The sequence below is a fragment of the Sander vitreus genome, chromosome 14, assembly GCF_031162955.1.
Source record: "Sander vitreus isolate 19-12246 chromosome 14, sanVit1, whole genome shotgun sequence".
Classification (NCBI taxonomy): domain Eukaryota; kingdom Metazoa; phylum Chordata; class Actinopteri; order Perciformes; family Percidae; genus Sander; species Sander vitreus.
In genome coordinates, this window is record NC_135868.1 from 15998959 (window position 1) to 16054614 (window position 55656).

Here is a 55656-nt window from a genome sequence, read left to right on the forward strand (position 1 = left end):
AACTGTAACTCGTATAACTTATGTTGTCAGTTAATTGTAGCATTGACCAGCATGAAATCGGCATATGTCAGACTGACCTGCCGGTCGCCGGTCATGGCCGAGCACGTGAAAATCGGCCAATTCCGGTCACCGGCCGGTCTATCGGTGCATCTCTAGTATACAATACAGCTTTAACTTTCCTGCAAATGGTAATATCTAGAGAATGAGGTAGATTAGATCCCAGTGAATCCTGGCTCCAACTAATTTCTTTAATGGGGTGAAATAGCTACTGGCAGACCATCATGTAACTTTTGGCGCCATCATATTTTCTCTCTCTCTCTCTCTCTCTCTCTCTCTCTCTCTCTCTCTCTCTCTCACATCTTGGATTCATCTTTTCTTGCAGCTCATCCTTCTCACCCGTTCTCTCTCCTGCATCATCTTGTATTCATCATTTCATCTGTTTTCATCTCTGCTATTACTCTGTCAAGTGACATCTTGCATTTAGAAGTCCATCCTTTTACTATTCTAACATGTTGGACCAATCTATCCTTCGTCAGTTCATTGCTCTCTCACTGTCTGTCTCGCTGTCTCTCTTTCAAATCTACAACAAATGTTTGACCAAGCTGTTCCACACTGTATTATTCAGCGCTGAGTGTGAGCCGCTGTCATCAGACATGTATGTCTGACATGATGCATTGTTTAATTATAGAGATGCTGAATAAATATTTACAGATGGCCTATCCGTCTTCTCGCGGCCTGGCTCACAAGTGTGATTTATGAACAGTTAGTTAATACGGTAGAAATGGCTGTCATTGTTTCTGTATGGAGGCTGGATATTATACACTGCATGTATGTATTACAACCAGCTATATGGTGTTTCAGGTCTCAAACACTGCTGACATAATACATGCAATTGGCTGCTACTGTGAGTCTAGATGGAATTTGTTCTGAGTTTAAACAGGTTCTTGAGACTGTATCAGCCTGAAGAGGTATCGCCGTGGTATTAGCTTCAAAACCTGTCAGGTCTAGTCAGATATGATATTGGCAAGGGTAAAGAGAGAATGGAATATATTAAAGCTTTAAAACTTTGCCCTGAAATAACCCCACTTGACCTAGTGCGTGGATTCCGTTTTACCTTCCGCGAACTGAACTTTACTAATATAATATCCAAAGGGTCACTTTATCCCTGGCTCACTATTTAAAATGACCTTGTTGGTGAAGTAAGAGCAATTTGTTAAATCTAGACACATTTTAACATAAAACATGTCAACATCAGCTGAAGAATGCTCTACGTTCATTAAAAATATCCTTTGATTCATTTTAAATTAATGCAAACAAAAAAATAGTTTTCCAATTTAGGGTTGATGAATAATATTATACCTGACCTAATTCAAACCAGAGGGAATTGGATCCTGAATCAAGCCAACGCCAGAGAGTCAGGCTAATCGTGTTTGGGCTGAGATTCAAAGCTCTAGATTATAAACCCATGGTTTCAAACCTTCGTGGGCGGTTGTGTGGAAATGGAGGAGCTGCTAGTTATGATGAACTACTGGTACACAAATACTATGCCTTTACATACAGTATGCTTGGAGAACTTTCATATGATGGAAAAAAAAAAAACGTGACTTGTAGCTAAACTCACTTTTACTCAGTGACTTACTTTACTCAGTGAAGCAGGTGAGTGAATGTGCACTGTTAAAAAAAAAAACAATGCTCAAGCAGCTTTGAAAGATTAAATTTGCATAGAAATGTACAACATGACGAAAACCTTTAATCCACATTAGATCCTCTTTCACACAGTATAGCATAGTTATCCACTTACAGCTCAATTGTTAAAAGATTGTTTCAGATAGCCTATATTTTCAGAAAAGCGTAATTTCTTTGTTTGTAATATCTCTTTAAACTGTAGGCCAAAGTTTCAATAAGTAGTTTAACTTTAACTGCCAACCTATTTAAGCACCAAAACTGGAGTCCCATAAACTCTCTCGAAAATTCATCCCAATGTAGCTTCAGACTTTATGAGTGACATTTATGTGAGCTCTGAGGTGGAGCGAGTTGTATATCGCTGTGTCGTGCAAGACTTCTACCTCGGCCGCTGGGAGAGAAGTACAGTAAAAACCCATTAAGCTTTTCACTTTGAAACTCACTGGAGGGCTGCAATGTCTCCTAATGCTCTCCTTTTTATAGAGCACGACAGAGTGTCTGTGTGTGCACGGCATGTTTATAAAGTATGTGCGAGACGGTCCACTTGCATGAGTATCTGTGTGTGTTCTCGTGTGTTGGTGTACTTGCCTGCCTGCTGGTGCTCCACAGCCATCTGGTATCTGGTCAGTCTAGTGAGTCTCTGGAGGGCACCTGGCCAGCAGCTTGCTCACCTGGCTTTGCTAGCCCCTGCCAACCACCACACCTGGCCTGGCCAACACACAGGGAAAAGGGAACATATTGCAGAGTGCAGCCAAAAGCACTGTTACATTGCAGCATGAAGTAATGCAGTGATACATGATATATTTGCACTGTTATGGATGCTACAAAGAGTGTAATATTTTTAAAGCACTACATTAGAAAGCACAAAATGGGCGCCTAGGTAACTCACCTGGTAGAGCGTGCGCCCTTATATAGACGTTCACTCCTTGATGCAGCAGCCAGGGGTTCAACAACGACCTGCGGCCCTTTGCTGCATGTCATTCCCCCTCTTTCTCTCTCCCCTTTCGTTTCTCCATCTGTCCTATAAAAATAAAGGCCTAATATGCCCCAAAAAATAATCTTAAAAAAAAAAGAAAGCACAAAATGTTGATGTTACAAGACACAACGCCCCACTGATCATTCGCTCAACTCTCAACATACTAATATAAGATTCCATAATGTTGACTTCTACATCTGTCCCAACAGTTTGTGCCAGTCTGTGCCAACCCATCCATTTAGCATATGATGGCACTACCTTCCTGCAGGTTGTCCTCTGCTATCAATTACACTCTCCTCTCCCTGCAAGAAAGATGCTCTTTGTCCCGTCGCACGCACCCACACACACACAAACACACAAGCGTGCGCACACACCACAGACGCAGAGGGACAGACACCTGCAGAGTGTTTGTCACCTCTTCTGTTGGCATCTGCGACCGCACGGCATTGTGGGAGAGACGGCCATCTGGTGTCGGCAAGGCTGGATTGGAAGGGGGCAAGCGGGCGCGATGCATCATGCTGCTCTTTTCTGTTGGTCTGAGCTGTGTGAAGTGTTGTGCCGTTATGTTTTTGTTGTTTTCACTCCTATTGGCGTTACTCAGGTAAAATATTATAGCAACAGGAAAAAGGTAAACTAAATTTTGCATTTGATAAGCTGCAACTGCGCCTCAATGTTAAAAGTAATTGTAGCTTCTCTTGAGGGCACTACTTTTTTATGTGCTAATTAAACAAAAGCAACGTCCCATACAGATTAATTTGGATTCATTAAAACCACATGCAAACGGTTGCCTTTTGTCAAATTGAACACTCTCCTAATTATCTTGGAAATGTTTACCTCTCTTCACAGGGAGACAGCAGATGAATGCTTGATTGACGTGACAGTGGCTGCAAAGTTTCTTCAATTATCCTGGCAAGGTTATGATAGCTGCCTCTTGATTCACAGCAGGTCCTTCTGAACAGAGAAATAATAAACTCTTTTCTCTACCTACGCTGCTGTAACCTATGAATTTTAAGTTGATTGTATATAAAAGATGGAGAGGGAGTTAGACCCATTAAAAATGATTGTGGTATTTAAAACGTGGAGTGAGCTGAGGGCAGCTTTCACTTTGTTTTTGTCGATCTGTCAAGTTAGTCCACCAATTTGGTCCAGAGACTGAAATATCTCAACAGCCATGAGGGTGACATTTTTGTGCGATTCTTCATCAGCCTCATCTGTACCTTGTGTTACGTGCTAATTAGGAAATGTTTGCATGCTAAACACGCAGGACTTAGTTTGTGAACATTATATATGCTAAACATCAGCATGTTGTCATTGTGAGAATGTTAGCTTGCTATTGTTAGCATTTAGCTCAGAACTGCAAAGATTAATCAATTAGTCAGTCCCTCCAGGATTTCACGGCCTTTTTTTAGGTTGTTGTGGCCCAAAATGCCTGATTTTGCAGGATCTTTTGTTAAGAATTGACAGTGAGACAATGAAAGTTTTTTTGTATAGTTCTTTAAAAATTAAAAGGAAACTTGTTTTGGGGAGAATAAAACTACTCTGGGCTGAGTTTTCCTAGTAACCTTACCAAAAAGGCTCAGGATGCTGCTAATATTGGTATAATATGAAAATAGCTGGTGGATTTAAGACAAAAAATAATAATTTATTGAATGAATCAAATATGAACATATGTGTCAGTGGCTTGTTGATCTTTACATTGTTAATTTCCTAACCTGGCCTGGGCTGGGACACGCACTCGGTTTGATAAAGTACTTATTGGACTTTAACTTATCATTGCACTTACAATAACGAGAGTAGCTGTTCTCAATTTAGGTCATTGTGTCGTCTTATCTCCGGATTTTCCTGCATCCACCGTGTGTGTGTTTGTGTGTGTGCGCGCGTCAGTTGCGGGGGGAACTGTAGCAGCCCCGCCCCTGCCCGCTGCAGACAGCCGTCAGGATTGATATAGCAGCTGCTGACTTTAAAGTGAGAAAACGTTACAGCGTACATTGATGTTAAAATGTATACAGGTTGGCAGGACGGTCTGAAATGTTTTGCACGGTCTTTCGCTGTACATTTTGTTGGTAAATGTGAGATGTTCAAGTCTCGTCTTCATATCGCAAACAAGCTCTCTCTCACTCCCGCTTGGTCAGTGGCACTCAGAGTCACATTATACTGACGTAAAGTCTGGCACGTGGGACTGCTGGGATTGGTTGAAGTTGTGGGAAACTCCAGTTATTGGTCAAATTTGCAGAAAAGTTGCAGTGATTGGTCAAAATTACTGGGTCGCACCAAAGTCACGGTGATTGGTTGAATTTGCGTGAATTGGCGCGATCGCCAACTATTTTGATAATCAATTAGTTCAGTTTAAGTTACTTTTTTATGAAAAAAGGTAAAAATCATCTGATTCCAGCTTCTTAAATGTACGCAAGCTGCTAGTGTAGCTGTAGACTCTTGTTCAATTGAACAAGTTATATTCTCAACTATGTATGAACGCAACGAGCGTGTCTGTGTCCACATTCATTGTGCTGAAGAAATTCATTTGTGTCAATGTCTCTGTTTACAAAAGCAGGTGTGCTTGATATAATATAGTAAACATATTGGCCAGAGCTGAGCAACAAAGGACTTTTTTATATACCGGTAAGTATTGACTGTCACAACATAGGAATATGTGCGGCATCTTACTGTAACAACAAAGACAAATACGTGGTTGAAATATGCACGTTTTAGTTTTGTCACTGGAGGCAACAGCTACTTTGTGAACTGTGCGAAGTTGGAGGAAAAACATTTGCTTAACAAAAAATGAAGCATTAATAAACATGGAACTTTAGAGGATGTGGTCTTTATCTGGAGAAATTGCTACAGGACAAAGAACAAACAATGACAGCATGACTCTGAGTAAAATGAGTAGAGTTGGATTGAGAGAACAGAGATATTAACCCACGTATTCCTGAAGGACGTTCACTTGTGCAGGACGCTCATTTGGCTGGTTGGTTGGGTTGTGGGTCTGCTCATCCAGCCGGCCTGCACATCGCAGACAGATGTTCGACCAGCCAAGCCTGCAGTGCCACAGGCAGTGTGTGTTCTAGAAAAACCTGGAGACCAGATGCTGCTACCTGGTGTCCCACCCGCCCGCTGCTCCGCTATACTGGGCATGCTCCAGTGGCCATCACTTGACCTCAAACTGGGTTTTGAGATTGTGCGCCGTCAATCATACTGATGATGGAGTAGAGTGGAGCAGGAACTGAAAGACTTCTTAGGGTCGACTCAGCAGGTTCGCCACTGTGTATCTGACAGGCTGAATTCATATGCCAGGTTGTTTTGAATAATAAATCAAATATGGTAGCTAAAAGAAAGTATGACATACTCGCATGCATGTGAGTCAGAGGATTTGCATTTTTACAATAGAGAAGTCAACTACAGTGTAAGGAGTAATATCAAAATCTACTAGAAATGAATATCACACAAATAATTATTTTAAGATGAAAGCATCAAAACACACATGTAACATCAAAAGATAAAATGCAGCATCTATCTCTTCCAGGCTGATTTTCCATCCAGTTTTGTTCCCCTAATATATAAACGTTTTCTCCCAAACAAGCAGAAACACAGATTATTTATCCCTCTCCACAGTCCCTGTCATTACCCAACCCGAGAAAAGATTCAAAGACATTCAAGATTAAAGATTTATTTGTTCTTTTGAAGTTTCAGCACTGTTTTTGTCTTATTTTTTTCGTCAAATGCAGCGTGGTAATGGTGTTTTTGCAGTGTGGTTGGTGCTGACCTAGAACTGCCAGAGAGGTTGCTGGCCTGATGGCCAGGCTCTTGTCTCAAAACTCCCCCTAATGAGGGATGGCTCAGTAATGGCATCGCTTCCTTGTAACCTCAAAGGACAGACAGTTTACTTGCTTGTATTCCAACTGTTATTTATATATTATATTGGGGTGTGAAAAAGAAAAGGGAAAAAAGACTAGGAGGAAGCAGAGTTATTAGACTGGTACATCTGGGTGGCTGTTTTGTAGAATCTTTTCATAGTCTACCATGCTTCAAATCTATCTTTTCTAGATTATTTCCCCCATCTTTTAATATCAAGGATGTTCTTTTGTTCAATGTGTTGATTGTGATGAAGAGACGGTGCTGTTATTGTCTTGTACATCTGGTGTCTTTGTCATCTCTTTTTCTATTGATATGCATCAATGGGTGCAAGCAAACTTTCACCTTTTCTCACATTTGGTTGCACGTTTTAGATTTAATAGTCACACATGAGTTACAATGCTCTGATTTGATGCTTAGATTTCAGTTAAGCTTTGAATTCCAATAACACCTCATTGTTCTTGCTTTTATTAGCTGCTTTATCTCTTAGATTCATCATTCATCACATATCTGTGTGCTGTGCATCAGCTCTCTCTCTCTCTCTCTCTCTCTCTCTCTCTCTCTCTCTCTCTCTCTCTCTCTTCCCCCCCCCTCATCGGCTCCAGAGAATCATACTGCCCCCTAGTGCCCACAGCCATTAGTAACAACAGAATTGATTGTGTAGCCATCAACCAGACAATACCTTGGTACTCTGCCAGTGGCTTGATACCAAGATCTGTCATGGGCAGCGATGCACGACAATAGATTCTACTGATTGGAGTGGTGCACACTCCTGGCTATGACACTGGACTACCGCTCGCTATCGAATGGCTGTTTTTCTCTCTCTCTCCAGTCAAAAGCCCCCTAATTCAGCAATCAATGTACTAATTTTAATAGCACCACTGCTGTTGCCCCAAGGAGAGGAGAAATCAGGGTGGGCCAGTGTCAAATAATTTGAGGGGAAGACTGCAATTTAGGCTTTGATGGATCTCTGAAAATGACTATACATGGAACCCGTTGCACAGACTTGTTTAAACGTAATACTATAAAAATGTTGATTCATAGACAACCACAGATATCCATGCAGATGATAAATTAAGCCTTAACGTGTAGTACTAAGATCTGATGATGCAGAGAGTAGAATATAAAATCAAAGAGACAAGTCAGAAGGACAGAGACAAGGCGCCTTTTGTCCTTCAGCAGCAAACACAGACATTTTCATCATATCCATTACAATAAAAGCTTTCATCCAGCATCCTATGTTCTGTTTTTAGCTAACCTATCACTTTCTAGCTCCAACATGCAATGTGAGCTCAAGCAGCCATTGGCTCCTCTAAAGACATCCTATAAGTAAGTGCTCCAAATGACAAGACAGACTAAATACCCTCAAACGATACAAGACTGCAGAAAGCGGTTTAACAAAGGAGGTATGTAATAAACACAAGGTGCCTTCTCTCCAATATATCATCCTGAGTGAATTTGCCAATGGTAAATGAGAATGTATGCACCCGCTACTTTGTCATTCTTTACTTTTTTCACCCCCATGAGGTAGCCATGCCATGCGAGACAGATATTTACACCAAAGGCAATATCCCCTCGCAGTAATTATATCAGAGCGAGAGAATGGCTCATTAACATATGCTAGACATGTCAGGAATTTACAAGCGCCTTTTGTAGATGCCTCTCGTCAGTGTGCTGCTCCCATCCGTATGGTGTCTCCTTTGAGGATGCAACCTCCTCATTTCCATAGATGTCAATCAAGCTGTGCGTGTTTTTTTTATTTTTTTTATAGAAATATTCTGTACAAAAACACAGGGCCCTCTGAATATGGCAATCATAAGGGACAGCTCAGTGATATGGAAACAGTGTGTCTGCGCACATGTGGGGGGTGTGACTATGTGTTTTGGGAAGCGACCTGATGAAAACAAAGCAATGGGGGCAGAATTATCTTGATGTGTCATCAATGCAGAGTGGGTGGAGTGATTTGTATTTGCTTTTCTGCAGTGTGTTAAAGAAGCCTGTGTGTATGTGTGAATACATGCATAAAACTGGACACCAGACACCAGACCGACTAACAGACAAGTCCGGGGGCCACTGAGCTAGTGGCGCTGCTGCTGCTGCTCCTCCACTGCTTCAGGACCCAACATCTGCTGCAAGACGCGTACCGTTGGTCTTTCAACCATTAGTATGGTGCCAGCAGAATGGAGTGACCTACATACACCCCTTAAAAACAATTTAGGAATGTGTGAGGTCATTATGTAAATCTAGTGAATATTTAGCTAAATTATATATAATTTATGCTACAATTTACCCTGGAACAAAACGGTGTCTGTGTAATCTTAGTCATGGTAATTAAGACTTTAAAAAGTTTGAATGTAAATGTGTGAACACACAGCTCTCTTCCAGTGCCAGAGGCAGGAGAGCAAAGTCTGTAGTGATGTAACCAAGCAAAATTTCACTGTAAAGTACTGTGTATTTATAATAAACAAGCGTTGGATTTAATGGGCAATATGATGGTACCTAGTATGATTATTCAGGGGTAATGAACGTTGAATGTTAATTTTAATTAAAGAAATAGTGTATGATTATGGGAAACACACTTGTGCGCTTTCTTGTCAGGTGAGAAGATCACTGCCAAAATTATGTCTGTATGGTAAATATGAAACTACTGCCAGCAGCCGGTTAACTTAGCTTAGCACAAAAACTGGAAACGGAGAAAGAGCTAGCCTGGCTCTGTGGGAGGTAACAAAATCTACCTACCAGCACCTGTACATACATCTCATACAACTCTCTGCAAGAAATTGAATAAGGGTATTTAATCTTGAGATGATCCTATATACTCTGTTGATACTTGGTTCTGCTGTCAAATGCTGGAGACAATGTAAATAACAGAGAATTGTTTCTGTTTTTGCGTAAAGCATTGATGTGCTGCGTATTGCAAATATACATTATAGTCATATTTGATTGAATCTTTAGTGAAAATGAAACCAAAGTCCATAGTATGTAGGGCAAATGCATAAGCTCAGATGTTGCTGTGCCCCAGTATCCCTGACTGCTTCTCTTTGTCTGCCTGACCCCAAGGCCATGCCAACGAGGCCAAGACAGACTGGTGTGGTGTTTAGTTCCACCACACTGGCTGACTTGGCTAAATGCTCTCATAGTCTAATTGAGTATACAGTAAACTAACTAAGCTCACTAGAAAAGGAATTCACATCCACTTAAACAGATGGCAGCCTCACTTTAGTTTTTCTGTGCTGTAAATGGACAGTAGCTTTAAAATTGACTTTGTAAGGTAAGTGAACATGAACAAAAAAATCATTTTAAAAGGATATGGATTCATTAGCTGGGAGAGAAAATGTGGCATTATAGGAGTTTGACAAAAAGCCTACAAAGTGAGTTGGAGACAAGAGACAAGTAATTTTGTGTTTGAATAAATCTGGTCTTTTGCCCCAGCAAATGTCACTGCGATGACTGAAGACCCAATGTCCATTTCCATCACCAACCACTCTCTCTATCTCTCTTTCTCATTCATTGTCATTGCCTTTTCCCTTTAAGTGTACTTTCGCCCACACCACTTGGAAATTGATTGAAACAAAATGTCACAATTATGCCCTGTAGCTCGCCGCTTCAATTATTCATCAATTAGGGGCTAGGCTCCTTTTTTTTTTTTCTCTCCTCTGAGCTGATTTTTCATTCAGTTTGCTCGAGATGTATGGCTCCCCTGCTGTTAACCAGTCCAAAGTCATTAGTTTCTGGGTTTGCAATTAAACCTGATGCCTTATGCATGAGGCTCCGACTCAGTAGACACACGCAGCAACGGCCGCAGCAGCCAGTGAACGAGCTAGCAAGCTCTGGAGGCGTGGATGGGAAATTAATTTGCTAGAAATGAATCTCTCTCTCTCTCTCTCTCTCTCTCTCTCTCTCTCTCTCTCTCTCTCTCTCGGCAGGTTGGAACAGATGCCGCTGGAGATAGAGATTAAGGCAACTATGAAGTCTCAGTACAACTTGATCAGCACTGATAAGGGATTAGAATTCCACTAGATTTACATTGACAAAATATATGTAGGTGATATATGCTTGTAACATTTTCAGTCAGGTATTACTAGAATTTTCAGCATGTGTAACTATACTAGGTCTATATACCAGTTTATTAGATACACCTAGCTACAACTAATGCAGTCTAATCCTGCAATAAATTCTTCGCTTACTGTATGTATATGGTTTACAGTGTTCAGTTTTTGTTATAACTGTTTTAAAGAGTAGTTGATTTAATGTTATGATAATTTTGGAGGCTGTAGTGTATGATACTGTAAATCGGAATTGCATTTTACAGAGAGGTGTTTCCATTATTTAGCCTACCCTCATTGAGGTGGACAAAATAATACGAACACCTGTCAGTAAAATACAATACTTATTAATTAATAAAATGTAATTGTAATGGTTGAGCCTCCATGTAGGCTTCATGTTAAACAAACATGGTGAAAGTAGCAACAGGGTTGCCAGTTAGATATTACATACCTGCACTGACAGACCAATGGGAAGAAAAACAGTTGTAGCAAAGCCACCATGTATCTGGTGTCCAGCTGTAGCAGTGTTTTACTATTATTGAGAATTGTATGAAAGCTATGGTTGGCACACAGCATAAATATATTCTACATGCTTTTAGTTTAGTTACTGTAAGCGGAGCCGACTAGATCAAAAATGTTCTATGTTCATTGGATGCCACCTAGTGACCACAGAGTCAAATTGCATCTGTGAGATGTTTTTTTGCTGAAACTGGGATCCACTCGGTTTTCATCATCACTGTCTCAGCAGAGCAGGAGATACCTCTTGCAAATGTGTTAACCCTTTCTCATTGGATTGACACATTCCCCCACCCTTTTGCAGAACAGTTAACACGGATGTCATTCAAGCAGTCCAAACTCCATTGTTTTAGCTATGGTAACCAAACAGAAACCATCTGTTCCTAACTATTAGAAACTACCTACATCAGTATGAAATCACTGAAGCACCTGTTTGACACTCCTTTACACAAATCTTCAATTAGCAATCAGTCTGCAGGGTTAGGCCATGTGGCCCCACCGTCAAGGCAGAAGAGACTGAGTATCAGTAGTGGCTATTTCTTATACTCTGCAGTAATAGATGTTTATACTTTAATATATTTTATTTTTATTTTCTTAATTTCTTATACTCTAATAGATTTTATTTTAGTTTACATGTATTATGCGTAATATTTACAGTATTTCAGTTTTCAGCCACAGTTTGAAAATAAGAATTAATGGGATCAATCAAATTTGCATTAAAAGCATTTCTGATTCTGGATCCAATTCTCTGCAAAAAGGCAAATTTGACAACAAATGTCATGAAAGCTATGGTGCACTGAGTGCTGTATTTTGTAGTCCACTGTAATGGTTGATTGGAAGAGCTCATACACTTGTTTGCAAGTTGTGTTGTTTGAAGGCAAAATTAGCTTTTGTTGCATATTTTAAATGTTTTGGCACAGTTGGAGCCTTTTGCAAACAAAATGTGTCATTTTGACCATGAGTGCCACTGTTTCGGCCTGTGTTAACGGTTTTGAAAATGTGAGTTTGAGTTGACTGCTGCATCAAAGCAATCAAGAAAAACTGTAAAAATATACCTCAACACATCTTACTACTGCCAGAAATGTATTATCTTGGCAAAGTCTGTTGTTAAATTTCTGTATTAGCAGATCTGTGTCCACAGTTTTAGCAAAGAGGTTAATAATAATTACAACCTCTTTTGGTTTTAGTGAAAAAAATGAGACGGGATAGTGCTTGAGATCATGTATAGTACCTTTTTTAATGAACTTGTATTTATCTTGTAGCAACACCATAGTAGGAGTGTCCATCTGTATTAAAGCACTTGTATGAACAAAGAAGGGCACGCACTGGAATAGTCTGCGAACTTCTCATTTTCATGTCCTGTAACACACACAAAACATGACAACGCACATTTAATTACTACATGAGACGCTACATATTCATCCTAAATCCTGTATTTAACAGAATCTTTTCACACAGTAATATAATGCAATGAAATTAGGTCAAAAACATTCAACCAACCTTCTTCAGATTGATAAAATGTACACACTCCAGCCAGGTGGTGAGGAGGGGGTCCAGGCAGACTGCACAACAGCTGCCATTGGCCAACAAGGCAGTCAGGAGTGGGTAGTGGGGAAGCATCCTGTGGACCAGAGAGGACCTGTTCCTGTTCTCCCGCAAGACAAATCTGGCAACCAGTTCCTGAGAAACAAAGATGAAACAAGAATAATGCGATGTTGCTGAATAAACACAAAGACACATTGTGAGATATCTTACAAATACGGAAAGTGTTCTGTCTGCTGTACTTCAGTGACACTTTACCTTTAACGTAAGCACCTCCACATCCTGCACTGATGACATGGGCTCACAGCGCACAAACCTGTTGCCTTCATAGTAAAGCTCCTTCAGGGACAGCAGGTGAAACTACAGAGAGCAATGTCCTGCGTCATACAGTGACGTTGTTATTCCGTATCTTTGTAGATGTCACTATGGCACAGCATTGTGCTGCTGCATTACCTAACACTGTATACTGTACCTTAACAGGGAACATGGACAACTTGTTCCCAGCCACATCCAGAACTTGGAGTTTTGCCAGTGCCCCCATTCCCTGGGTGAAATGTAAGGTAAGCTTTTAATTATGTAGCTGACATATTGTACCGTGACATTTATTTATTTTTTAAATCACATCCGTAAATACCCACCTCTGGTAGGCTGGTCAACTTGTTTCTGGCTACATGCAACTTGGTTAGTTCTTTACACTGACATAGCTGCTGAGGTAGCCAGGACAAATTATTGGAAGTGAAGTTTATCTCCGACAACATGGTGAGATGACCCAACTCAACAGGGACCTCTTCCAGCTTATTGTCCAGCGCACTGAGATGTCGAAGCCTACTCAAACTAATGGAAAAGACAGGTTTGCATTTGTGTTTTTAACACAGAAATACATTATTCTTAACCCCTTTGTGACCTTCATTGGACAACTTCTTGAGAGCGAGAGAGATGAAAACAAGTTTATCATTCAACAATAGAAATAATTTAGCCTAAATTGGTAGTCGTCTTCGGAGCCTATTATGAATAATATTATGAAGATCTTGGATACCATTGTGCCATAAATGTACCTTTTAATCTCTGGTGGAAGTCTTTGAATCTGGTTGTGGTTCAGATTGAGCACAACAAGGTTCCGTAAACCATCTGTAAAATATAAATGACAATAATTTTAGCTCTGTTTTCTTAACAAATCTTCTGAGGTGCTAATCATGCAGAACAGTGTGAACCTACCTATCACATCAGGTGGCACTACTGTAATTTGGTTTCTGAACAGATACAGTTTCTTCAAGGATTCCAGATGGCCCAAAACAGCGGGAACCTCCTTCAAGTCATTATTTCCCAAATTCAGCTCAGCCAGCTTGCAGGCATTGCAACACGAAAAGTATTTAATCACAAATCTGCGTGGTGTGTAAAACATTTAAAGAGTTGTCTTGGAACATTTCCAGCAAACGGAGATGAGCTCAAACAAAAGGAGCAGACTCACATGTTGTAGAGAGAGCAGCTCGGCAGGCAGGGCGCTGATGGAGTTGTTGTTCAACAGGAGAACTGACAGGTTTGGTAATCTGGAAACACACTTAGGAACGGCGTTTATTTTCTTCGAACTCAAATTTAAAGAAGCTGCTGGACCATACAAAGCTCTCACCACTGACTCCGTCATTTCTAAAAACCAACGCCAAGCACTTACATTTAAGTTTCCATAGCGACAAGACGCCTTTTGACGATCGATTTGCTTTGAGGCAGTCGCGGCCTCTAGCGGTGACAGCAAGTATAGCAGGATGTGTCCACGTGCTTCAGTGTGTTAATCTCCAAGAACGGAGTAGAAATAAATGGAGACCTTTTGATGCCGCTGCAGTGTGTATTGATGTATATGTGTGTGCTGCAAATATAGGTAGGTACTGATTTTAATATTTTTAACAATTTTTTTTTTTTTTTTTTTATTCAGTGGGTTTTGGGTTTGTTTTTTGTATTACTTAACCTGGTAGGCCGTTGAGATCAGGGGCCTGTTGCACAAAAGTAGAATAAAGAAATCCAGGATAACTGAAAAAGCGCAGCTTGACTTGGTGCGGTCCGCTCATCGCGGCTTAATCGGTTACACGTTTGCCGAGCCAGGATGAGAAGGTGAAGCTATGTCAAGCAAGCCAGGTGTAGATAGCTGGGATAAGTGCACGTCCACGGCTTTCTTAAATAGACCACGGTATCGATCACAGATTTACTGATGCAGAGATGGAGAATACGCGTGCGGCATATGTTTAACCCGCTGAGCAGCAACTAATTATGGAAAGTTATGAGGAGGTGAAGCATATATTATATATACTATATAATATGCAAAAAGGGAAATACGGCTGTTGTTATCAGACAGAGAGAAAAAGCCTGGCAGACAATAGCGGACCGACTGAATGCGTAAGGATTTAAAAAGATGTACTTACTAGTCACTCCACATTTTTACAAAGTTGTACACTCTGTTTTAATTGCTTTTAATATGCTTGTTTTATGTGTTGGTTGTATTGCTGTATCTGGTTTTATGTGCTAAATGTGCTGGTTTTACTGTAAAGTGTCTTTGAGTAGCCTACCATGTAAAGCGCTATATAAATAAAATGTATTATTATTTAGCCTACTTTGCCTTAAAGGTGAGCAGAGGGAATTATTGTTCCTCGGGGAATTTACCCTAAGGACTAGGCTTAATTTCAAACCCTTATTCATAATGCGAAAATATGTTTTACAACCATATGCACCATTCTCTATAAACTGTCTAATTCTAAATATATTTCTACAATTAATGTTCATACAGAACAAACATGACTGGTCAAAAACTAGAAAAAGAAGTAGCCTAAGTGACTTCAATACACACTGTAAGCACAGCAATAGTAATAATAGTAATGCATGTTAATAAAAATAAAGCAGAACACATTCAGAAGACAACGGAATAACTGTTAAACACGTTTATTTCGGATCAGAGCAGCAGCTGATTTAACACATAAGACTCCAGGATTAATCTTAGCCTGGCTCTTAGCCTGCTCTGAACCAGTACTAAAAAGGTATGTAAAAAGGCTTTAGGATGCCCACACATTATTGCAGGCCCAGTTTAATATGCAAGTACATTTTATACAATACATGTACCGTATTTTCCCGACTATAAGTCGCACTTTTTTCATACTTTGGCTGGTCCTGCGACTTATATATAAAAATATATATAATTTAACATGTTTTTAAATGTTATTTCATGCTGAAAACATTACCGTCTACAGCCGCGAGAGGCGCTCTAGGCTTGTGACAACTATATGCTGCTCCTAAAGACAAAGTTCTGAGAAAGAAAAGAAACGGCAGGCGACTTTAGGTAGTAAAATACGCAGCCGAAAACGATAATCGAGCAGCAGAAGGAAAGTTTGGAGTGAGTGAGAAACTTGTGAGGGACTGGCGAAAAGGTTAGTCGTACTGCAATGAAGAAAACAAAGAAAGCTAGTCGCGCGCTGAAATCCAGATGGACAGAGCTGGAGGAACGAGTCCACAGATGGGTGCTTCAACAACGTGCTGCTGGGAGAGGCTCGTCAACAGTGCAGTTACGTTACGTTAACATAGCGGACACCTACCGTATTCAGCCCCTTGTTCTGTGTGCTATTGTGTAGTTTAATAACTTGCCTTTCCAGGTTAAATGTCTGTTCTTGGTCTTTGATTTTGTGAAATAAATTTCTAAATAAGTGCGACTTATGTTTTTTTCCTCTTCGTGACGCATTTTTTTGACTGATGCGATTTATAGTCCGGAAAATACGGTAGTAGGGGGTCCCTGATCCGTCTCTCTGTTAAGAGGTCCGTGGCTTAAAAAAACGTTGAAGAAATCAAATGGCCATCTCTTAAGTCTCATGTTGAAAACAACAGTATTCATGTAAAATCAATGACTAATATTTACTCATCAGAAATATTAAAAATAAAGCAGTGACACCCCCTTTATTAGTATTGTATGTGTTTATGTAACGTTGATATGATTTACAAGCTCCACAATTCAATTTATTCCAAGAACACTACAAGAGTTCATCAACCCCTCAGTGACTCTGTTGACATTTGGAGTGACATGAATACAGCTCTTAAATCCTCTCCTGCCCATTTTGGATAAACAGTATGTGGTATACCACTGCGTCCCAAAATGGGCTGAAGTGAAACCTGGGGCATAGACAAAGGGTGTCCAGTGTACAATCATTAACACATTTCCCTTCTATGTTATATTTTTCAAAAGCAGAATGATACTGTTGTCAGAACTAGATTTCACTCTCCCCACTGATATCTTGTGACTTCTTAATGGAGACAACATTTAACCCATTCTGAAAACAGCAACATTATCTGTTAACCTCAGCTTAACAATGTCTTCAATGAAGGGGGGGGGGATGTCTCCTTCTAAATACATTTGTATTTAGGGCCCTCTGTGGTTTGAACACACTGCATTACACACATTGGTTTATGTCACACCAAGACTGAGCTGCCTCTCAGCTGTCCTCTGCATTGGCTGGGTCCTTTAGCCGCTCCACAGAATTGTAGTGCTCTCCTAGTCCATAGGCGTGACGCATATAGCTGCAATGGGAAAATATATTCTGTGAGTTCTGAGGTAAACCTTTCCAAATTCTTAAAAACTTTTTTAGAATGTGTCATTTAATATAGTCAATGCATAGATTAAAGTTATACAGGTGTGTCTGTCTACAGCGGCTTTAGTGTGCTGTGTGATAGCCATGATGTCAATGTTTTTTTATATTTATATGCATTATATTGCATTTTCCTTCTAATTTAACTGTATATATTTGAATAATTATGCTAATGCCACCTGAATCCCTGACAAACAATAACATATATAGAACGTACACAAGGGTGATGATGGGTTCACTATCAAATTCCTCCCCAATTTTTATAGTCGGGGAGTCGGCCTGGATCACTGCCATTGGCAATTGAAGAACCTGGGTCAAAGCTCTCAACTGTTAGGGAAAAGACATGCATGAAAAAGAAAGCAATTATTGAAGAGAACAAAGAGCAACAGCACAGTGCATCTGTGACATAACTTAACAACTCACTTCCAGTTGTCCACCCCAAGCTGCTGTGTGCTCCGCGTCACTGCAGTATTTCTCAAACTCATCTGGAAACCAAAACGCACACAAGCACTTGCATGAATACTGGGCATACTCAGTTACTTTCTAAAACTTTACATGTCATATCGAATATTTTTGGTCTTTAATGTACTCATACTTATGACAAATTGTTTCTGAAAACCTAAACAAAGCTCTTAGTATTACCTGCTGTGTACATGTCCCCAGTGTTGGGGTTGGTGAGGAAAGGCAGGAAGTCATCAGCATGGCCTCTCATGTACTCAGCAGTGCGGGACCGCAGTTCTTTCACACCCAAGATTAACCCCGGCTACAACAAAACAGAACAGAATATGTGTATGAACATTAGTAACAACATATGTATGAACTCAGTTGAAAGTTTGTCAGAGCAGCATTGTGCCATTTTCAATTGTAGCAACTCTGGACAGCGCAGTGGCAAGGAGTGTAGACTTTTTCTTCTCACATTTCTGATTAGGTATTCAAAATACAGCTACAGGTATAATACTATTCAAATATGTACCTTTGATCGCTGTGCCAGCTGGTCTTCAATGGCACGGTACATGCAGTGGCCATCAGAAGAGATCTCCTTGATCTGAAGCTGTTGCTGGGCGAGTTTCTGAGCCAGCTTCAAACCCTCCTGATGCCTCACACCCTGCAGATTTTGCACCTCAGCCTCTGCTATCCTGCTCTCCCTCTCCTTCTCCTCGGCTGCCTTCTTGTCCTAGAGAGGATCATTTAAATAAAATGCATTTGATTAGTATTTGAAACCATGGCTGAAACAACATTAAAAAGGAAAGCAAACAGATGGTAAATTAAACTACCTAATAATCTGCTATATTACTACCTAATAACCTGCTATATAGGTGTCACGTAAGCTTTATTTTCCTTTCTCCACAGCACACTCGTTAGTCTAATTAGCTAATTCTCGCCGTTAATGTGATAACGCCGGTTTATATCACACTTTGTGTGTGCTTTGAGTGTTTATATGTTAAAGTTAACTTCTATAATATAATGTAGGAGGTTATGTGAAGTGAATCTCAGTTGCTGTGCTCTGTATGCTATGCGTATTTAATCACCTTGTGATTTATTCAACACTCCATGTCTGTAGCCTATTTATAACGTTGGTAACAGCTACAGCTAACATTTGTGCACTTTGAGTTTAAAGCTGCTGCTTTTTGTTCAGTTAGTAATTATATTAACCACTGTTAATTCCTATACCATTCATAGTTATTAGTATAGCTCCTTTATTATTGCCAATGCAACTCAAAATAAAGCTCTGTTAACCAGACATACTTCCTCTGGAGCCTGATTCTTTGACCGGAGTCAAGTCCACATCTGCTGCCTCAACCAGAGAATTGTGGGAGGTCATACCCCTCCGTTTCAATAGGTACTGACATTTGTTTATTATTCAGAGTGGTGTGTTTTGTGAATGGGAGTTATAGTAAATAAAGATGATAGATTATTAGCCTGATGTGTGCTTCTTATATTGCTGTGGGTAAACAGAACTTAAAACTGTCCTATTTGACATGGGACCTGTTATCTCACCCTTCTCTTCTGGGCTTTGGTTAAACGTGGCTGTTTGGCCTCCTCTCCTTTTTCTTCTTGACCACCCTCCATCTTCATGGTCTCCACTCCATTTAACACCTCTTCCACCTTTTAAGATTGAGTGAGGAGAGCTTTGGTTTTGTTGCACATTGATGTTTATCTAATAGACTTCATAGAAGTCTGAATAATGAGATGCAAATATGAAAAAATGCGTTCTGTGCAGTACACATTTGCTTCTTTTACAATGTACCTCCCAACCAATTAAATAAAACTGTTACTGTTAAAAAGAAAAAGTGAAATTTCAATACAGCAGCAATCAGGCAGCCATGTTTCAGGATGGAAAATCTTAATGCGTAGCCAGAAGATTTGTCAATTGTCTGAATGAAGACATTTACCTCTGTGTCGTTGGTAGATTTGAGTTGCCTCAATTCCTCCTCATGTTTCTGGCTGAGGTCAGCTTCTATTTTGGAAATCTCCTCTGTCATCTGTTTCCTCCTTTTCTTATCATTTTTGGGGATTGCATTTTTCATGCTCTGAATTTTAGCTGAAAATGAAGCACAAGAGCAGACTGTCTGACAAAGAAATAGTTCAATAAAGCCTACATACACTAAAAACTGAATAGAGCTCACACTCAGCTGGTGCTGAATGTTGTTCGGAAGGGTTAAAAAATAAAATGAGATGGCCAGGATGATCAACATGAAGAAGAATACACTCACAGATCGATGTTAGTTTATTGGTTAAAGCTAAATAAAAATATTTCTTTAAAACAAATCATATGTGTCAGTCTGGCAGAGAACTGCTGCTGCCCCTTTTTCCAAAATAGTTTAGCATACATAGCATGGCATGAGTGTATGAATATAATATATTTGTCTTTTGGCCACGCACAAATATGTGATGTCACAGCTTTTATTTTGCCTTTGACAGGTGATGAAAAACATGGCATTAATGATTGGAGCTCAGGTGACTGGCATAAGAAGCTTGAAAGTTTCAGCCCATTAAGATCCACGGAGATCTGTACAGCAGCTGTTTTCTACCCTCTATCATTCACTGTGAATGTTACCCCTAAAACAGCAATCATTGTGAGCTAGTGACACATGGAAATACCTAAGAATGATAACACTGTCATTGTAAGTTTCTCCTGTGAAATGACATTGATTGTGCTAAATTCCAAGATATTAAAACAACACCTGAGATGCAAATAAGCTGACAGTGAACGTGAAAACAGCCGAGGTTAGCTACCTTGCATATCTTTCTTTTCCTTGCGGTGCTTCTTTGCCAGCTGCTCCTCTGGTGTCTCCACTATCTCATCCTCCATGACTGGATGCTGCTCAGTTTGTTCAGCGATGGTCTTTGCGACCTATGCTAAACTGACACGCGTTAAATAAACAACGTGTTATGATGTCCCTGTCATAACATTGGCCACATCAGTGACGAGAGATACAAATATATATTCCACAATAAATAAAGCGTGCCGATATGGCCTTGACCGGAAGAGACGACGGAGGAGGGCGGAGCTTGCTTCTTCTTCTCTTAGCTAAACTCCGAGATTAATCTTGCTATACTGTCTATGGCTATACCGCCTCCTCTTGGCTATTCATTATGCTACAGTTATCTTCTGACCACTGCCAGCTGTAATATGGGTGTTCATTCAAATCATCCTTTCTATTTGCGTAAATATTTATTCAAAACCATGTGATACATTTCAAGCAGGATCTTATCTTAGACCAGTGAGAGAACACATGTTGTTCTAGATACAGGGGCCTTTAGTCATGTAAGCTAATCAATGTTTTAGATTATGTGACCATGCAGCTGTGACAAAATGCTTACGCATCCCCTTTTCTCTGTGTCTTAAAGTTGCTCAGACGTCACATCACTATTCCCTCCTATTCTTTTAATCACAGGTTTCCAACCAGTGTTCTCATCGCACAAATAGGTCGAAAGTTTAACATAAATCAATATGTTCATAAAATGATAAACGGAGCCTTTGACCTCGCAGTAGCTTTCGCGCAACTTTTTGAGACTTCATATGTAGGCTACTTTTTTACACATGCTGAGTCACAATCACTCAATCAACTATTCCTGAATTAGCACTGTTTTATGTTTTTATGTAGGCCTATAATGATACATATTTCAGGCTATTGCAAATATCCATACTGCCATATCTTCTGGGGTTATTACCCTTCAGTGTTCATTGTCTCTGGCCTAGCAGCATGGGCCACATGCCTAACTATAATAATGTATGATACTGTATACTATACTATTACATTTGTAAATTTGCTCCTTTCAATCTTAACTACACTGCACGTTTAAGCTTTACAAATATAACTGTCTGGGAACCTTTAATGTTACCTAGAGGTTCTCTAAACGTTTTATATAATAACTTTTATATCATCTTCAGGCAACCTTCCTGGAGGTTGTATTATGTTTTTTCAAGAATAACCTTCTGGGAACCTTAAGGGAATATCCCCCAGAGTATATATATTTGTTTTAAATATTTCATAAAAATAACCTTCTCAAAGCCAAGGTGGAAAGGTGGTTGAAACCAGTTGCATGGTTATTATTATTAACAGTAACAAAACTGGCCATATCTACAAATATTGATCTCTGTTTATGGACACACCATGATATTTGTCTCCCACCTGCTTCAGTTTTGTTCTTTTTTCTTATACAAACGGCATTAAGGGATGTAGCCTATATTGTTCCTAGGCTATATTTATGAATATCAAATGTGGCTGTTAACTAATGCAATACTTTCTAAATATACAGTATAGGCTAAGTTTACAAAATATTCAAAAAAAATAATGTAGGCTATATACAAAGTAAGCCCATAACAATATGTAATGGAATAGCTGTATTAGGCAACATAAATTAGGCCTAGCATTAAAACTAGGCCTACCATTAAAACGTCTTTAGTTTTATTGGACACATTAGCTAATTGGATGAGAAACTCCTTCTTGTAGGGCAGACTTGCTGTGTGCTGTGTGACGTGGCACGTGGGGGCGGAAGAGCTTGTTTGTGTTTTGGTTCTAGGGGAAGTTGCGAGAAGAAAGAAAGGAGGAGACGTGACGGGATTGTTGAAATTATTTTTTTGGTTCCCCAACACCACCCCACCACAGTGTCCCGGGTTCCGTGTGTAAATACTACAGCAGTGGTATTTGAAGTTCAAAACATCGTCTGGCTCTCAGGTAGTGTACTTGACATGAATCGACAAGTTGTGGTTTCCAGCTGTCTGACAGGCTGACGCTCATCGGGGACTAACGTTAGCTAGCGCTGTCGCTAGCTGCCTCTAGCTAATGTCGGTGATGTTTGATAGCTAAGGGAATGCAGAAATGCAGGCCTTTATCACATCTTACCGTGTCCAGCTGTTACTCTTCTGTGTTGATGTGGTGCCATTATAAAGTGGCTAGTAATGTATGGTATAGCAAGCTGAATGAGGGTTGACTTTGTGATAGCTAACAGCTAAATTGGTGGAATCAGGTCTAACAGTGCTAGCAAGCTAACGTAAGTGTTTGTTAATTGAGGGGTTGGCTAACGTTAACGTTAATAACTTGGTCCAACCAGCATAGCATTTCAATTTGATGTTGTGTAGCAATACAACGACTAGCTTGTTAACCCATCGTATTTGTTTTACGTAGCTAGCTAGCTAGCTTAGTTAACTGAGCCTGTTGTTTTATGTTCTTTTCATAAAGTGGTTGGGAGGCTACTGGTGGCCAGCTATGGTCGCTAACAGCAAGTACGCTAACTAGCTTGTCAACAAAAACAATTTGGAAAATTGTGCCCCCCTCTAAAATCAAAACAGATACATGACTACAGCTAAGCAACTGTGTTTACAGTCAACTAATGACAGTCAAATTCAAATATTTTGTGAGCATTGCAGTGCGCAGCGTTTGTTGACAGTTCCTGTCGTGCGACTGAGTAAACGCAGTTACTGTTTTACGGAGCAGTTTCTTATGCATGCTTGTTTTCTTCTTGCTTGCCTGCTATTTCTTGTCAAATGTTCTTGGTTAATATAAGCATACATGTCTGACCTAGCTAACTACCTCGGGAACGACCTCACTAGTCACTTTCATGGGCTTTGGGTTCCAGAGCTTTTTATTCAAGAGGACAGTCTTATTTCCCATTATTGGTATTGCACCATAAGTCAAGGTTTTACACACACAGGTTTAGGCTAAACTGTGGCCTCAAAATCCTCCATAGAGGCCATGAACACCTCTCAAAGAACAATATCAGCTAACAAACATGTCACTAATATGCTTAACAAAGATAGCTTTTCTACAGAACCATTATACGTTATTGCATTAGAGAGCAAATGAGTATGATAAGGTATCTGTGTCTTTGTTAGTAAGCATAATATATATATATATATATATATATATATATATATCTCTATATATCTATCTATCTATCTCCTGGATAAGGGAGTTGGTGGGGGGTGCACAGTGAAGTCATAATAGCCGGGGAGATTCCACATATCATGCTCAGGATAAATTCTCCATGCAAGTCGGACATATAGACTGTGATTCTCCTGACAACAGCCATCTGTTGTATACAAATTAGTCAGCAGTTCAGTCCTAAATAAGTTACTAAGCAATGCATGAATGCATGGCATGTATCCATACAGAGGTTCTTGCAGTTGTAAGACGCTCAAATAATGTGAGTGGGTGAAACTCAACTGGTCCTTGACAAGGCTTCCTTTGCGTTATGTTACTGCATGTGGTTGTGATGGGCTTTCTTTTCTTTTTCATAAAGGCAAGGCAATGTCTACTTGTGTTTGTAACTGTGGAAAAATTGTGTCAACGATGATAGTTATATTTTAATGAGGTTTTAAGTGCTTTCAACATTGAGTGAATTTAAATGACTTGAAAATGATTTTACAAATGAATTTACTTTTTCATAAATTAAAGAGAAAAAGTAAGGACATGATTGCATAGTAAGCAGCACTGTAATTACATTTTGTTAACATATTAATTTGTTCAATGCATAATTTGAATGTAAACTTATTTATTGCTTTCAAAGGTAAAATTCATAACTTCACACACATTGTCTCCTTTTGCAGTGGCAAAAGGTAAAGGGTGTTAAAAAAAATCTGCAGTCTTGTTGTGTAAGTTCTGCAGAAGCCTGCTGTTTATTTGAAATTGCGCAACTTGTAAAGTGCATGATGTGCTCGAATTTGACATGTAAAGTAGGAGTGTAAAATGCATCACTTTCACTTACTGGCTGTTTTATGTGGACATGATTGGCATTGTCACAAGGGGGACAGGTCGGACCAGACAGCTTTATTCAAATGCATTAATAACAGAATAGAGATCATCTCAAACTACAGTGATGGGGCTGGCTAATGTTTCGTATACTCCATGACGTAGATATATTAGAAAAATACAAATTAAGACTTGACCAAACTGATCTATAGTAATAATGTGCATAAGGTAGAGCCTCCATATTAATTACTTCCATTAGTTCTGTCAGTCTATGTATCAGTCCAGCTCTAGATTGTAATTATTTTTTAATTTAGTTTTCGTTTTACATGGTTGTGCTTGGCGTTGAAGTCTTGTTATTTTTTAGCTTGATCTTATTCTAAATCGGCTACAAATACTCACTTCTCTTATTTAGCATATTACACATGTACACCCATTTATTATTATTATTATTATTATTATATATGTGTTAAGTCTTGTTAAACTGCATCAGAAGGGCTAATGTTTAAATTATTTTCTACCAATGTCGTTCAGAATTCTAGAAATGCCCAATATAAGTTTATTAGGACAAGCCAAGGAAAAGGTCACATCTTAAACTTGATGTATATTCCACAGTTTGAGTAACATAGTCTGCACCCTGTTGTAGAACACACACAAAGTAGTAGAACAGACTTTTTTTCCCGTGTTAAGTTGTAAAGCATTTTATACATGTCACCCTTTGGCAAATCAAGTTCTATATCTCTAATTTCCTTTGGATATTACCCATTACTTAAAACCATCACTAACTGCTTGCACAAAATTATTACTCTCAGTAGTAGGGATGCATCATATATTGGCAATCACATCGGTATCGGCTAATGTTAGTCATTGTTTTATACATCCGCATCGGTCTGATGAACAACGTTTATTCTGAACAAAGTTCAACACGTTTATTTCTCGTTGATACTTAGTAAACCTATTTGTTCTCTTGCTTCTTACAGCAGAAGTCCTGATAGTGAGGTTTGGCACACAGGGCACCGGGGGATCTGACTAGGTCATGGCCAATCGGGGAGGAGCTACGAGACCCAATGGACCCAATGCAGGGAACAAGATCTGTCAGTTTAAGCTGGTGCTGTTGGGGGAGTCAGCGGTTGGGAAGTCCAGCTTAGTGCTCCGCTTCGTCAAGGGTCAGTTCCATGAATTCCAGGAGAGCACGATAGGAGGTGAGCTTCAAATCAACAAACCCGGCTATTTTTCATGAGATGCCAGTTGGTTAATACCCAGTGACGTGAATTTAAGGGCAGGTGCACTTTCTTACAGCCAATTGGGTGCTTTGCTACTGTCAAGACAGCGCCATAAGATAACATTTTCCAAGCTCTAGAATAAAAAGAATTTGGAGAAGTGTACCATTTTGTTTTGTAGTCAGAATCATTGCCACATTTGTGAAGTAGCATGTAAATTGTGTTTGTCTCACATAATGGAAAAATTGACAATGCTTTGGTTTCATATACTTATGTCCTGCATTGTTTACATAGTATTATAAAAAGTATTGTTTTGGTGTAAATATTGATCATCCCTTGCCTTATTCTTTCATTTCAGCTGCATTTCTCACCCAGACAGTGTGTCTAGATGACACAACAGTAAAGTTTGAAATCTGGGACACCGCAGGTCAGGAACGTTACCACAGTTTGGCACCCATGTATTACAGAGGAGCACAGGCCGCCATCGTGGTCTATGACATCACAAACGAGGCACGTTCATTCACCCCTGACTAAGTTCTTTATACAATTTTACAACATGTTACTCTCACTTAACGTGCAATTGATCCTTACCATAATCATGTCTTCAAAATGATGTCAGATTACTTCAGAAGTGTAAAACATGACATGAAAATGTGTGGTTTTTGAAAGGAAATATCTTTTGATGTTACTGATCAAATGAAGGTACTGACAGATCGCACTATTTTTTTCTGTTTGTAGGAGTCCTTTGCGAGGGCAAAGAACTGGGTGAAGGAGCTGCAAAGACAAGCTAGCCCTAATATAGTCATTGCTTTGTCAGGCAACAAGGCTGACCTAGCCAGCAAGAGAGCTGTCGACTTCCAGGTCAGAGCAAACAATCAAACTGTGTCTTAGTTTTGCAGTTCCTGAGAATACTGATCACCTTCTTCTCATGGATATCTCTGTTTTGTTTTTATGTTATTATATCCAAAACATACACAAGTGATCAGTTCCATTATTCTTCACTGCCAGGACTTGCAGTCTCGATACCACATCTAATTGTCGTTCGTGGTCCCTGAATGAATGCATGCATGCATGTGTGAGGGCATATGGAAAACTGATGGTGTTTACATTGTGTTGACAGGACGCCCAGTCCTACGCAGATGACAACAGCTTACTTTTTATGGAGACGTCAGCCAAGACATCTATGAATGTGAATGAGATATTTATGGCTATTGGTGGGTAATTCTTGACACTTTATTCATAGATTTTCCCAGGGTATAGATAGATAGATAGATAGATAGATAGATAGATAGATAGATAGATAGACAGGTACCAGAGCCAAATATATTATTCTTACTGGTATTTATTATGATTTATATTATATATTGCTTTTATTGTTGTTTACTGTGGTTTGTTTTTTTCCCTTCAGCAAAGAGATTGCCGAAGAGTGAGCCCCAGGCTGCAGGAGCCAATAGCGGGCGGAACCGGGGAGTGGACCTGACAGAAGCTGCCCAGCCAGCCAAGGCTTCATGCTGCAGTAACTAACGTGAAGAACGCCTTCCCACCAACCAACCTGTAGAGCAGTAACTAATGCGGCCGATGCCCTGAATGCCACCGCAGTTACTAATGCAATATGTTGTACTCTTATCTACAATTCTCTGATCTGCATATAAGAAAAGATGCCCTGTGCTGCCCACCCCCCTCCCCCGCCTTCTTTTTTTGCAGTAACAAAGTCAATGCCAATACACTGATCTCCCCACATGGCCCTGCCTCTTTTCCTCCATCATGGTTATGCTGCTACCTGGTTAAGCCTCCTAACCATTCTTTCCTACTTTCTGCTATCCAGCTTGTTACATCTATCAATTATTATTGATAGATTAATGAGCAGATATTAGAGACATTAGCGCACCCTGCCTTCCATCATCTTCCTTCCAACGTGTAGATATGAGTTTAATTTAGAGGAAGTGGTTACTTCCCTTTTTGTGGGATAGCTTAGGACTCTACTATTTCATTTCTTGTACCAGTCAGTCATTTTTTTAAAAACAATTTTGTTACGTATGGTTTGCTATAATTTTGTCAAAAGTTCTGATGCACAAACCCTTATACTTAACCTACATAGTAAAATAGAATACCTTTTAGAATAGAATACCTTTTGTCTGCAGTAGCACAGAAAAAAATGACTATTAGAGAGGAGGAGTTTATACTTATTAATCTAAGAAAGAGAGAGAGACCAAAAGAGAGGTGTGGAGCTTAGGAACTCTAAGCTTCTCTCTTGTCACTTGGGCCCTTGTATCTTAAAGTTTAAAAACATTTGTGGACTGTAGTCCTTTAGGATTCTCCCTCTCTCTCTCTGATTCCCTCTGCCTGCCCACACCATCCATGTCCTTACCGCCACTAAACCCAAAGTAGCACTAGTGTACATTCTCAAAGGCTCCATTCTGGGGCCATGCCTGCTTCTAGCTGTCCCTAGTGGAATTGTGCAATGTTTCACAGTATTCACTCTGTGACTTGAGTGTCTGCAAGGACCAATGCAACACAGCATAAAAAATGCGTTCCACCCAGCTTTCTCCAAACAAGGCGTAGGGGTCTCTGAGGTACACATCATCAGTGTCACCACTTTCTCATCTCCTGATGCAGTGTCCTTGCATAAATCTTGTGTTAATCATCCCTTAGTGATTATACTTGGATTCTGTCTTTTGATGACTTAGTTTATGCATATTACCTTTTCCCTTGTGGTAATGTTGCTGGACCGCTGCTGGGTTTGCCCCTAGTAAAAAGCGGAGGTGATGGTAATGAGTTGGGAGTTGCAATATGTAAGGCTGCTTCAAAATCACCTTTGAATCATAATTGTTATCTTCTCTTGTTTAGGAAGTGCTTTAGACACAGCCGTGTCAGAGTGTACAAACTGGGCCTGGGCAGGCTTGCTGATGACAGATTTCATCCATAGACACGTGTGTGTGTGTGTGTGTGTGTGTGTGTGTGTGTGTGTGTGTGTGTGTGTGTGTGTGTGTGTGTGTGTGTGTGTGTGTGTGTGTGTGTGTGTGTGTGTGTGTGTGTGTGTGTGTGTGTGTGTGTGTGTGTGTGTGTGTGTGTGTGTCTGTGTGTGTGTGTGTGTGTGTGTGTAACATATTTGTACACACACCTGCAGTCTGTTACATCTCTCTTTCACTTATGGTGAGCGCACACATTTTTTTCCTTGTCCCACTCCCACAATAAACAATGTTACACACATGCACACACACGTACAAACATACAGTACTTGTGGTCAATAACTCTTTACAGGTCTTACTCATGCCTTGCACTAATGATGCTCATGAATATATCTTGTCATAATTACAGCCAGTGTGATATATATATATAAATATATAAATAATATACTGTAAATAGGGTGTTGCAGTGTAGTCTACCTTTTTCGATTTACCAGTGACAGGACTAATGCTTGCTAGGAAGTTGTCTAGATAATCATAAAAAAAAAAAACTGTACAGTTAGCAGAAAAAAACAGCTACAAACTGGGTTTGGAGTTTTGTTGCTGTTCCTTTTTTCACACAAATGGTTAAATTATAATCAGTGAAGGTCTTTATAAATGTATGTAGTGTTATTAACAAAAAATGAAATTGCATTCATTTAGTCATCTGTCTTGTACCTTTTTCTCAAAAGAAAAAAAATAATTTCCAAACATTTTGGTTTCTATTTTTTAACATGGTCTCTTTCTTGCATTTTACTAATTCTTTTTTTAGTGGTATCAGGCTAATGCCAAGTACTCCTCCCTGTAGGTAGACCCACACTTCCAGAAATACTGGTTGTAAAAGCTCCAGCAGAGTCAGACACAACACAAAACAGTTTAAACAACTGTCTTCCCCTCCATAACATCTCAGTAACCTTGTGACGATATTGTAGGAACAGTGTAACAACTATCCGCTGGCACGATGGTGATACAAGAATAAATGAATTAACACATAAGGATGTAAATTGTATAATTTTTTGCCGTGAACACTTAATTGCAGCCTAAAACATTTAAATGCAAGCATTTTACAGTACTGTTATGTAATGATCGAATAAATACTGAAATAAATTTGATAATTTTATTATTGTCATCAGGATGTGTGTGTGTGTGTGTGTGTGTGTGTGTGGAGATCTCCCACAGTTTTTTTTTTTTATGTTTGGTTATTATAGGTTATGGCTTACAGTTTTACTCTCCTCCAGCCCTACCTCTCAACTTGACATTGAATTGATAAAAAGCTTTTATTCTTTGGTCATCTCTGACCTTTAACCTGACTATTTTTCTGAAATAATTATCTGAATTTGATTAGATTTTCTTTCCTTCAGGGGTTTTAACAAAGCGTTCTTCTATAAACAAAATGTATAGATGGATTTTCAATGACAATTTTTAAATAGTCTATAAAATATTGCGTATTGGTATTAATTCCACTTATTCCTTTATTTTGCATATTATTACCACGATTCATTAGTCACTGTGTGCTCCGATATGCCTCCGAAATGTTCTCATTATTATAATTAGCATTACATTTGACCTTGAAATTTTGCTACAGATGGTTGCATTTTGTGACCTCTCGTCTGAATTGTAGTGGATTTGGCCTATCCCATTTCTGTCCCCTAGCGGAGGAAAATGGGCCTACAGTGAGAAATTGAAAATAAGGATGAGCGCCATGTCTGATCATCCGCTTGTGGAATAGAGCGGACGGCAGAGCGAATATTTCCCGGGCCGGCGGTCCCGTCGGGATTCCGTGTGAATCATGGCCGACAGCGCTGGGATTCAGCAAGGTTCGCCGGCCATCGGTGCATCGGGCCTGGTTCCGGCCGCTCCTGGAGCCGGGGGGACGGAGGGCTCCGGCGCCGCTGGAGGATCCGCACGTATCGCCGTGAAGAAGGCGCAACTCCGCTCTTCACCTCGGCCGAAGAAACTGGAAAAACTCGGAGTGTATTCATCCTGCAAAGTATGCAGATGGCTGACTTTTTAAACACAGCGGTTAAAGCGGTTCATTCTTAATGAATCGTATTTCTTGGGCTTCGTTGCAATAGTTTACAAAATGCAAGCGCAGCAAAGGAAGCCATTGCCGCACTTCATTTTTTTCATTTAGCATGCGCGAAGCAAATATTGAAAGAACTATATTAATAATCTAGTTAATGCCGGCGTTATTGTTGCAGGACTTTTAAGCAGGGACCTTACAGCTGCACGCTGTCCACTGTATGTACAATGTTAATGTTTTTGTCCAGGTGGGGGGTCGGTGAACGTAAACATTGGCTTGGCGCTGGAACTTGGGAGTAGCTGGCTGTGTGCACAAGGGCTGCATCCCAGTGTGTGTATGTTCGTGCGCGGTCCACAGGTTTTCCACAGGAAATTATTCAGTGTCCCCGTGCCGTCTGTCAACGCACGGTGTTAAATAGAGTGGATTTTATTGGTTTTATGCAGTATATCATACGCAGAGAGGGACTGGGTCTTTGTTTTGACAGGGTGACAGCTGCTGGAGGGGCGGAGTTTGTTGTTGTTTCAAGGCGCATGCTCAGTGCGGCAGCTCCAGCTGACGCTGACAGGCCTCTTCACCGCACCTCCTGATACAGTACAGATTCAGTCATAACAAATCTCCATTAACATGACGTTTTAAAATGTATGTATGCTGCTATGGCCCATTTACTCACTGTATTAAAATAATACAACATTACTAGGAAAATGGTTAGTGCCCATGCTGTTTACTTTTAAGCACTGCTAAATAGCAGATGTAGTATGCAAATGACTCCACCTGTCAGTCATGAAGCACCATAACCAACTTTACAAACAACAAATAATTTCTGAAAACAATTCATATATGCTTGTTTCCTTAAAATATCCCTAAAACCTGCATGAGTTTAAAGCTACTCACTATGACAGCTGATTATAAATCATATGTTACACAGATAAGGGTGGTTAATTTGATATAAGATGGGTTTACACTCATCTGTATTCCTGCTTGTACTCATTTAAACTGTGTTTTTCCTAGGCTGAGGGAGCCTGTAAGTGTAATGGCTGGAAAAGTCAGAACCCCCCTCCTACACCCCCACGAACTGACCAGCAGTCCAGCACAGTAAACCTGCAGGAGCCTTGTCGGAGCTGCTCTCACACCTTGGGTATGTCATTAAGTCTAGGGAAAAAGCTACAGCTAATGATAATATTAAATAGTACAGAGTATGGGATAAGTTCATTTAATTTTATACTTTTTATTAATCCTCAGTGGAGAAATTACAATTTATACTCTGTTCTTACACACTGTTGTTATACACAGGCCTGAAATAACACACACATGCTCAGGTCCTTTTACATGCACAAATGCAGCTCTGAGCAGTTGGGGGGGTTCGGTGCCTTGCTCAAGACCACCTTGGCAGTGCCCAGGAGGGGAACTGGCATCTCTCCAGCTACCAGTTCACACTCTGTACTTCGGTCCGTACAGGGACTTAAATCAGAGACTCCACGGTTCCCTAACCAACACCCTACGGACTGAGCTACTGCCACCATAGTCTCGCAGCATGGTGGCCCAATGGTTAGCGCTGTGGCCTCAATGCAAAAAGGTTCTGGGTTTGAATCCAGGTCATTCCGGGCCTTTCTGTGTAGAGTTTGTATGTTTGCGTGGGTTTTCTCCAGGTGCTCCGGTTTCCCCCACCATCAAAAAACATGTACTAGGTTCTCCAGTCAGTGCCCTTAATCAAGGCACTGGCTCAGATCTGGAGTTGTTGTTCCCCGGGTGCTGTAAATGGCTGCCCACTGCTCCTTTGAGGGATAAATGCTATGTGTATGTGACAATAAAGTATCTTTACCTTTGCCAGACCATCCTCCACATGCTGCAGAGGAGGAGGGTCTTGCTAGTCCACATAGCATTCCGGGATGGGAGAAAAACGTGCCGCTACAAAATAGCCTCGGGTAGGAACTTGTTTTGGTGGAACGTGTACGTGCAAAAGTTGTTTTAGTCACGCAAGAGAAAACTCAGATTGGACAGATAGTCTAGCTAGCTGTCTCAATTTACCCTGCAGAGATCTGAGGAGCAGTGAACCATAGTCCTCATAAATCCACTGGTTTAGAATTCCAACACAAAGAAAGCGGAAGAAAACGGACATTGGCGAAATTTCCTGCGGCACCGGAGCAATCTCGGAAGTGGAATGTCGTGGATATAGACTACTGCCACCTCCAAATATACAATAGATAGATAGACCATTTTAAGGTTTATTCTTTTCTTCCTAGGTGATCATGTGACCCATCTAGAAAATGTTTCAGAGGAGGAAATGAACAGACTTCTTGGTATTGTCCTGGATGTGGAGTATCTCTACACATGTGTTCACAAAGAGGAGGATGCTGACACTAAACAGGTCTACTTTTCCCTCTTCAAAGTAAGCCTCCACTTTTACAATCAAAATACACAAATGGGATTTACAACTGGCATTGTGTACAAGTGAACATTCCCCTTTTTCTGCTTATTTTTCAGCTGTTGAGGAAATCCATCCTACAGATGGGTAAACCGACGTTAGAAGCACAGGAAAGTCCTCCGTTTGAAAAACCCAGCATCGAGCAGGTAATCAACTGCAATACAAAAGCAACACTATTCAACACAATTTCAGTGTTTCCACATTCCCATTTATTTATCTTCTCTTTTCTAAATAGGGGGTGAACAATTTTGTCCAGTACAAATTCAGCCACCTGCCGTCTAAGGAACGTCAAACCATTATGGAGCTGGCCAAGATGTTTCTCAACCAGATCAACTACTGGCAGCTGGAGACACCCTCCCAGAGACGCCAGAGGGTTCCCAATGATGATGCAGCTGGATACAAAGCCAACTACACAAGGTAGCAGCATTACCAGATGTTCTGCCAGATATCCTGTTAAACATGCATCACACCTGTTTACTGTCATAGTTATTTCTGTGGTGTGCTCATTATAGATGGCTCTGCTACTGCAATGTGCCTCAGTTCTGCGACAGTCTACCCCGGTACGAGACCACTCAGATCTTCGGCCGCACACTGTTGCGTTCGGTGTTCACTGTGATGAGAAAACAACTGCTGGAGCAGGCCAGACAGGAAAAGGACAAGCTGCCGCCTGAGAAACGCACACTCATTCTCACACACTTTCCCAAGTAAGAGATCACACACAAAGGAATATACCAGAAACTTAATTATATATTCAGACTAAACATATAGTTAACCACACAGCAGAGACACTCATGCATGAACATTTTCAATATCAAACCACACAGTAACCACATATGCCTGCTTGACAACCTTTTTTTAACGTTAAAGTTTAAAGTTGTATTCGGTTTGTTTTCTTTGGCTCAGGTTCCTGTCTATGCTGGAGGAGGAGGTGTACAGCCATAGTTCTCCAATCTGGAGCCATGACTTCTTGGCAGGAGCCCCAGCAGGGCAGATACCTATCCATACAGGTAACACACGCCCTCATAGACACACGCCAAGCTGGCTTCAGACAGAAATGTCTTTAAGAATATGATAATAAAAACACGTTCTCACAGTATTACTAATGTCCTCTCTGTTGCTCTGTAGTTATCAGTGCGCCCCCTGTGGCCAGGCCATTGTACTACAGCACTAGTCCTGTGTCAGTGGACCCGTCCACCTGCGGAAGTGTCAGTCCTGCCAGGAAAACTGCTTCTGTACTTGAACCAAATCCAGGTATTACAGTTAAACCGGTAACTACCCATAAGGTTACCATGATTCCACATTACATCTCACAGTAAACAGTGAGCACTAAGGGAAAATTAGCCTTGTGTTTTACATTTAAAACCATGTCTGTGTTATTGTTGCGTTTGCACCTGAGCCTCCATAGCTAACATAGATTCATCGTCTCCATCTGAGTACTTATTTCTATCAATTGCTTTAAAGAAATGTTTTTTTTTAAATGAAATGTCCCATAGGTACAGCTAACAAACTTACTCAAATACTCAAAATGTGAATGTTGGTCTTATAGCTGTATCAAGAAATAGAAGTGAAAAACCCCTAGAAATGCTACTAACCTAATGAAAGTATGTCAGTTTTCCCATCATGCATATGCAACAATTGAAGATGAACCCATAGTAAGCTAACATTAAATGCTGGGTAACTTCTTGTTGAGATTTGGATGTAATGAGAAAGATTTATCTTTATCTTGTTAGGCAAATTGCTGTGCAGCAGTTGCAATACAAAGTGGGAAGAGTGCAGATATTAGGAGTGCAAATGTAAAAGTTAACAGTACCTTCCTCTGTGTCCATGCATTATCACAGTTGGAGAAAAGCGTAAACCTTCAGAACCTCTCCCCCATGAGGAAAACAAGAGACCCAGGGTGGTGGGCGACATCCCCATGGAGCTCATCAATGAAGTCATGGCAACCATCACCGACCCTGCCGCCATTCCAGAGGTAACCAGTTCCCTTTGGCTTTCAGTTAGAGTTGGGTATTGACATTTTTTATTTTGTATGCCCAAAGTATAGTTCGTGAAAGTCATATCAAGTTTATAGAGGAAAATAATGTTCTTCATTTTGCAAGAAATGTAGAAATAAAGAAAAACACAACATATGTTTAACTACATTTGAATATCTTACTCCTGTTAATGATCCAAGATAATTTCAGTAATAGTGATGTGCAGTAGTAAAGAGTGGTGTGTAGTAATCTGTTCACGCTTGATGAAGGACAGGGATGATAGGAACAAAGGTGATCATCATTATTTGAAACCTTCCTTCCTGTGCAGACCAGTCTGCTGTCAGCTCACTCTGCGCGCGATGAAGCTGCCCGTCTAGAAGAGCGCAGGGGGGTAATTGAATTCCACGTTATCGGTAACTCCCTAAACCAGAAGCCTAATAAGAGGATCTTGATGTGGCTCGTCGGCCTCCAGAATGTTTTCTCTCACCAGCTGCCCCGCATGCCTAAGGAGTACATCACGCGGCTGGTCTTTGATCCGTGAGTGCAACTGTACTTTATCATCACTCATCATGAGATGTAGCGGAGGCACATTCTGACTAAAATTCATCTCTCTTTTTATTTTTTTGACAGGAAGCACAAGACCCTGTCCCTAATCAAAGATGGCCGTGTGATCGGAGGGATTTGCTTTCGGATGTTTCCATCGCAGGGCTTTACGGAAATCGTCTTTTGTGCTGTCACCTCCAATGAACAGGTCAAGGTAATAGCACTTCCTGTTTGACAGCTTGGTGAATTCATGCTATCTGATTGGTCAGATTTGACTGTTGCCTTTTTTTTTGGATGTGTGGCTTTAGGGTTATGGGACCCATTTAATGAACCACCTGAAGGAATATCACATAAAGCATGAAATCCTCAACTTCCTTACTTATGCTGATGAGTATGCCATCGGCTACTTCAAGAAGCAGGTAACATGTTATGTCCATTAACGTGCATGGTACATGCTTATAATTCTATGGTTACTTTGGTCACACGATGCAATATTCTCTCACTTCCCCTTCTCTCCTGAACCTCTTCAGCGTGTATACATAAAAACCTTTACATGATCTGCAAAAACAGAAGAACCATTTGATTTAATTTCACTTGTTTCCAGTGTTAATATATTGTTTTGAACTTTGCTATTTTTGATACTGCTGCAATCTGTCTTGTTTTACGCTACTAACCCTAACATTTCTACAAGTACAATTACTACCACTTGGCAGCTTTTGTACTGTTTTCACTTACTTTTACGTTTCATTTTTTTGGTGTTAAGGTGTCATAATGAAAATAAATACGAAATTACATATGTGATGTTTTTTAGTGGGCTCATTTTTGTAGTGGTATAATTACAGCTGCAAGAAAACAGATATCTCCTCCCTTTCAGGGTTTCTCAAAGGACATCAAGGTTCCCAAGGCCAAATATGTGGGCTACATCAAGGACTATGAAGGAGCCACACTCATGGGCTGTGAACTCAACCCCAGCATTCCGTACACAGAGTTTTCTGTCATTATCAAGAAACAGAAGGAGGTGTGTTTTTTTTTTTTGCATTCAAATCAAGTTTAAATGCCTCCTTTTATATTTTTGTCCCTGCACTCACTATCTGTTAATCATATTTGTCTCCCTCAGATCATCAAGAAGCTGATAGAGAGGAAGCAGGCTCAGATCAGAAAAGTCTATCCGGGGCTTTCCTGTTTCAAGGAAGGAGTTCGGCAGATTCCCATTGAGAGCATTCCTGGCATACGTAGGTTACTTACAGTATTGACTTTACAGTATGCAGTATATCTTTCTTTTACATTATTTGTATTTAACATTTATGGGTGTATTTCGTATGACTTATGAGGTAAATTTTAGTTTCTTTATATCAACAGGTGAAACTGGCTGGAAGCCTGTGGGCAAAGGGTAAGTGTGACTCTACTGTACAAGATTTGAACTTAGCAGAATGCCTTTTCTATTGCTTCACACGATGACTTGGCTTATGTCAAACTTCATGTTGTTATCTGTTACTTATTGTACTTGTAGAAAGGAAATGAAGGACCCAGATCAACTGTACAGTACTCTGAAGACCATCCTCCAGCATGTGAAGGTGAGGGAGAGACACACACATACAGTGATCCTCTAACACAGGGGTCTTCAATGTTTTTTAAGCCACAGACCCCTTAACTGAGAGAGACGGATCAGGGACCTCCTACTACATGTATTGTATAAAATGTACTTGCATATTAAACTGGGCCTGCAGTAACGTGTGGGCATCCTAAAGCCTTTTTACATACCTTTTCAGTACATAGAATACTAAGCCAATAATATGTTGGATTCATGTTAAGACATTTTCATTTTTGACAAAACTTTCAAAACATTATACAAATTATTATACATTATACTATAATTTGGCGGCCCCCCTGCAGTAACTTTGAGGACCCCCTAAGGGTCCCGAACCCCCTGTTGAAGATCTCTGCTCTAATACATACACAAATTTTATTCTTACCAGACTATTTTTTTTATGTCTTAGAGTCATCCAAATGGCTGGCCTTTCATGGAGCCAGTGAAGAAAACAGAGGCACCTGGGTACTACCAAGTCATTCGCTTCCCCATGGGTATGTATACTGTATCTGAGTATAGAGGATTTAATAGGCAGACCTAATTATTTACAATAATGAATGATAAAAAAAAATACTAATGAGGAGTAAGGCATTGCAGAAGAGGTTCAAGGAAACATCAGCAGGACAGAGGCATGCTGGGTTTGAGGCTTTTTTTTCTGGCTGAAGGTTGGTCTCCAATGAGAGGAATTGCTAAACCTTTCTACAGTATTTGTGTACCATGCTCCAATTTTGTTAGTCCATTCAAAAATAGTTTGCACTTGTATTTTGGATTTGAAGATTTAGCAGCTACAGTGCATCGCATTTAGCACATTCCAGTTGCGCTTACTCATAGTTGCTACCCAAGTGCCAGTCGTATCAAATGAAGAATGAAGTGTGCATAAAGAGAGGAGCTCTGGGTTTGGTAGCGTACATATACAACCGACAGTCAAAAATTCAAAAGCAGTGTAAATTATAGACTTCACATTTTTTCTCTCCTAACAGACCTTAAGACAATGAGCGAGCGCCTGAAGAGCAGGTACTACACAACACGCAAGTTGTTCATGGCTGACATGCAGCGCATCTTCACCAACTGTCGTGAATACAACCCTCCAGAGAGCGAGTACTACAAGTGTGCCAACTTACTGGAGAAATTCTTCTACACTAAGATCAAAGAAGCAGGCCTCATCGAGAAGTAAAAAAGAGGAAGAAGAAGTTTCGTAACACCTTAACAAAAGATGAGACTCGCACTATAAATGGTTAAGGTTAGGTCATGGGTAATGCAGAAGACAGCTACAGTATATGCATGGAGAAGTTAAGAATAGGACTACTGATACTGGAGCGATTAGGTTTCAGAAACCCATATCTTAAAAGGTGGAAACGGGTCTCACATCAGCACTCTTTTTATGTTTGATGCATGCCGGCCCAGATCAGTAGCTTAGACTGATATAAACACTGAAAGATAGGCCACAAGGGAAGGCCTCATTGAAGGCCTGTGAGACTGTTGCTAACATTAAGCAAAAGAAGCATTGTGTCTTCATATTTCATCACATAGCCCAAAGTCCCATGGAAAAACAGGACAGTGGAAGGTGTAATAGTGAAAAAAAAACAGGGCTGAAAACTTCCGTTATTATTTGTGTGTTAGACGTTGAAAGGCGACACAGAATGACAGCTGATTGGAGATTCACCATACACCTTACTTTGTCTCTCTCCCTCGCTTCTCTCCTTTCTTTTCATACTTTCATCCCCTGCCTTTTTAAATGTCTGCCTAATTCCTCTCAGTTGACTCAGGTAGAGTTGTCAGGAGCAGTAATCACATCTACAATGTTTTAAGTCATTACACAAGTGCTACGTGTGAGGAATGTGACTGAGAGTTCAGGTTTTCCTGTCTACTTTACTTTATTCCTGTGAGCAAAGTTTGTCTATGATGAGTTCATCCTGCCAAAAGAGGAATACATACTTTACATTTGTACAGATTTGAATTATTTTAAAGCACTTATTTCCGCTGTATATTTTAAATGTGTATATAACATATATTTTCTGTTTCAGAACAAAAAAAGAATCTCTTTTTTCCCTATTAGCCGCATAGGGCAGTTTGACTATCGAAATGCACTTTTATTTTTCCAAGTATTAGTTAATAACAGCATCTTCTTTTCTTCAGAATTTGTTTTAGGTATAAATTATCGCTGTTGACTAAGGACTAATTCAATTATCTAAAGTTTATTCTTATTTATGTTCTGTAATTTAAAAGAATTATGCTTAAGACAAGGTCTTAATTTATTCTTTTTTTTTGTCCTGCAGATGGAGATTGATAACTTTATACTTTAGAGATAAATGAAAAGATTGTGCAATACTATGTAGTTTTGCTGTTTTGTAAAAAGGTGTTTGTACTTTTCAAACTTTAGGAAAAAAATACATTTTGTAATATGTCTGGAAAAAATATTTCATGCTCTTTGTACAACTGGTTTTAATTACATAGTATTAGCCCTATTTTATAGACTGAATAAAACAGAAGTGAGGCTAATTTAGTGTCTGTAGTTTTTTTAACTCAAGGATGTCAAAGGTTTTCCTAGCCCTCACATGATGCAAACATGACATGACACAGCTCTTTATTAGCCTTTCAAATCAGATAAGGGCTACAAATTGTAATAGTATATTCTACTATAAAACATGTCCTAGTATAGTATGCCATCAAAAAGGTCATAAAAAGTCATAGTATAGTATGTCATAAAAAAGTCATAGTATAGTAAAGAGTCATTGTGTAATACATTTCTTTTAAATGCATTTTTTTTTATAAAAAACAATTTAAAAGTCATCGTATAATATGCTATGAAAATGTCATAATATACTATGTTGTAAAAAAAACTCATTAAGTCATAATAAAGTATGTCATAAAAAGTCATAGTATATAGTATGTCATAAAAACTCATAGTATAGTACATCATTGTATAGTATGTCATTTAAAAAGTCAGTATACTATGTCATAAAAAGTCATGGTATAATATGTCATAAAAAGTCATAGTATAGTATGTCATTAAAAGTCATAGTATAGTATGTGATGAAAAGTCATAGTATGTCATACAGTAGTATAGTACCGGTATGTGATAAAAAGTCATACTATAGTATGTTGAAAAAAGTCATAGTATGGTATGTCATACTAAGTCATACAGTATGATAAAAAGCAATAGTATAGCATGTCAACACTTTATTAAGGGGCTGAGAAGCCATAAAATAGTATGTTGAAAACAGTGAAAAAAGCCATAGTAAAATATGTCCAAAAAGTGATAAAAAAACCATAGTATAGTATGTCAAAAAAGTGATAACAATGCCACAGTATAGAATGTGGAAAAAGTCATAGTATAGTATGTCGAAAAAGTCACAGTATAGTATGTCGAAAAAAGGTGATGATGAAAAAGCCATAGTATAGAATGTCGAAAAAGTAATAGTATAGTATGTCGAAAGAAAGTGACAAAAAAAACATAGTTTAGTATGTCAAAAAAGTGATAAAAATGCCACAGTATAGTATGTGAAAAAAGTCATAGTATAGTATGTCGAAAGAAAGTGACAAAAAGCCACAGTATAGCATGTCAACACTTTATTAAGGGGCTGAGAAGCGAGGGATTGAACATCCAACTTTGTGGTTTGGAGACTACAATTTTACCTCGCAGACACAAGCCACCAATATATGTGAAAAACAGCCATAGTATAGTATGTCGAAAAAAGTGATGAAAAAGCCATTGTATAGTTTGTCGAAAAAGCCATAGTATAGTATATCGAAAAAAGTGATAAAACAGCCATAGTTTAGTATGTCAAAAAAGTGATAAAAAGCCATAGTATAGTATGTCGAAAAAGTCATAGTATAGTATGTCGAAAAAGTCACAGTATAGTATGTCGAAGAAAATTGATAAAAAGCGATAGTATAGTATGTAATCACTTTATTAAGGGACTGAGAAGCCTGGGATTGAACAGCTAACTTTGTGGTTTTGAGACTACAATTTTACCTCACAGACACAAGCCACCAATATATGGCAAAAACAGCCATAGTAAAGTATGTCGAAAAAAGTGATGAAAAAGCCATAGTTTAGTATGTCGAAAAAGCCATAGTATAGTATTTCAAAAAAAGAGATGAAAAAGTCACAGTATAGTATGTCGAAAGAAAGTGATAAAAAGCAATAGTAAAGTATGTCGAAAAAAGTGATAAAATGCAGTAGTATAGTACACCAACACTTTATTTAAGACGCTGAGAAGCCTGTGATTGAACAGCCAACCTTGTCATTTTGAGATTACAATTTTACCTCGCAGCCGCAAGCCACTGATATAAGGCAAAAAAGTGTTGAAAAAGCTATTGCATAATACGTCGAAAATAAGTAATAAAAACCATAGTATAGTATTTCAAAAAAGTGATACAAAAGCCATAGTATAGTATGTCGAAAAAGTCATAGTATAGTATGTCGAAAAAAAGTCACAGTATAGTATATCGAAAAAAAGTGATTAAAAAAAGCCATAGTATGTCAAAAAAAAATATTAAAAAGCCATAGTATAGTACGTCGAAAAAGCCATAGTATAGTATGTTGAAAAAAGTGATAAAAAAGCCATAGTATAGTATTTCAAAAAAGTTATAAAAAAAGCCATAGTATATGTTGAAAAAGTCATAGTATATAGTATGTCGAAAAAAGTGATGAAAAAGCCATTGCATAGTACGTCAAAAAAATGCATAAAAAAGCCATAGTATAGCATGTCGAAAAAGTCGAAAGAAAGTGATAGAAAAAGCCATAGTATAGTATGTCGAAAAAGTCGAAAGAAAGTGATAGAAAAAGCCATAGTATAGTATGTCGAAAGAAAGTGATGAAAAAGCCATAGTTAAGTATGTCGAAAGAAAGTGATAAAAAGCCATAGTATAGTATGTCAAAAAAGCCATAGTATAGTAAAAAAAAGTGATAAGAAAGCCATAGTTTAGTATGTCAAAAAAAGTGCATAAAAAAGCCATAGTATAGTATGTCGAAAAAAGTCGAAAGAAAGTGATAGAAAAAGCCATAGTATAGTATGTCGAAAAAGTCGAAAGAAAGTGATAGAAAAAGCCATAGTATAGTATGTCGAAAGAAAGTGATAAAAAGCCATAGTATAGTATGTCAAAAAAGCCATAGTATAGTAAAAAAAAGTGATAAGAAAGCCATAGTTTAGTATGTCAAAAAAACTTATAAAAAAGCCATAGTATAGTAGGTCGAAAAAAGTCATAGTATAGTATGTTGAAAAAAGTGATTAAAAAAAGCCATAGTATAGTATGTTGAAAAAAGTGATAAAAAAGCATAGTATAGTATGTCGAAAAAGTCATAGTATAGTATGTTGAAAAAAGTGATTAAAAAAAGCCATAGTATAGTATGTTGAAAAAAGTGATTAAAAAAGCCATAGTATAGTATGTGGAAAAAGTCATAGTATAGTATGTTGAAAAAAGAGATTAAAAAAAGCCATAGTATAGTATGTCAAAAAAAATGATTAAAAAGCCATAGTATAGTATGTGGAAAAAGCCATAGTATAGTATGTGGAAAAAAAGAGAAAAAAAGCCATAGTATAGTATGTTGAAAAAAAAGTGATAAAAAAGCCATAGTATAGTATGTCGAAAAAAGTCATAGTATAGTATGTCGAAAAAAAAGTGATAAAAAAAGCCATAGTATAGTATGTCAAAAAAAGAGATAAAAAAGCCATAGTATAGTATGTGGAAAAAAAGAGAAAAAAAGCCATAGTATAGAATGTCGACAAAGCCATAGTATAGTATTTCAAAAAAAGTGATGAAAAAGCCATTGTTTAGTATGTCGAAAAAATGCATAAAAAAGCCATAGTATAGTATGTCGAAAAAATGCATAAAAAGCCATAGTATAGTATGTCAAAAATACCATAGTATAGTATGTTGAAAACAGCCATAGTACTGTATGTCGATAAAATTGATTTAAAAAAAAAAAGCCATAGTATAGTATGTCGACAAAAGTGATAAAACAGCCTTAGTACAGTATATCAAAAAACGGTGTTGAAAAAGCCATAGTGATAAACGTGATAAAAAGACATAGTATAGTATGTTGAAAAAAGGAATGTTATAATATGTTGAAAAAAGTGAAAAAAATCAATAGTACAGTATGTCGAAAAAGTGATAAGAAAAAGTCATAGTATAGTATGTCAAAAAAAGTGATAAAAAGCCATAGTACAGTATGTCGAAAAAGTAATAAAAAAAGCCATAATATAGTATGTCGAAAAAGTGATTAAAAAAAAGTCATAGTATAGTATGTCGAAGGAAAGTGATAAAAAAGCATAGTATAGTATGTCAAAAAAAGTGACAAAAAGCCATAGTATAGTATGTCGAAAAAAGTCATGTTATAGTATGTTGAAAAAAGCGACAAAAAAGCCATAGTATAGTATGTCAAAAAAGTGATAAAAAAGCCATTGTATATGTTAGAATAATTACATTATCAAAGGATAGACGGAACCACTGAAGTTATAATAAAGTTTAATTTACTTGCAAGTAGAATCAGTTTACAGGACTCACAGCACAAGTACAGAAAGTGACTAACGTAAGCCTCAAATAGTAGCTTATTTATGTGTGAAATACAATCATAACAGAATTTGATGTCGTCAATTGTCTATCTTGTCAGTTTAGATGTTGTCTCCTCTATCTGGTCAGACTCGATGGCGTTCCCTTTATCTGGTTAGAGAGATGCATGTTCTGTCCTCGCGCCCCAATCAAAATAGCCAATGACTCCATGTTATCTTGTGGGAACAAGTAGTGTTATGTTTTCTTACTATGCAAATAGTTTAATTTAACAGACAAGAAGAATAGTAATCACTATAATATTATTCTATGCAAACAGTTTAATAAATAACAAGAGAGAAAATATGTATCATAATTTCCCTAACAGTATAGTATGTCGAAAAAAGTCATAGTATATTATGTCGAAAAAAGTGATAAAAAAGCCATAGTATAGTAGGTCGAAAAAAGTGATAAAAAAGCCATACTATAGTATGTCAAAAAAGTCATATTATATAGTATGTCACAAAAAGTCATAGTATACCATTAAGTCATAGTATAGTATATGATAAAAAGTAATAGTATAGTATGTCCTATAAAAAATCATAGTATAGTATGTCATAAAAAAGTCATAGTATAGCATGTCATAAAAAGTCATAGTATACCATTAAAAGTCATAGTATAGCATGTCATAAAAAAGTCATATTATAGTATGTCATAAAAAGTCAGTGTATTATGTCATATAAAGTCTTAGCATAGTAGGCCATTTTAAGTCAAAGTATAGTATGCCATATAAAAAGTCAGTTATAGTATACCATTAAAAGTCATAGTATAGCATGTCACAAAAACTCATAGTATGTCAGTTATAGTATGTCATAAAAGGTAATATTATAGTATGTCATATGAAGTCATAGTATAGTATGTCACATAAAAATTCATAGTATAGTATGTCATAAAAAGTAGTATGTCATAAAAATTCTGTTTAAGTAAATCATAAAAAGTAATAGTAGTGTATGTCATTAAAAGTCAATGTATAGTATGCCATAAAATAATCACAGTACGTCGTAAAATAAGTAATCACAAATTCATCATGTCATAATATAGTTAGGTAGTAGGGACCTTCGCATAACATTATCAAGCTTCTGTTGGTCAGTGAGCGTAGAAACAGTTGTCCTTTTCAGAGGATGTCAGAAACAGAAGGATTTCATAAACGACAGAAACCCACAACGTGCCTACATGATGATTAAAGGATAACATACAACCTCTTTGAACACATATACATATTTAAAACAAGCTACAAACGTTTATATCTCAGAAAACATGTTAATTGGCCTTGTCACTATATTGATTTATTAACTTGTAATACTTTTTAATACCCAGCAGACACTTTGAATGCATTGTCACTCTGCCACAGCCATTAATATAAACATACACTTGCAATAGAAAAAAATTAAGAAACCGCATTTATTGTCACAGCATACATAGAATTTATTAGATGATAATACAAGTACTAATTCATGATCTCATACTTAAAACATACAGAATTGAAGATAATGATAAATAAAATTGGAAAATCTGGCCAACTTGATAAAATGGCCATTAATACATTTAGCTAGAGATAATGAGCAGGAATGCAAGAGAGTAAAGTCACAAAAATAACATCTAAAACAGATCAAAGTTGTTCTTCATCACATAAAGAAATACAACATTGAGAGTAAAAAACAAAATTATCACTTGTCAAAACTAAGAAACCACATTAAAACTGACAATGCCAGCCAACACTCAACAAGGTAGCTTCCTTCAGCGACATCCAACAAATGACTCATTGTATTTCTCAAATGGCGGCTGGCTGCTAATGGAATTCCTTGATTTCTGCGCAGACCTCCTGCCAGACTTCTGCTTGAAAATAGGAGAGCGGAGGAACTGCAAGTCTGTGAATTTGTCTCCACGCCGAAGTTTCCTGTCAAGATGGCAATGTAGTTGTTAAGCATTATATAGAGTAAAATGTGAACATATCTTAAACTATTTATAGTAAGGGCAGCATCAATATGTGAACTTACGCATTAAGCGTGGGTTCTGTGTAGTCTACCGCCATAGTGCAGCGCCGCTTGCGAGCAGGAACAGGGGTGGAGCATCGGGCATCAGAGGGCCGTAAGCCAACACAGGAGAACTTGCGACAGGCTGCAGGGGACAGATTGGTCACATCACACAGACTCAAGCCCCGCCCTGCTGTCCTTACACCAAGCCTACCTGTAGAAACGTGAAGGAAGATGTGATCCAAAAGCGAGAAAAAGAAACAAGAGTTGTGTGTGTATTCATGTGCGCACACCAGTGAGCAGATAAAAGACAGAGTGCAAGGAAGCCAACGCAATGAAAATGTGATCTGGCCAAGCCTCCCAAGTGCCTACTATTATTGTGACGAAGCTCTTGTCTTTTAGCAGTCAAACTGAGATTTTATTTCGACAATCAGGTTTGGGCAATGACAATGAAACGTACGTTTTTTGCACGTCTTGACCCTCTGGGTTGTTTGCTGGGGTAAAAGAGGAGGAGCTTCACCGGAGGAATCCAAATTGGACAGGACGTTGTCTATTCTCATCATCTCCACTTCAACCAGAGGGCTGACAGCCAGCAAACAATTCTTCTCAATAACCCCTCTGTGAGGCTCTGAAAAACCAGGGCAAAAACAAACACGTAACCATCTTAAATTCACAAATTACCATCAGCAAAAAACAGACATTCAAGTGCAAAAATGAGCCATGCAACTTTTACAACAATCCACCCTGACGTCTTTGCTATAGGTCACAGAATCAGACAGTAAGGTCATCGAATCACCGGTTTGCAGTAGCTTGTTTCAAGCTAGAGACACATTCGATTAGCATGAAAACATATCCCAGAGAACGATCGACTCTGTACACATAGGTTATTAACCCCTAGGTTCATTTTGCGCCGGAATTGTCCTTTAAGAGACACAAAGTCGACGTGTTCCTAACTATTTACTCACTTGCCGGGTCAGGACTGTTAGAGAAGCTTGTGTCAGGGGAGTTATAAGCTTCTTCCTTTTCAGGCTCTACAGCCATAGGGCTTGACTCCTCATCTCTAAAGACTAGGAAAAAAAAAAACACAAAACAAGGATTACATTGTTTAATTATAACCATCTTAACTCTAATAAACCACAAATTAAACATGAAGTTGAAGTTGTGAACAACAAACCTAAAAGCTTACCGGAAATCTCCTGTTCTGGAGGGATGTTTTCTTTCTGTTTGATGACTTTAGGAGGCTGGCCTCTACGAGTGGTGACCACTTTGGTCTTGTCAGGGGAAGTCTGTCTCCGTCTGCTCTTCTGAGGGACATAAAGGCTGTCCTCCGATTCAGAAGATGGTGATGACGAGCTGGATTCATTCTCTTTGGAAATCACAGGTGAAGCTCTAGTTTGGAGAGTCTCTTTGTTGATGGGCGTGGATGGCTGATTGTCCTCTGCCTTGGCCCTAAACGGTGTGACGTGAACCGCCCCTTCACAGTCAAAGTCAAACGTGTCATTAAATCCCAGTGAGGTGTTGAGCTTATTCCCCTGTGACGGAGGTGCTGTTTTGGCCCGTGTGGCTGACCGGTCCCGACTCTTGGAGCGAGCTCTGGGTTTTGGATTTTCCCAAGGTTTCTTTAATGGGGCACGGTCTGGTTTGCGGCCTCTCTCCACTTTACGTGCAACAGGTTCTGGTTTGGTGCGGGGCTGCTGCTGGGCTTTTTTCCTGCTGGGCCGCTGTTGGTGGTTGTTGTTGTTGGTGGTGGTTTTGGGTGGGACAGGTTCAGGAGTAGAATGCTGAAACTCCTGAATGTCAACGGGGTCCGCTAAATCTGGTTCTGCTCCTTGCTGTGGCCGATTCATATTTTCACCGTCACTGCGGATAGGACTTGCTATCAAAGTACCCAAGCCTGCGATCTGGTCCCCCTCACTCGACGACCTCTTTTCTTGCACACGCTCAGACCTCCTCCTGCTTCTTCTATCTGCATGGCGACGCCTCACACCCACTGTAGATGGCAGGGCAATCTGCCTGCCAGGTTGTGCATTTTTTTCAGAGGGCTGAGGGTCTGTGAAAAAAAAAGCACAGTTTAGTTGTTTGGATACATACAATAGTTTATTAAAACAGTCACCTAGGGGATCTGAAGAACAGCCTGTATTTAAATTGTTTCTGCAGATCTACAAATAACACTCTTAGCAGAATGTTGAACAATTATTTCAATTAAAAATTACTCAGCTGTCAATGAGTTAACTATTATAGCTAATCCTTAATATTAATAGTAGTAGTGTCTGTGTGTGTGTGTGTGTGTTTGTTTACCTGTACAATTTGGTGAGGCTTTGCACACAATGGTCATATCAAGGTCCTGGCTGGTCCGCTTTCTCCTGTAAATTGAAAGGTAATAGATCTTGATAATCCTGATCCTCAGATAAAAATGTCATCAAAGTTCATGCAATGACATTTTTTTTTTCTTCTTTTTTTACCTGGCTGAATCCACACAGGGTTTTGGTTCAACAAGGATGGTCGCAGATTTATTCTAAATCAACACAGAGAGAAAAGAAAAAAAAATCTGTACAATGGCACGCAGTACTTAAAAATAATGCACGTTAGCCAGGATTGGTAATCAACAAACAAAAAGGACAGACCACAGACCTCTGAAGCACTCACTGCCAGAGATTCCTGCTCTTTGAGCTTCCTCTTAAGCAGAAGTAGGTGAAGAAACAGGGCCTGTTGCTCCCTTTTCAGCTGCAGGATCACTGCATTGGACTGTCTCACTTTTTCCTTTTCAGCTTGCAGGGCTACAGCCAGCACCTTGTTGTTCAGCTGGACACCCTTCAAGATGGTTTGATGGCTAGAGTTAGCCACTGGGAGAAAATACAGGATAGAGCTTTTTTTTTTTTAAGGCAAAATGTCATCTGCATGTCTACATATTCTGCACATCTGCATCTATTCATGTCACGGTTATGGCAATTACAAGCACTTACGTTAATAGTCTACATAATTGTGGGAAAAGTCCTAAACGTACATTAAACTATGATTGTTGACGTGCAAGATAAGCCTTCATTTCCTTACCACTGCTTTTGTTTATCATTCTGGACCGTCCTCTGCTGGGAGCTGAAGCGCTAGCCAGCCGTTTGTTCCTCTTTTCCTTCATCCTCTCCTTGATGTCCTCCAGACTCTGCTGGAAGGACTTCTTCTGAGCCCGTTCTTTCACCATGGCTCGGGATCTATGATTAGTTTAAAGTTTCTTTTTACGTTATCCAACTTATCAACAACGTAGCCTACTGATGAATCATAGCAAAACAAATGACTAAGCTAACATGCTAACTCGGTTAGCATGCTATTTAAGTCAATCCAACAAGCTAACTTCAGTAGCTGCAGTCTGACGTCATATTTGAAAACAACGTAAACTTTAACTTACTTGCACGTGTATATCGCTAAGCTATTTGGTGGGTAAATGATCGCTTCAACAAAATACTTTAAAGTTAGGCTGCAATACAATCAATTTATCACATCATGTCCGATTCCGACTATCCGCAAGTTGACGTTCGAATTTTGAGCCACGACTGTTGATTGGTAGGAGTCTGAGACGTCACTTCCTTCAAGTGAAATGACCGTTCGCTAGATGGCGCTAATGTATAGCAAAACATAAATTGCATTTCCTTGCTGAGGAGATGTAACTGATTTGGTATTGATTATTCGTCTGCATAGTCTGACGCTTTGAGATGCTTTGAACAGACCACACAACGCACCAAATATATTATTATAATTCTTGTCATTTCAATCAGTATCTTTTCACCTTTTTCCGTCTGTTTGTCTGTGGGAGGCAAACAAAGCAAAGTGGAGAACATAGTACCACTGGAAAAATGGAGGTATAGTAAATATGTTTAAAAATGGAAATTAGATTAGATTACTACTCATCAAGGGTCAGGCTCATTCAGCACATAAAAAAATATTAAATTGGTATTTATAATTGACTGCTGAAGATAAGAGCTTTAGCCGTGCTCTGTTAAGTGTTCTGCTGCATGTGGATAGAGCTGATAATTGTGCTAATCTAAAAGCAGTTGCATGCATTGTTTGAATTATAGCCATAGCCTTTTCCTTGGGGTTTTTCTGAAACCATTGTGGCTCTTTCAAAATAAGATTACACAGTAGCTCAGAGAGCAAGTCAATTATTAGATGAATGCCAATTTTAACACTATGATCCAGTGGGTTCTTTTAGGGCCTACATACACACATGCCTTCATGCATACACACAACTTTCTTCAAGCCACCCTGATTCCATTACTACCCCATCTCAGGTTTTGCTCAATGAATGTTCTGTAAATATTGGATTACACTGAATACCTCGTCATGATCTCACTTACTTTTCCAACTTAAAGTCAAACAGGCGTGTCTTACTTGGCAGGGTGCAGGGCACTGCAGTTAATGTAACATCCATTTGGACCTTCTGTCAGTGAGGATTCAAGAAAGTGTCCATGACAGCCAACTTAATGGCATATTGAGGCTACAGGAGGGGTTTGGTAAAGTGTGGGTGTTGTCAGTGTCACCCACTGAAAACAAATGACTTCAGCAGGGCGCCTCAGCTGTGAAACAGGCCTGTACTTTCGGGAGAGTCAAGGAGACAGACAGACAGTTCTTGATATAGCTGACTTTCCTCACAAATATTTGACCCTTTGTATGTTCTCAATGGGATTTTCCCTCCATATTGCATATGTAAGGTTATGTAGCAGTTAAGCTTTATTATAAACTAAATAAATACAATTTATTACAGTTAAAAATCCCTAAACTGCAGCTAACATCATACATTTTTTAACACTTTTAGGATGGTTTAGGGGCTTGAGTAAGTGTTAGGTATGAGTGCTTTGTTTTCTTAGTGGGCCATACAGACCTGTAATGACTCACTGTTTTAATAAAAAAATCACTTCTGTTTACCTAAAAGGTGTATTATTCTTGCTAAAAGCAAGTACATGTTACAGCTGTTGCCTCACAGAAGGGACATAGTAAGTGGTGTGTGTTTTGTGTGTGAGGGTGTATTTGTGAGTCTTTCTGTATTAAAAAGATAAAAGAGAGAGACGGAGAAGTAGGTAGAGAAAAATATAAAGACAGACGGATAGACAGCCAGAGGGACTCCACAGGTTTTAACCCAGCTTGCTTTAAAGGACAAATCCATCACACAGTCATTTAATGCCGCTCCATGACTATCCCCGTGTCAGACGCCTGGAGAGAAACATATTATCACAGGTACAGCAAGAGGACAGAATAAGAGGGACTGATTAAAATTAAAACGGAGAGAGCGATGTGGCTGCCAGAGAAATTAGGGCGCACATAGATACAAAGAACAGATGAGCATCAACACAGATGAATACATTGCCTTTTTTAGTAGTAACAGTAGCTAGTACAAGTCTATTTATCTACTGATGTGATGCACTCATATTATTAAGAGATAACAAACTCATCTCTGTCCAGTCTCATCTCTAGCTCACCCATCACTGTCCACACGGTCTGACTGGCCAATGAAAAAATCATCTGCTTTTCTACCAGATGAAAAGTATTAGCTCTAATCTGTGCACTCGCCTCAGCTGCAGCCAAGAATACACAGCCCTACTTTTTAATATGGAAAATGTGAGTATGGTGCCATACTCACAATTTATGGTAATGAAAGAATAACACAGGTTGTGTAATCAACCCCAAAAGCAACCTGTAACACAGAAACAGCTCAGGAAATCAGATTATGACTTGTTTTTTGGATCTTACATTTTTTTTGTTTATAGAAGTCACATACTTTAAAATGTGCGACATTATACTACTAACAAACCAACACAATTAATGCATAAGTCATTATCAATAAAAATTATAATAATAATATATATATAATAAATATATTTCATAAATGTACCATTTTAACCAGTATGGTGAGCTTATTCTTCCATATATCCTGTAAGCTTTAATTGAAACTTATATTTTAAATTGTGGTGGTTACTTATGATTTTAATCTAGCTCCATAGAAACGTGTTTGTATTACCTGTATAACCTCGGCAAGCACAACACTAGCTCTAGGCTGGTTGACAATCAGTGTTAAATTAAAGAGTCTTGTTGTCCAAAAAATAAATGTCCTCTCAAACACTATTACACAATTAATAATCTAATTAACAATATATATATTTTTTTATATCTGGTCCACTGGTGCATTTATCACTAGGGGTGTTGAAATTAATCATTGCATCGATGCATTGCGATGCGGACCTAGACGATTCTGCATCGATGCAGGGACAGACCATAATCGACTATTGCCTACTGATGTTCCGGTCTTTTTTTGTTTATGTCTTTTGTCTGTTGTCTGCTGTGTTCAGACTCCATTCAGACGTGTCTTTTTTAATAATTATTTAAATTTATTTACAATAAAATATATCTGACTGCTTGAATTTGTTGATGAAAACCATGTGTAGCAATATATAATAATATTGAGGAGGTGACGCATCGTGATATCGAATCGTTGACAGGATAATTGTAATCGAATCGTGAGAATTTGAATTTGTTTATTTTGCACAATAAAATCCAGACAACAGTAACACAAGAAAATAAAATAATATAAATAAAGATTGTGTAGGTGAGCTTAAAAAAACCTAGGGGCTTATAGAAGGAATCTCACCTAAGGAAGAGAAGAAAAACTATATAATGAGTAATTACAATTACAAGAGTCCTAAACAAACAACAACAAATTGAACACAAGTAAGCACTGGATTTAAGTGAAGATTCACACCCATAGTAATCACTATGACTGGAACATCCCAAAATGTATTTCAGTATTGCAGAGGAACTCTAACATGACAATTTTCCCCTCTAAGTGTGTGAGCAATGTCAGACTGCATCACTAACAAACTAAACTGGAGGATCACTCCTTTACCACCACATCCTTTTGAAAGCAGACAGCAGCATCACTGAACCCCAGACACACAATCAACTCCCTGTGGGGTGCAGCTTGGTCATTATGCCTTACAGCCTGCTGAGCCATTTACTACATAGCCTACATCTCCTCTGTTTACTCTGTTGCTCCATGCCATACCGCTGCACTGCCTCCGTAGGACCGGAAAGCCTCACAGGGACTAAACAAATCCTGCCTGATGCTGCAAGAGCAACGGTTGATATTTAGGAGAGAACTTGAATTGACAGCCATGATTGTGTCTAAAATTGCTCTGGACAACTGTTGAAGCGTGTTGACCCCACATGGTGCTTGTGCCACAACTCTCCTCTGCCCACTCATGTTTTGTCTACCCACTAGAGCTGGAGAATCACAGCTCCCAAGGGCAGCTTTTACAAGTTTTTTGGTGTAGGAGTGGCAACCTAAGCTGTTTCCCTCATTTCCAGTCTTGCTTGTGACGACCTAAGCTAAGCTAAGCAGCTGCTGGCTCCAGTTTACCATACAGACAGACATGAGAGTGGGTGCCCAGATAGCTCAGTTGGTAGAGCAGGCGCCCATATACAGTGGTGTGAAAAAGTGTTTGCCCCCTTCCTCATTTCCTGTTCCTTTGCATGTTTGTCACACTTAAGTGTTTCGGAACATCAAACCAATTTAAACAAAAAGTCAAGGACAACACAAGTAAACACAAAATGCAATTTGTAAATGAAGGTGTTTATTATTAAAGGAGAAAAAAAAATCCAAACCATCATGGCCCTGTGTGAAAAAAGTGATTGCCCCCCCCCCTTGTTAAAACATACTATAACTGTGGTTGTCCACACCTGAGTTCAATTTCTCTAGCCACACCCAGGCCTGATTATTGCCACACCTGTTCACAATCAAGGCATCACTTAAATAGGAGCTGCTTGACACAGTAAGGTCCACCAGAAGATCCTTAAAAGCTACACGTCATGCCGAGACCCAAAGAAATTCAGGAACAATTGAGAAAGAAAGTAATTGAGATCTATCAGTCTGGAAAGGGTTATAAAGCCATTTCCAAAGCTTTGGGAATCCAGCGAACCACAGTGAGAGCCATTATCCACAAATGGCGAAGACATGGAACAGTGGTGAACCTTCCCAGGAGTGGCCGGCCGCCCAAAATTACCCCAAGAGCGCAGCGGCGACTCATCAAGAGGTCACAAAAGACCCCACAACAACGTCCAAAGAACTGCAGGCCTCACTTGCCTCAGTTAAGGTCAGCGTTCATGCCTCCACCATCAGGAAAAGACTGGGCAAAAATGGCCTGCATGGCAGAGTTCAAGGAGAAAACCACTGCTGAGCAAAAAAGAACATCAAAGCTCGTCTCAATTTCTCCAGAACACATCTTGATGATCCCCAAGACTTTTGGGACAACATTCTGTGGACCGATGAGACAAAAGTGGAACTCTTTGGAAGGTGTGTGTCCAAGTATATCTGGCGTAGAAGGAACACTGCATTTCATAAAAAGAACATTATACCAACTGTAAAATATGGTGGTGGTAGTGTGATGGTCTGGGGCTGTTTTTGCTGCTTCAGGACCTGGAAGACTTGCCGTGATAAAAGGAACTATGAATTCTGCTGTCTACCAAGAGATCCTGAAGGAGAATGTCCGACCATCTGTTCGTGTACTCAAGCTGAAACGAACTTGGGTTCTGCAGCAGGACAATGATCCTAAACACACCAGCAAGTCCACCACCGAATGGCTGAAGAAAAACTAAATGAAGACTTTGGAGTGGCCTAGCCAAAGTCCTGACCTGAATCCTATTGAGATGTTGTGGTATGACCTTAAAAAAGGCCGTTCATGCTCGAAAACCCTCTAATGTAACTGAATTAGGACAATTCTGCAAAGATGAGTGGGCCAAAAATTCCTCCAGGGACGCTGTAAAAGCCTCATTGCACGTTATCATAAGCGCTTGGTTGCAGTTGTTGCTGCCAAGGGTGGCCCAACCAGTTATTAGGTTTAGGGGGGCAATCACTTTTTCACACAGGGCCATGATGGTTTGGATTTTTTTCACCTTTAATAATAAACACCTTCATTTACAAATTGCATTTTGTGTTTACTTGTGTTGTCCTTGACTTTTGTTTAAATTGGTTTGATGTTCGAAACACTTAAGTGTGACAAACATGCAAAGGAACAGGAAATGAGGAAGGGGGCAAACACTTTTTCACACCACTGTATAGAGGTTAACTCCTCGACGCAGCGGGCCTGGGTTTGACTCCGAGCTGCAGCCCTTTGCTGCATGTCATTCCCCCTCTCTCTCCCCTTTCATATTTTCATCTGTCCTGTCAAAAATAAAGGCCAAAAATGCCCAAAAAATAATTAAAAAAAAAAATTTAAAAAAAAAGACAGATGTGAGAGTGGCATCAATCGTCTCATCTAACTCTCGCAAGAAAGCGAAAAGGTGTATTTCCCAAAATGTTGAACTATTCTTTTAATAATTTCCTATAATTTACCCAGCTGACTTAATAAACTACACAACAGTCATTTTAATGCAGACTTTACTTTGTAAAGAAAGTGTTGGGTTGAGAATACAGATTGCAGTTGTGTTTTCAGCTTTATTTTCCAGTTGTTTCATAAACCTTTGTTTTTCTCATTTCTGTTGGTCGTAGTCTCATTGCACTTATCCATGACCACCTCCGTTTTATTACATTATTGTTAGACAAAATGCTGCAACCTCGCGCCAAGAGCTTATTATAGATTTATTTCTATGTGAACTGCCCTCATATGGCATGCAAAGGTCTGCTTTGTACCTTTGTACTCTCTCCAGGTAGAAGAAAATGAAAAAATTCCCTGGATGCCAAGTCAGGCTTTTGTGTTGCTGACATATGTTTTTGTGTGCATGTGCGCGTGTTTGCCACGAATTCGCTAGAGGAGTGAAAGACAGAAAGGCGGCGGAGAGAGTAGCCGTTAACGTATTGTGAGATAACGAAAGAAAGATGACAAAAAGTGAAGGAGTGAAAGCTGGCGAGAGAATGAGCCAGGGAGTTAAGGGCCCAGAGTAGGTCTGGATTCTGACAGCCTGTGGAAAACTGAGCATCCTACACACAGATGTTCACAATCATCACCCCAGACAGTTAAT

The 55656-nt window shown here is 39.2% G+C and overlaps 5 protein-coding genes across 9 annotated transcripts; 2 read left to right on the forward strand and 3 right to left on the reverse strand.

Moving 5' to 3' along the window:
- Nucleotides 1-12324: 12324 nt before the first annotated feature.
- On the reverse strand, nucleotides 12325-14257 carry lrrc69 (leucine rich repeat containing 69). The gene is made up of 8 exons (XM_078267145.1): nucleotides 14084-14257; nucleotides 13831-13957; nucleotides 13671-13743; nucleotides 13254-13449; nucleotides 13088-13159; nucleotides 12874-12975; nucleotides 12574-12753; nucleotides 12325-12432 (listed from the first exon to the last, which is right to left on the reverse strand). The coding sequence occupies exons 1-8, from the start codon at nucleotides 14255-14257 to the stop codon at nucleotides 12325-12327; spliced, it is 1032 nt and encodes a 343-aa protein (XP_078123271.1).
- A 2255-nt stretch (nucleotides 14258-16512) lies between these two features.
- On the reverse strand, nucleotides 16513-20733 carry otud6b (OTU deubiquitinase 6B). Of its 2 annotated transcripts, XM_078267119.1 has the most exons (8): nucleotides 20466-20731; nucleotides 19622-19770; nucleotides 19227-19334; nucleotides 18202-18402; nucleotides 17871-17991; nucleotides 17652-17713; nucleotides 17446-17555; nucleotides 16513-17160 (listed from the first exon to the last, which is right to left on the reverse strand). In XM_078267119.1, the coding sequence occupies exons 1-8, from the start codon at nucleotides 20539-20541 to the stop codon at nucleotides 17076-17078; spliced, it is 912 nt and encodes a 303-aa protein (XP_078123245.1). In that variant the 5' UTR covers nucleotides 20542-20731; the 3' UTR covers nucleotides 16513-17075. The 2 variants fall into 2 exon arrangements, with proteins under 2 accessions (XP_078123245.1, XP_078123246.1); XM_078267120.1 differs by lacking the exon at nucleotides 19227-19334 and having other exon boundaries at nucleotides 20466-20733.
- Nucleotides 20734-22237: 1504 nt separating this feature from the next.
- Nucleotides 22238-29715, forward strand: LOC144528503 (ras-related protein Rab-5A). Of its 2 annotated transcripts, none has more exons than XM_078267121.1 (6): nucleotides 22238-22411; nucleotides 25402-25623; nucleotides 26000-26151; nucleotides 26380-26502; nucleotides 26762-26855; nucleotides 27050-29715. In XM_078267121.1, exons 2-6 carry the CDS (start codon nucleotides 25458-25460, stop codon nucleotides 27163-27165), a joined length of 651 nt encoding a protein of 216 aa, XP_078123247.1. In that variant the 5' UTR covers nucleotides 22238-22411; nucleotides 25402-25457; the 3' UTR covers nucleotides 27166-29715. The 2 variants fall into 2 exon arrangements, with proteins under 2 accessions (XP_078123247.1, XP_078123248.1); XM_078267122.1 differs by having other exon boundaries at nucleotides 25405-25623.
- A 537-nt stretch (nucleotides 29716-30252) lies between these two features.
- Nucleotides 30253-38536, forward strand: kat2b (K(lysine) acetyltransferase 2B). Its single transcript, XM_078267838.1, has 18 exons — nucleotides 30253-30576; nucleotides 31618-31744; nucleotides 32850-32995; nucleotides 33091-33177; nucleotides 33267-33448; nucleotides 33544-33735; nucleotides 33935-34038; nucleotides 34157-34282; nucleotides 34870-35003; nucleotides 35333-35541; nucleotides 35635-35761; nucleotides 35856-35966; nucleotides 36422-36565; nucleotides 36665-36779; nucleotides 36907-36937; nucleotides 37058-37121; nucleotides 37545-37629; nucleotides 38116-38536. The coding sequence occupies exons 1-18, from the start codon at nucleotides 30376-30378 to the stop codon at nucleotides 38307-38309; spliced, it is 2379 nt and encodes a 792-aa protein (XP_078123964.1). The 5' UTR covers nucleotides 30253-30375; the 3' UTR covers nucleotides 38310-38536.
- A 6533-nt stretch (nucleotides 38537-45069) lies between these two features.
- Nucleotides 45070-49191, reverse strand: sgo1 (shugoshin 1). 3 transcript variants are annotated; one of them, XM_078268181.1, is made up of 10 exons: nucleotides 49061-49191; nucleotides 48712-48866; nucleotides 48292-48503; nucleotides 48123-48175; nucleotides 47959-48023; nucleotides 46847-47710; nucleotides 46626-46727; nucleotides 46121-46288; nucleotides 45685-45805; nucleotides 45070-45584 (listed from the first exon to the last, which is right to left on the reverse strand). In XM_078268181.1, exons 2-10 carry the CDS (start codon nucleotides 48854-48856, stop codon nucleotides 45425-45427), a joined length of 1890 nt encoding a protein of 629 aa, XP_078124307.1. In that variant the 5' UTR covers nucleotides 48857-48866; nucleotides 49061-49191; the 3' UTR covers nucleotides 45070-45424. The 3 variants fall into 3 exon arrangements, with proteins under 3 accessions (XP_078124307.1, XP_078124304.1, XP_078124306.1); XM_078268178.1 differs by having other exon boundaries at nucleotides 45685-45874; XM_078268180.1 differs by having other exon boundaries at nucleotides 45685-45874; nucleotides 48712-49191.
- Nucleotides 49192-55656: the final 6465 nt, after the last annotated feature.

What these genes read in the sequence shown, in the direction of transcription:
- lrrc69 (XM_078267145.1), bottom strand. Translation starts at nt 14,257, where the DNA reads ATGACGGAGTCAGTGGTGAGAGCTTTGTATGGTCCAGCAGCTTCTTTA. An exon ending in CTTCCACCAGAGATTAAAAG is followed by an intron (nt 13,450 to 13,670) that starts GTACATTTATGG and finishes CTTTTCCATTAG; the next exon opens with TTTGAGTAGGCTTCGACATC. An exon ending in AGTTGACCAGCCTACCAGAG is followed by an intron (nt 13,160 to 13,253) that starts GTGGGTATTTAC and finishes CATTTCACCCAG; the next exon opens with GGAATGGGGGCACTGGCAAA.
- sgo1 (XM_078268178.1), bottom strand. Translation starts at nt 48,856, where the DNA reads ATGGTGAAAGAACGGGCTCAGAAGAAGTCCTTCCAGCAGAGTCTGGAG. An exon ending in AATGATAAACAAAAGCAGTG is followed by an intron (nt 48,504 to 48,711) that starts GTAAGGAAATGA and finishes ATTTTCTCCCAG; the next exon opens with TGGCTAACTCTAGCCATCAA. An exon ending in TCCAGAACAGGAGATTTCCG is followed by an intron (nt 46,728 to 46,846) that starts GTAAGCTTTTAG and finishes TTTTTTTCCTAG; the next exon opens with TCTTTAGAGATGAGGAGTCA.
- kat2b (XM_078267838.1), top strand. Translation starts at nt 30,376, where the DNA reads ATGGCCGACAGCGCTGGGATTCAGCAAGGTTCGCCGGCCATCGGTGCA. An exon ending in ACCCTGCCGCCATTCCAGAG is followed by an intron (nt 35,004 to 35,332) that starts GTAACCAGTTCC and finishes CTTCCTGTGCAG; the next exon opens with ACCAGTCTGCTGTCAGCTCA. An exon ending in CCATCCTCCAGCATGTGAAG is followed by an intron (nt 37,122 to 37,544) that starts GTGAGGGAGAGA and finishes TTTATGTCTTAG; the next exon opens with AGTCATCCAAATGGCTGGCC.
- LOC144528503 (XM_078267121.1), top strand. Translation starts at nt 25,458, where the DNA reads ATGGCCAATCGGGGAGGAGCTACGAGACCCAATGGACCCAATGCAGGG. An exon ending in TCTATGACATCACAAACGAG is followed by an intron (nt 26,152 to 26,379) that starts GCACGTTCATTC and finishes TTCTGTTTGTAG; the next exon opens with GAGTCCTTTGCGAGGGCAAA. An exon ending in AGAGAGCTGTCGACTTCCAG is followed by an intron (nt 26,503 to 26,761) that starts GTCAGAGCAAAC and finishes TTGTGTTGACAG; the next exon opens with GACGCCCAGTCCTACGCAGA.
- otud6b (XM_078267119.1), bottom strand. Translation starts at nt 20,541, where the DNA reads ATGGAGGATGAGATAGTGGAGACACCAGAGGAGCAGCTGGCAAAGAAG. An exon ending in AGCTGGCACAGCGATCAAAG is followed by an intron (nt 17,992 to 18,201) that starts GTACATATTTGA and finishes GTTTTGTTGTAG; the next exon opens with CCGGGGTTAATCTTGGGTGT. An exon ending in CTTGGGGTGGACAACTGGAA is followed by an intron (nt 17,556 to 17,651) that starts GTGAGTTGTTAA and finishes TTTCCCTAACAG; the next exon opens with TTGAGAGCTTTGACCCAGGT.